Genomic DNA, 72,089 nt, shown 5'->3' on the forward strand with positions numbered 1-72,089 from the left:
TAGAACAACAACAAGAAAGCTTGAAAGAAAAGTCTGTGCTGTTGTGCGAAGTTCTTGAGCTCTCGGGTGAACTGCGATCTCTGTTCTGCTACTGATCCTCGCGTGGTTGTAAGCATTTTTATTCTCCTTTGCGCTTCTGTAAGTCTCGCGCTTTAACTTAGATATTTCTTGAGACGTTGTGGGGAGGTTACTCCACCGAGAAGGAGGATTTGTAGCCGGAAGTTATCCGGGGTGCGGTCTACCGAAGATCAAGGAGTCGTCCACCTTACGGACACGCCGAGGAGTAGGGGCAAGTTATCCCCGAACCTCGTAAATCCTAGTGTTAGTGTGCTTGTGTTTTTCTTTCTTTTAGTTGTCTAATTCCGCTGTGCTAACAATTATCTGTGTAGAAGTTTTGTTTAAGTTTTTGAAGGGGCTATTCACCCCCCCCCCCTCTAGCCATCTAAGATCCCAACAAGTGGTATCAGAGCAAGGGGCTCTTTGATTCGGATTAACACCCAAAAGAGCAAACAAGGATGGCTATGAAGGAAGGCTTTAGCACAAATCGACCACCCTACTTCGAAGGAGCAGATTTTCAATATTGGAAGGGCCGCATGGAGTATTACCTCAAGACCGACATTGCCATGTGGTTCTCAGTCAAGGAAGGTTTCACACCACCAAAGGATGAAGAAGGTAAGGAACTCGATTCGTCAAGGTGGTCTACCGAACAACTCCGCAAAGCACAAGCCGATGCCAAGGCTATGGTCACCTTGCAATGTGGAATCGCCAAGGACCAACTCGTCAAGGTAGGCCCGTTCTCGAGTGCAAGAGACCTATGGAACAAACTCATCGAGCTCCAAGAGGGAACTCGAGATTCTCAGATTGCCAAGAGGGACCTATTCTTGAATCAACTCCAAAATCTAACCATGAAGGACAATGAAACGGTAAGTGAGCTTCATGGGAGATTCAAGGAGATCATCAACGGTCTACACTCTGTGGACGAACGAGTGGACAATCGCGATCTAGTAAGGTACGCTCTTCAATCTTTTCCTAGGAATGCCTTGTGGTCATCTATGGTAGATGCCTACAAGGTATCCAAGGATCTTTCCATTGTTAAACTAGATGAATTTTTCTGTGAGATGGAACTTCATAAGCTTGCTAACAAAGGTCAAAAAGAGAAGGGTATTGCTTTATTTGCAGGACCAAAGAGCAAGGAGGGAAGAAGGAAGAAGGAAAAGAAGAAGGAAAAGGAGATTTCCTCATCCACCTCTTCCTCCGAATCCGATGATGAAAGTGGATCATCATCAAGTGAGATGGCGAACTTCGTAAGAAGAATTATGAGAAGAAGCCGAAGATACAAAGGAAAAGGTAAAACTAATGATCAAAATTTTGATAAATCTAATGTTATATGTTATGAGTGTAGCAAGAAAGGACACATTCGGAGCGAGTGTCCGAAGTTAAAGAGGAAGGAGGAACGAGCCAAAAAGAAGGAGGAAAGAGGCAAGAAGAAGAAGGCTCTCAAGGCCACTTGGGATGAGTCCTCATCAAGCTCATCGGAGGAAGAAGAGAAGATGGAAAAGAGCACCCGACAATTCGCACTCATGGCAAGGGAGGTTTCGGACTCCGAAAGTGAGGGAGATTCGAGCGACGCTTCAACCGCGGCTTCATCATCGTCGGATGATGAAGAGGTAACCTCTTCTCATATAGAAAAGTGTTATAAGACTATCACTCACTTATCTACATTGCTTAAAAATTCAAAAACAGAAAATAAAGTGTTAAAAGAAGAAGTAAAAACCTTAAGGACCCTTAGGGAAGATGAGGTCGATGACCTACATCTAGAAGTCCTTGAGGATGAGAACAAGGCGTTAAAGGGTGAGGTTGAGAAACTCAAGAAAATGCTTGAGAAGTTCTCAACTAGCTCTAAGACTCTAGACATGATTCTAAATGCCCAAAGGGCAGTCTACAACAAGGCCGGGCTAGGGTATCAACCCAAGGAGTCGAGTTTCATTTCTCTAATGTCTAGAACTCAAAATAGTAGATCACATGTTTCTAGGGCTCATGAAACTAGGAAAGGTATGACCAAGGCATGGGTTCCTAGGTCTTTTGTTGTAGAAGCATTAGGTCCCAAGATTTGAGTACCTAAAACCTCTATCTTCCGTGTCTTGTAGGCATTGGTCGAGGGGGAGCATCTATCAACTTGGTTTGTTGATAGTGGATGCTCCAAGCACATGACCGGGGACAGATCACTGTTTACAACCATTCAAAATAAAAGTAGAGGTAATGTATCTTTTGGCAATAATGGTAGCCTTAAGGTTGTAGGAGTTGGAGACATTCATATATCCGAATGTCTCCATATCAAGAATGTCCTTCTAGTCAAGGGGATGACTTTTAATCTCCTAAGTGTCAGTCAATTGTGTGATACGGGTTACATGATTGAATTTCATTCAAGTCAATGTTTGGTTAAACACATTGACACACTTGACACAGTACTAGTAGGCACAAGGGTTGATAATATTTATCAAGTATCGTTTAAAAGTGCTACTAATGCTTTGATTAAGTGTTTCATGTCGAAAGAAGAAGAGTCTTGGCTATGGCATAGAAGGTTGGCACATGTAAACATGAAGAACATCCGGAAGTTGGCCAACCAAGGATTAGTGCGAGACTTACCCAGCATCAAGTACCACAAGACCAAACTATGTAATGCATGTCAAAAGGGTAAGCAAACAAAAGGTGTTCATAAAGGTAAAAGCACTGTAAGTACATCTACTGCTTTAGATTTATTGCACATGGACCTATTTGATTGTAGTAGTATAATATCATTGAATGGAAGTAGATATTGCTTGGTAATCGTTGATGATTTTACTAGATACACATGGACTTTCTTTTTGAAACATAAGGACCAAACTATAGATATTTTTATTTCCTTTTGTAGAAGAACTGAAAATGAAAAATCGACAACAATTAAAACCATTAGAAGTGATCATGGTGGGGAATTTCAAAATCATAGGTTTTTAGAGTTTTGTCAAGAAAAGGGATATAGGCATGAGTTCTCTACTCCAAGGACCCCACAGCAAAATGGGGTTGTGGAGAGAAAGAACCGAGTCCTACAAGAGGCTGCACGAAGCATGCTCAATGAGTACTCACTACCGAGCTACTTATGGGCTGAAGCTGTGAATACAGCTTGCTATGTGCAAAATCGAGTTTTAATACATAGGTTTTTAGGAAAGACTCCCCATGAACTTTGGTTTGGGAAACCACCTACAATTAAACATCTTAGGGTGTTTGGTTGTAAGGTGTTTATCTTGAACACTAAGGATCATCTTGGGAAGTTCACGGCTAAGGCTGGTCAAGGGATACTGGTCGGGTACTCTCTTACCAGCAAAGCCTATCGAGTCTACAACAATAGGACTAAATTGATTGAAGAGTCCTCTGATGTAGCTTTTGAAGAAATCCCTAACTTAAATGATCAACCAAGGGATGTAGGAGAAATTCAATTTGAACTTAGAAATCTAAGTTTGAATGATCAAAATGAAGAACGAGTCGAAGTTGACTCTGATGTTGATGAGCAAAGGCAACAAAGAACTCAATCTGATCCTTTGCCTGATATTGAGTCCTTGCCTGTGCCGAGTGAGACCACTCATGAGGCACCGCCAACACCAAGACAGTCTAGGTTAGCCACTAGTCATCCCCAAGACCAAATTGTGGGAGACATCCAACAAGGGGTTAGGACTAGGTCATTCTTTAGAAATGAGTCTAATGAAGTCGCATTGATTTCAGAGATTGAACCAAAAATAGTTGATGAGGCATTGCACGATCCTGATTGGATCTTAGCTATGCAAGATGAGTTAGGTCAATTTGAAAGGAGCCAAGTGTGGGACTTAGTTCCTAGACCTAAGAAGACCACCATTATTGGAACTAAATGGGTCTTCAAAAATAAGTTAAATCAAAAGGGAGAAGTTGTAAGAAACAAGACAAGACTTGTAGCCAAGGGCTATAGTCAAGTCGAATGTCTCGATTATGATGAGACTTATGCTCCCGTGGCCCGATTAGAGTCCATTCGTTTGATGCTAGCTTTTGCTGCACATAGAGGTTTCAAGCTCTATCAAATGGGCGTTAAATCAGCCTTCTTAAACGGATTCATCAAAGAAGAGGTCTATGTTGAACAACCACCGGGGTTTGTGAATACCGAAGTTCCAAACCACGTGTACAAGCTCAAGAAAGCTCTTTATGGGCTTAAACAAGCACCTCGAGCATGGTACGAAAGGTTGTCAACTTACCTATTAGAAAAGGGCTTTGTAAGAGGTCAAATAGACCCAACACTATTTCTGCGTAGAGATGGTGAAAACATTTTTGTAGCCCAAGTGTATGTCGATGACATAATTTGTGGCTCAAATAACAAGGGCTATTTGAATGAATTCATTTTTGACATGGAAAGTGAGTTTGAGATGAGTCTAGTAGGAGAGTTGACATTCTTCCTCGGACTTGAAATCAAACAAACTCGAGATGGAATTTATGTCCATCAGACAAAATACACTCAAGAGATGCTTAGAAAATTCAATATGAGTGACTCTAAGGAAGTGTCCACTCCAATGGCGACAAACACTCGCCTTGACAATGATGAGAGTGGAAAACCAATTGATCTAACGCAATATAGAAGCATGATTGGTAGTCTTCTATATCTCACAGCTCGACCAGACATACTTTTTGCTGTGGGCATGTGCGCTAGATATCAAGTCTGTGCCAAGGAATCTCATTTAATTGCAGTTAAGAGAATATTGAGATACCTTAAGGGCACAATTCGAGTAGGTCTATGGTACCCTCGTACAGAGTTTTTTGACTTGATAGGCTATACCGATTCCGATTATGCTGGGTGCAAATTGGATCGGAAAAGCACTAGTGGGGGTTGCCAATTCTTAGGTTCATCATTAGTTAGTTGGTCAAGTCGGAAGCAACATTGTGTTGCTCTCTCCACGACCGAGGCTGAATACATTTCCATGGGAGAGAGTGTATCACAATTGTTGTGGATGATTCACACTCTAGAAGATTATGGACTTTCGTATAAGGGAGTGCAAGTGTTGTGTGACAACATTAGCACGATCAACCTAACTAAAAATCCAGTCCATCATTCGAGGACCAAACACATTGAAGTGCGTCATCACTTCATAAGAGATCACGTAGCTAGGGGAGACATTGCACTCACATATGTTGAGTCAATGTCAAACCTAGCTGATATTTTCACCAAACCCCTTCCGGAGAATGAATTTAGTCATTTAAGGAGGGAGTTGGGAATGTGTTTGGCTCCTTAGGTCATTAGAACTTCACCATGATCAATAAGGACTATTAAAATGACAAGAGTAATTGGGACAATAATTTGGGCAACTTGGGAACATCTCACACAAACTATAAGGTTTAACAAAATATTTTTGTTTGCTAGAAATGGGGTGAGATGCTAGGAACAACCAAATTATTCAAAATGTATCATGCATCTCTTGAATAATTAGGTTGAAGAGACATTAATTGAGTATGGGGAACACCATTACATAATTCATGTGTAATTGGTTCCTAGATCTTACTCATATATTCCAACTAAGGAAACTTGGTTGGGCCTTTGCCTAGATTTGATCTGATTTTGATTAATGGGTTGTTTGATATGGCTGTAAATGATTTTGAATGAAAAATAAGACAGGCTATTGAAGTAATTCTAGCATTTTGAATATATTTTGACAAACTTGAAACTGTACATAACAAAGGTGAAAATTTTCAATTTTCAGGCCTTAAGTTGTTTGTTTTCTAATGTCTGCAACCTTAAGGCTATAAACAAGTTCAGACCATAACTTTTAGGTAAGAGTTATGCTTGTAGATCCTCCAGGTTCTAGGCTCTGAACTTGGAAGTTTTCCTAGAGAAACTTCCACGAATTATCGAACACGAGTTACTGAAATTACTATTTTCAGTTACTGAAATTACGGGAGATACTAGTATCAGACACTGATCGGTCTACGGACCGATCAGGTCAGCCTGGAATGCTCGAGCCCGCTACTGATCCCTTTTTGATCGGTCTACAGACCGATCAGAGAGTTCCCTGATCGGTCCGGAGACCGATCAGATCAATTCGGCACAAAAGCCACTGATCAATCTCTGATCGGTCTACCGACCGATCAGAAATCTCGCTGATCGATCAAGGGACCGATCAGTGAGTACTGATCGTCTCCTGATCGGTCCGTGGACCGATCAGGATGTTCCTGGATCGGTCCAGGGACCGATCAGGAGGCTTCTGATACCTTCTGATCGGACAACCGTCCGATCATTTCTTCACTGTACACCCATCTAAACCCTTAAAACCTCCCAATCCCTTCTTTTCCTCGTTCACGCGAAACCCTAGCCGACTCTTCCCACCAGCTCACCCTTCCTCTTCTCTTTGCACGCCAAACCCTAGCCGAAGCTCTAGCCCTCGGAAGCCCTAGCCTAAAGTTCAAATGGCACCAAGGTAACTTCTTACCTCTCTAGAACTTGGCATTGCGTTTTCATTTCTCACTGAATCTTCTGTTGTTCTGTTGTCTCGATTCTTGATTGTTGGTGGCTCCGGTGCTCACTCATTGCCCCATTTTACCACATTGCTAACTCCTTAGGAAGAAACCAGTAGGTGAGGGTACTTCCAAGTCCAAAGATAAATCCAAGTCCAAAGAAACCTCCCGACCTCAACCGTCCAGTTCGGGGAGATTCCTCAACCAACAGTTTGAAAAATCCTTTAAGGAAAGGACCTTCAAGTTGCTCCCATGTAGATCAGTCGATAAAAACTACATTAATGAGTTTTGTCCAGCGATTACGGAGACCATAGCCTACTATAAACTTGATTCCTTGGTATATTTAGAGAGGGATATCAACTTTGATCTAGTTTCTGAATTCTATAACAACCTTCATCAGACTATTGATGGTAGTTATAGATCAAGAGTGGCTAAGCAAAACGTTGATTTCAGCTTAATTGCCTTCTTTGGTTATTTAGGCTGTCGTATGTGTTCGGGGACGGTGTTCTCATTCTATCCTGCTTTGCCTGAACCCGTGCCTCATCATCTTGATGTCTCATCTGACTCGATTTATGAGTACTTCTTTGGACATCCGAGACCGGATGGATTAGATGAGTTAGATGTCGATTTTCCTACATTTGCAGCCCTTGGCCTTTCTGCTCCTGATTACATTCTTTCAAAATTGTCACAAACTGTCTTCTACCTATTACCTCTAAACCATTGGCAGAGATTCGACCGTATCATTGTCTGATGCTTTATGGGTTGCGTAGGCGTCTTGACTTTGATATCATGTCGAGTGTCTATACTTCTATCATATCCCATAGCGAGCCAAGCGGTTACACCATCTATATGCATTATGGGCATGTAATTACTGACTGGCTTGAGACCCTGGGTATTGACGTCTCTAAGGGGAGGATAGTAAAGATGGTTAGGCAGGATTGTCGACTTGGGAAACGTGCATTTTCCAAGTCTGGAATCTTAGGACAGGCTGGGGCGGTTAGGTGGAAGGATGGGAGGGCACTAGGTGAGTTACCTCGACGACAGGTTGCTGCTGCTGCTGCATATGGCGAGGCGGATCCAGATCTGCGCTGGCAGATCGCTGAGTTGGAGAGCCGATTTGATCGCCACGAGGAGATGATGGCTGCTGAGTTCGATGGGCTACGCGTCCGGATTGACCAGCGCTACGATGATTTGCGCAGTCAGCAGCTGGCGACCCGTCAGACGATTATGGACTGGATGGCCAGATATCCACCTCCGCAGGATTTCCCGGGCTATCCATCTTCGAGCAGCGGCTTGCCACCTCAGGGATCCTTTCCTCCCGCTGATATTGCTGATGCTCCTCATGATGAGGAGGCTGACTGAGACACACTGTTCTATGATATCATATTGATTGTATGTTTTGGATGATGGTTGCTAGATACTTATGTCTGACCTGGTTGTATGCTACTTACTGTTACGCTACTCATTCTTCTTTATATATTTGTTGTTCTTTTCTTGGTTGTTACTATACTCTTCATATGTCTTTTATTTCTTTATTCATTTACTATCCTAAAATACACTTAGAAGGAACTCTAGGGGGATTAAGCAGAGGACAGTATGGATTAAGGGGGAGCTCTTTAAGTTATCTTACCTTGTTCGCTCCTTTTCGGTGTTTGACAAAGGGGGAGAGGATGACTTTGATTTAAGGGGAGAGGATGACTTTGAGTCTTTTTGAATCCTCTTACCTAATTTGCACCTATTCGACTAAGTTAAGTGATGAATTGACTTCATCAAGTCAATATGAAAAAGGGGAGAAGATAACTAAGGTATATCCGTCTTAGGGGGAGGATCCTGATTTCCCTAAAATTATGGGTATATGAGCATTTCTGATCTAAACTTAAATCGTGTTGTCAAACAACAAAAAGGGGGAGATTGTTGATACAGTCTGACCTGGATGTTGTTTTGCTGTTGACACTGATTTAAGTTTGTATCAGATATTTAACTCAGATTAATTACTAATCTAGGTTGACTAGGTTGACCTGATTGAGAAAGTCCTAACTGGGATGTTAGGCAGTTGGAAAGTCCTGGTGAGTGAAGCCAGGTGAAAACCCTAGTGAGTGAAGCTAGGTGCAAGTCTTGGTGAGTGAAGCCAGGCAAGGGAAAATCCAGATGGATCAAGGGTGATCGGACATCTGGTGTTGAAAAGTCCAAGAAGGAAACTTGGCATGCGGAGTCAGAGAGAGTTCGGTAGCTCGTTCTTTAGGACCAGATGAAGTCGGAGAGGGCTAGGGAGCTCGTTTCTCCGGACTAGGTCAGAGAGGGCTCGACCAGGACTGAGTCGAGAAGCTGGATCGGTCGGCAGACCGATCTAGTGAAACCTTGGACACCTGATCGGTCTGCCGACCGATCAGGAATCGATCAGTGGCTACTGAACGATTACTGATCGGTCTGCAGACCGATCAGAAATCGATCAGTAGCCTACTGTGATTTTACTGATCGGTCTGGAGACCGATCAGGAGGTTGTAAGCGCTTGGGAAGAGCGACATCTGATCGGTCTCGGGACCGATCAGATTAGTGCCTGATCGGTCCGCAGACCGATCAGAAGCTGCGCGTATTTGGAAACAGCGACATCTGATCGGTCTGGGGACCGATCAGCGATGATCCAGAAAGTGTGGATCGGTCTGCAGACCGATCCACGGTATTGTTTGTTTTGCATGCACTTTTTCTGATTGCCGTATTTGTTTTCACCCATCTGTTTTTAACCATCTGCTGTGAGTCTTTTTAGCTTGCAGGTTGCAGGTCACACTCTCATGGTTGAATTCAAATTGAGCTTCATTAAGAGAAGAAGACAAGTGCTCTTTACACTGTGATTTGCTGCAACAGATGCATTTGAGGCATCAACGTTCACTGGGTTTCTGATTGCGATTGGGCTGCGATCTGCTTGACTCCTGGGGATTGGTTCGAGCTCAGAAGACGCCAGTGATGACTGTGATATCATTGGTGTGAGTTCAGAGAACCAGGTAAGGAGGAAGAGGGATTGGCTGCAGCGCTGATTTGCGCAGTTTTGGACCAGATCGGTGACAGCAGAGATCAGGTTTGAGAAGCAGTAAAAACAGCGAGAGGAGAGAATAGAACAACAACAAGAAAGCTTGAAAGAAAAGTCTGTGCTATTGTGCGAAGTTCTTGAGCTCTCGGGTGAACTGCGATCTCTGTTCTGCTACTGATCCTCGCGTGGTTGTAAGCATTTTTATTCTCCTTTGCCACCGAGCTTCTGTAAGTCTCGCGCTTTAACTTAGATATTTCTTGAGACGTTGTGGGGAGGTTACTCCACCGAGAAGGAGGATTTGTAGCCGGAAGTTATCCGGGGTGCGATCTACCGAAGATCAAGGAGTAATCCACCTTACGGACACGCCGAGGAGTAGGGGCAAGTTATCCCCGAACCTCGTAAATCCTAGTGTTAGTGTACTTGTGTTTTTCTTTCTTTTAGTTGTCTAATTCCGCTGTGCTAACAATTATCTGTGTAGAAGTTTTGTTTAAGTTTTTGAAGGGGCTATTCACCCCCCTCTAGCCATCTAAGATCCCAACAAATACCTCACAAGGAAGAAGTCAAGAGATTATGGGTTTGAGTACACATTCTTCTTCTTTAAGTGACTTGAGATTGTAGTACTAGTGAGAGCTTGAGTACTTGAAGTTAAACTTTAGCTTGAGCTTGAGCTTGAGCTTGAGCATTGGAAAGCAATGGAGAACACTTGATCGAAATAGAATAGTTCCCTTCAAATAGGCTCTTCATATCTTCTTAAACCGTCAAGAAAGAGCCATTTTTCTTGTCGTTTTGTGAGTCTTAATCGATTATGAAGTGATCTTAGTCGATTACCAGGCGTTAATCGATTAAAGTAGTCGATTTGGTGAGTGTTTCATTTACACGACTCTTCCAAATCGCCTACCCTATGTTGGTGCAACCTTAGGTCAAGGATGACCTGGTTGACCAGACTCGAGTTGACTTGACTCGAGTTGTGTTTTGATGTTTGACGAGTTATGTTTGACAATGTTTGACGTGAACAGAAAAGTTATATCTTGATGTTTTACAAGGATACAAGCTTGGGAGATTGTGGGTGCAACCCGTGGTCAAAGTTGACCTGGTTGACCCGAGGTGAGTTGACCTGACTCGGAAAAGTCCAAGCAGGGAGCTTGGCACGGGAAAAGTCCAAGCAGGGAGCTTGGCATGGGAAAAGTCCAAGCAGGGAGTTTGGCATGGTGAAAAGTCCAAGCAGGGAGCTTGGCATGGTGAAAAGTCCAAGCAGGGAGCTTGGCACGGGAAAAGTCCAAGTATGGAGACTTGGCACGGAGAAGTCCAAGTATGGAAGCTTGGCACATGGGAAGTCAGAGAGGGCTCGGTAGCTCGTTCTCCGGACTGTGGTCAGAGAGGGCTCGGGAGCTCGTTCTCTGGACCGGATGGAAGTCGGAGAGGGCTCGGTAGCTCGTTCTCCGAACTGTGGTCAGAGAGGGCTCGGTAGTTCGTTCTCTGGACTGGATGTGGAAAGTCCTGGTGAGTGAAGCCAGGCAGTGGGAAAGTCCTGGTGAGTGAAGTCATGCAGTTGTGAAAACCCTAGTGAGTAAAGCTAGGTGAAAGTCCTGGTGAGTGAAGCCAGGCAGTGGGAAAGTCCTGGTGAGTGAAGCCAGACAGATTGGAAATCCTGGTGAGTGAAGCCAGGTGAAAACCCTAGTGAGTAAAGCTAGGTGAAAGTCCTGGTGAGTGAAGCCGAGCAAGGGAAAATCCAGATGGATCAAGGGTGATCGGACATCTGGTGTTGAGAAGGTCAAGTAGGTCAAGGAAGTGACCGGATGCTAAGCATGATGTACCAAGAGGTCAAGGTTGACCGGATATTGGTTTGGACTTGGTTTGGGCAAAAACCAAGACCTGGATCGGTCTGGAGACCGATCAGAAAGCGATCAGTGTGCCTCTGTGAGCATACTGATCGGTCTGGGGGCCGATCAGCAGGAAGCCTGATCGGTCCCCGGGACCGATCAGGGTACGCACAGAGAGTTGGGCAACTCTCTGTGAAAGCTTTCTGATCGGTCTGGGGACCGATCAGCATAGAGCCTGATCGGTCCCCACGACCGATCAGACTGGGGCCTGATCGGTCCCAGGACCGATCAGAGGTGCCCTGGACCGATCAGGCTTCAGCCTGATCGGTCCAGAACTATCCGTTGGCTCACAACGGTCTTCTGTCTTCTGCTGTCTTCTGGCTTCTTCTTCGCAGGTGGATGCAGGTATAAAAGAGGCTGAGGGCTTCTACAGATGGGTTACTTCTTCCTTCTTCTTCCTCCTCTGAACTGAGCTGCTGTTCTTCTGAAAGTTGTGCTCTTGAGCTTTGCTGAGCTCCGAAGCTTCGTGTGAGCTTCTTTGACTGAGTTGCTTGTTGGCATTCGTCCGTGAAGTTGGTGCTTCATCCGAGACTTCAGTCGACGAAGAAGGCAAGCGAGTATTCGTACATTCATTGTGTATTTTGTTCTTGCTCTTCTTTGTATTTCCATATTGCTGTTGCAAGCTATTGTGGCGAGGTTTCTCCACCCACAAGGAGTATTTATTAGCCGGTTCTCCGGGGACTCATCCACCGACGGATTGATAGGGCTCGTCCACCTTACGGACACGCCGAGGAGTAGGAGTATCACCTCCGAACCTCGTTACATCCATCGAGTTTGAGGTTTGTCTTTTTCCTTTTCGTTTCTACGGTTTCATTTCCGCTGCGCTAACCCTAATCGTAGGAAGACACGCGAAGATTTTGGGGCGGCTATTCACACCCCCCTCTCTAGCCGCGACCATCGATCCTAACACCCTAATCGATTAAGATTAGAGTAATCACTAGCTTAAGCGATTAGGAATTATTCTATTTTCGAACAGAATATCTCTTAATCGACTAAGCCAATCACTTAAGTTTCGAATAGAAACATTCTGTTCAAAGCAAAATGACACCATAAGTGATTGATTCAATCGCTTACGGTTTCCTAATCGATTACCATAATCGATTAGGAAACCTTCTATTTCAAACATAAGGTTTGTTAAGTGATTGGCTCAATCACATAACACCCTCTTAATCGATTAAGTATTTTTCTTAATCGATTAACACACTTTACTTTAGTTGATTATCAATTACCTCGTCAAGCATCTTGTTCTCGACCTCCCTGGACTTATTTTGCCTTACATCCAATCTTCCAACCTGCAAGGGCTTCTCCTGTGCCAAAGATCTGGTCCCCTGACCTCCTTGGACTTCTCTTGCCTTGCATCTGGTCTTTCGACCTGCAAGGGATTCTCTTGCCAGGAATCCAGTCTTCAGCATTCTTGGTCCTGCAAACTCAAACTCATATTATATCTAATGTATTAGCCTAAACTTAAATAATTATCAATCATTGAAATTTCTACCTTAGGGCATGATTGCACTAACATAATCCATATCCACAAAATTATTCATCTAATCCACATACAACCGGTATATATTTTACATCTCCAGTGGAAAATAAACTGTTTACTTTGACTTTTGTTCCAGAGACTAAATGTATGACCGTGAATATTAATATTATTATTTATTTTAATTTTAAATAAATATATTTTAATTTTACATAAAAATATTTTTAAAAATAATATTTTTTAAAAAAAATAATAAAAAGTTTGTAAATAAAATTGAAATTATATTTATTTAATGTATAATAAAAATTAAGATGAATAAATGGATAACATAACTCATAAATAATGAATATGGGAGAATGAATATATTAATATAATATATATATATATATATAATTTGGGAGTCCCGTTTTTATGAGTATATAACATCCCACGTGGATGCCCTCTGATAATAAAAGACATGTATATTTAATTATTTTTATTTTCATTTCTACACAGATTTCAAAGGAAGCAATTAAAATTTATAAATATGAGCAGGAATCAGTGGTCTCACTGATTATTTGAATCTAAAAGTTAAAAAAAAAACACTCTATTATATTTTTTTTATATAAAAAATATTCTGATTTCAATATTAGTTAAAAAAAATATATAAAATACATTATTATATAAAAAATTTCTTTATAACTTTTTTAAAATTATTTAAATTTTATTAAATATTGTTTTAAAATGATCAAAATTAGTGTAATAGTCATTTAAAAAAAAATTAATTTTTTATGATTATTTTAACTTTTCCAAAGTGAATTTTTCAAGATTAAATATTAACAAATTTGATAAAAAAAATTATAAAAATACTCTCTATATTATTTTTAAATTTAAATTAAAAAATAATTTAATTTTATTAGAACACTTTCAAAATAGGAGTATTATGTTAACTTAAAAAAAATGAAGAGTGCTCTTAGGGATGATTTTGACAATTAGACTGTCTTTTTTTCAGTTATTTTTTATTAATCCCCCGTTACATATTTTATTAATCTTGCAAGTGAAGCTCTCTGAACTAACTATTATACCGTAACTTAGGGTCATATATTCCTTATTTATTGGAGCAAAAGATATCAATCAACTTAAACGACTCGGTAACAGACACATAAATTATGAAAAGTATTTTATGTTAGTCAGTATTTTGATTTATAATAATAATAATTATTATTATTATTATTATTTTTTTGTCTTATCGAAATTAAATAATTCAACTAGTCAAAATCTTTCCACGTCGACGGCATTAAAAATAAATCGTACAAATCCTTTTGCTCTCCTCCTCCCACTTCCACGAAGCTTCCTCGAACCTCTTCGCCATTTCTTCCTCGCTTTAATTCTCCTTCTCCCTCTTTCTCTTTCTCGCCGCCTTCCTTGCTTCTTCGTCGGCCTCCTCGATAATATTCTCCACTATGAAGCTGAGCGTGGATTCTCTGTTTGTCTCCTTACAGTGCAACTCCAAGAACAAGGAACAGAGGAGGAGGAAGAAGAAGAAGAACAACAACAACAACAGTAATCGCTCCACTTCTTTTGCTTCAGTTTCCTCCTCTTCTTCTTCCCAAGACTTCGCCGACCGGGCACCGGCAGCCACTCCCACGTCTGTTCTACTCAGGCCATCTCGGCCGCCGCCCTTCCTCTCCCTGCGCGACCTCTTCGGCGTCTTCGACCTCGACGGCGACGGGAAGATCACCCAGCCCGAGCTCGAGGCCTGCCTCCACCGCCTCGTTCTCGATCCGCCCTCGGCCGACGAGGTCGCCCGCATGGTCGCCGACGTCGACCGCGACGGCGACGGCTGCATCAGCCTCGACGAGTTCGCCGCGCTCGAGGCCGCCTGCGGCCTCCGCCTCGCCGGCGGCGGATCTGAGCTCCGCGACGCCTTCGCCGTCTTCGACGCCGACGGCGACGGGAAGATCTCGGCGGAGGAGCTGCTCGGCGTGCTCGGGTCGCTCGGGGGCGGCGAGTGCACGCTCGAGGACTGCCGGAGCATGATCGGCGGCGTTGACGCCGACGGCGATGGCTTCGTGGGCTTCGAGGACTTCGTGCGCATGATGGACGGCCAGTGACGAGGGAGGGTCGAAATGGACGGACCAGTTTTAATCGAATTTTCTTTTATTGGTTTTCTTTGTCCTTATTCGTCGTCGTGTAATTTCCGTAAGCCGCCTCCACGTAGGACGACATATACAATCGGTCAGTATTTTGAAACGCAATCATTGTGGTTTAATTTAATGTGATGGCTAAGCATAGTGTAATGCTTATAAATTATGAGTTCGATCATTTTTAAAAACTCTATTAGTGTAATGATTAAATTAAGAAAAAGTGTTTAACGATCACATTGCATGGCTTTGTCTGCATGGTGAATCGAGGAAAAGGGAAGAGAAGCGCTCGATCATCAAAAATTACAGCAACCTTGATGAACTTTCATCCATTAATGGATCCATACTGCAACTCAACAACAACGATGATGATATATTCCTGCCTGAGATTAGCTATGAAGAAGTGATACGTGATTACCAGGGGAATTTGATTGGCTGTAGAGTTGGGGCGAGTGGATTTCCAGGTTGCGTAATTGGAGCTGGAGATATCTCGGCGTACACCAAAAGAAAAATCATTGTTTTGTTCTAGTTTAATTCAGTGTGGATTGTGTTCAAACACAGAAATGTAGTTTTGAATCATTGAGGGAGGAGGAGAGGTAGATCTGGCCATGGACGACCAGGAAAAACAGCATGCTATGCAGAGAAGAGTGTTTAGCTTTGGTTGTCATGGGTTGTTAGTACTGACGACAAAGGGAAACGATAAGGTGAAGTTCCATTTTAACTGGCTTGCAATGGCACACTACTCTGCAAAGATCAACCAGCAACTGATTCCATCATATCCATCTGCAGTGCAGTGCAGTGCAACAGCAAACAGAGGATGTGGATTTTGCATAACATGTGAAGGGATTCAGACGTAGCGGGCAGAAGACAGATATATGGATACTGAACACTCTCAGCTACTCTCTCTCTCACTCTGCCCATGTCTCCTGAAATACTCTTGTGAACCTTGGAATCTTCTGCTCTTGGCAGGATAAATATGCCATTTGGTTTTGGAATTTGGGTCGCCATCGTGATTGAGTGTTGGAGCTTAGTGTGATGATCTATAATAAACGCCAAGCCAAGTTTTGGCAAATGACAATATGAGCTTACATTGTTTACTACTTCATTCTACACTTTGTTATCCAAATTCTGAACCCATATAGAACACCAAATTAAAATCGTTAATAGTACGATCTCAAACACAGATGAAAAAATTTGAAAATTTATATCAAATTTTGACAAGCGAAGACATATTGCTAGTACTATAAAGAACGCATAGAAGAATGTAGTCCAAAGAGAGTGAACTTTCCAAATGTAGAAGAATGAGCAGCTGTTCCAAGACAGTCTTCGAATCTAGTGCAGTTCTACAAACGTTCAGTGAGGACGAAATTACAAAATTATTCCATCTTTCAAACAATAAAGGAAACAAAAGCACCTTGCTAGTTGCAACGCGTGTTTAACAGGACGAAAAACAATTCATAACTCAACCTTCTGAATACATCGAGGCTTGCATCTATCTTATCTGATGATACTAACAAACACAAGAAATTTCGTCTTTGGGGTATCTCATTTTGCTTTGGGGTGTGAGGCAATGAGGTCCACAGCAACATTAATCGAATCAATCTTATCTGCTTCATTATCAGGAATCTCACACCCGAATTCTTCTTCCAGAGCCATCAAAACCTCAACAGTGTCCAAACTGTCAAGCCCAAGATCCTTTTGGAAATGAGCATTTGGTGTGACCTATAAAGACCAGGAAAGAACCCACATAAGCATAGGAACTTCCAACATTTGTAGTGAAGGTCACAGGCATACATTCATCATTTGACAAATTGGAATAAGAAAATAAATCATGAATTTCAGCTAGCCAATATACTACCAGACAGAGAGGTATATTATATCAGCTATGAAATGACTTTTGTGGAACAAAAATGATTGCTGGAAAAATTTAAAAAGATAATGCGCTAGATTCAACATCAAGCCCTTGTCTATCCCAAGCATTTGGGGTCAAGTACACAAATTTGATCTCTCCATTGAGTTGTTGTATGCATAAATTGTTTAAATTATTTTTTTACAACTAATAATTTCTTTGGCCAGCCTCTATCCAATGCATTGACAGTATGCTAGATTATGGAAAAAATCAATTCTTATTTTTTCCACTAAATCAAGGATCTACATTCAAATGATATACTGTCTTAGCATTCTCTGAAACCAGAAACATCATTTCATTTTGAATATTGAGTCAGTTTTAAAATTTTCTTTGCATGTACCTGAACTTATTAGTAAGCTTTGTGATAATTCCCACAGAAAAAAAAAGATGAAGAAAATTGAAGATACTGAAGAAATGACATTATTCACAGGTGAGTATGCACAATTCAATATGCTGCATATAAGACATCGGCTCAAAGCCCTTTTTTGCAACACACCCAATGAGGGTTATATCTTATGCATCATATTTTACTTTAGAATCCAACAATAAGAGGGTCCCAACTATTTGGGATCTGCAACATGCACCTTATTTCATCAATGAACTTTATAGGTATATCACAAATAACATCTAAGATTATTTCAATCAATTTTAATAGCATCTAAGAATTCTCTTTGGACTCCTTTGGCCTCTCACACCTTCAATTTTAGTAATATACTAGTCTAATTGTAAAATATTAGTCATCTTTCAGCAAGTTTAAACCATCATACTTTTTTTTTCACTCACTATCATCAAGGTACACATAATCTATGAACGAGACTCAACTATGCACTATGATGATTGTAATAACTCAACCTGACTCTTTTTGACTATATATCATGATCTAAACTTCAATAGCAATGTCATCTAGACCAACAGTTTTACATACCTTCATTTTCAAAGCTTCTTTAAGACTTTAACCCTGTCAGTCTAATATTGTAAACAAATATAGGATTCCTAAACTTGTAATAATTTTGAATCTCTAAATATATTTTATTGTAGAGTTCTCACTAAATAGTTCAGAAATATATTTTTCTATCTTAATTTTTTGACATCAAATCTAAAGCTCTGTAGATCTAATGTTACCTAGATATCTTCATTTCCTGGCAGAGCTCCTGTAATTTGGTATACATTCTTCTCCTCATTCTTCTTTCTTAAATGGACATTACTATCACCTGTGTTAAATTTATAGTTTTTTTAGCTCAGTTTAGCTACCACATACTCAAACACTCAAATATGTAAATATTTTTATATTTAGAATGTTTTTTGAGAGAAAAAAAAAATCTGTACTTTCTCACACCGCCCCAATCTTTAAATATTACACGTCGGGCACTTCAAGAATTAACCTCATCACATTGCTAATCTCTTCTTTATCATCAAAATAGATATGAGATAAATTTATTGTAATCTAAGAAGCATCAACTCACCATGAAATCATATGTAAAAATGTAGTTTAAAGGGTACAAATATTCACAGGAGAAAGAGACTCACTGACATATCCTACAGTTAGTTGTAACCACCTGTAACTTACATCCATTTCCATCATTGACTGACTTCCCCAATATAGATTTTGACAATTTTATTAGAATCACAAAAGCCATGAAGCTTTTAGGTTTCCACATCCCAAATATTTATCAATTAACCCCGGGTCAAACTAATCTTTTAAGTACAAGTATGTTATCTGTGGCAAAAGGCGATTCGCTCGCCCCTAGCACCCCAATCAACCCGTCCCTAGATAGGAGGTAAATCACGGGTGGCTACTAGCCATTAGTGCAGGTGGCCAAGGCATGGTGGTACAAGTATGCTATCTGTGAACCTTACACAAGAAGTTTACCATAACACATGATTATATCTAACCTATTCAAACTTGGTATGAATGAACACTTAGAAATATGAAGCAATTCATGCAAGGAAAAAGAACACGTAAAAATTCATGTGGTGTATTAGGCCTGTTGTTACAAGTAAGGCTCTGATGCAAAGCCTCCAAAGATGAGGAATTACTTTAGATGATAGGGTGAAACCAACCATGCAAAAGCTCATAGGCTTGTTCTACTTGATTGAAATATAGAAGATGGATGCAGAAAGGGAGAGGAAGGATCACATGCACGAAATACACATGAGCCATGGAATATTACACATAACAAGTGGCTGTGCCCATCAAAGTTAATGTGTTTCCACTCTATAACATAAGGTATGCATGTGAAAAGTACAGCCACTCAAGTTTAACCACTAAATAAATCAAAACAATTGCTTTGGCAAAATAAATTAGCTCCAAATGTATTCTCAAGCATGATTGAATAGTCCATTCTCTTATAAATCATTATCTCTCAAAAACCATATAGAAAACTTTTGACAGTTTAACTGAGTTACATATCAAGCTGGAAATGGAAATGACCAGAACCACAGAAGAGTATGGAATGGAGTATTTAGAAGGAATTTCTTTAGTTGATGTGTTTAAAGAGTTCCAAGGCATCAAGACCTGAGGGGTGCAAACTTTTACTAGTAAGTCAATATTTGTGTGCAAATTCCATCACCTCATGTTGATTAGTAGAGTGAGGCCTCACTTCATCTAAACAGGAACCATTGCACTCATAACCTCATGATCCAATAGGGCCTCAAAATGAGACACCTATGGTTCTCATGTTAATGATGTGACTGACCACTCAATCTCATCTAGGTATCAAGGCAAAATAATGCAAGGCAAGCCAAGGCTTGGGCATCTCAAGTGCATCCAAGAACCTTCAACCAGGTGTATCTGGGGTTGGGCACAAGCCATTTGGATTGGCACCACACTGAGACAACTTATAAAGGGAAAAAGAAGAAAAGAAAAAATAAAGAAGAAAATTTGCACTCAGTCTAACATATTATGTTTACAATTCACTTCAGTTGAAACTGCATTAATGAAGAAGCAAAAGGAAACTTGAAATAAAGGGACAAACTTTTATGGTCAATAGTCTACTAACTACACGAATGGAGCTCCAGCATCTCTGAACTTCAGAGTGTATGTACTTACTATTTAGTTAAAAAGTTTTTTGTATAATTTCATAACCTTGATACTCAATTTGTATGTCATTTTGTAGTCTTTCTTGTTTAATTGACAAATAGTCCTTAATCCTCAGAACAAACTCAATTATTATTTGTTTCTAGCTTTAGGACTATCATAATTGGAAGTTTGAAATTTGAGAATTCATGTTGCTCCGACGCCATTAGTGTTAATATGCCATTGACTAATAACAATGGTTAGAGTTTCAAAAAATGATAATGATTGAAGGAATTGCAGAAAATTAATCCAGGCTCAGAATAAACATTCACATCCCAGTTCCATTAATAGCACCCCAATGCATTGCCAGTACAATTAGGGACCAAAGCAAGAAAATTGGCATGCCACACTGCTGTCAATTATCATCAAATTCGCCCATCCTCAACAGACGCCGGATAAGATCACATCGTCATATAAAAAATCACAAAAACGTACAACCCGAATCTAATTCTCGAAAGGGCTAAAGCCTCGATGACCATCTAACGACAAGAGTTAGAGATTCAATCAAACATAACCAGAATGAGGATTGGGCACGTACCTTGGAGGGATCGACCTTTTGGAAGTTCTTAACGACGGTTATGGTTCGTTCAGCAACCTCTGACTTATCAAGGAAGGTGGCGGCGGCGCCTTCAGAGAAGCGGCGGCGCAGGATGCGCGCGGAGTTGATGGCTTCCGCAGGCGCCAGAAACGGAGAACCCACTCTCACCCGAAGGTGCCTCAGGAGAGCATCCCGCATAGCCGCCATTTCGAAGAAGAGAGACAGCTCCGATGACCTAAACCATATCGACTTTAGGATTAATAGTGCTTTGCTTTCCAAGTTATAGTTTTACCCCTGAAGTTCAAAATATTCTCAATTCAAGGGATACTTTTCATTTTACCCTTCAAAGCTTGCACATCTTCTTAAACATCCACATAGTTTTAAAATTATCAAATGTTCAGCTACTCAAGTCAGCTTAAAATGAAGATCCTCCGCTGCAGTTGCTCCTCCGCTCACCTTCCTCGCATCTCACAGAGCGAAATAGAAGAAGAGGAAGAGTAGTTGAAAGAAACCATGCTCGGAATGGCTTTGAGGTACGCCGCTCTGCCTGCTTAGTCTTTTGTTTCTTCACTTCTCCCATCTTCTCTTCCTTACAGGTTTTGTTTAATTGCAGAGTTAAGAGGGGATTGGCGATCAGGACTGGAATTAGAACGCAGCAGCAGCAATTCTCCACCCACTCGACTCCTGCGAGGTCAGTACTTTAGGATTCATTTACAGAATTATGTTTCTGTTTTCTGCCCTACGTTTTTTCCTCGCCGAGATCAAGTTTGTGGGATCATTTTCGTTGTTTATTTTTATGTGGTCAGAAGAAAGAGACGAAACTTGGTATTTGTTTATCAATCGTGAGCTCAACGTGGGCAATTGTTTTTTTTAAGTTTAAGGTGTAGCGTACAGATTGACTTCGCGTGTGCTCCATTGCAAACCAGGAATCAAGATTCGATCGGTGGGGCAAAAAAATGAAATTTACCGTTATATATAAATGATCTTAGAAATGTTCGATTGATTGCAGGCTAGCCGGCAAAGTCGCGATCATCACCGGCGCCGCTAGCGGCGTCGGAAAGGCAACAGCCGCGGAGTTCATCCACCACGGCGCACAGGTCGTCCTCGCTGACATCCAGCACGAGCTCGGCAAGTATGTTGCCGCCGAGCTCGGCCCCGGCGCCACCTTCGTCCCCTGCGACGTCACCCAGGAGCCCCAAGTCGCTGCCGTCGTCGACCTCGCGGTCGCCAAGCACGGCCGCCTGGACATCATGTACAACAACGCCGGCATTTGCGGACCCATGACCTTCGCCGTCACCGACGTCGACCTCACCGAGTTCGACCGCGTCATGGCCGTCAACGTCCGGTCAGTGGTGGCGGGGATCAAGCACGCGGCGCGGGTGATGGTCCCGCGCCGCGCCGGGAGCATCCTCTGCACGGCGAGCATCACCGGGTTGGTCGGCGGGCTGGCGCCGCTCACCTATTCGCTGTCGAAGGCGGCGGTGGCAGCTGCAGTGCGGTTATCCGCTGCGGAGCTGAGCAACCACGGGATAAGGGTGAATTGCATCTCGCCGGTCGGGCTGCCGACGCCGTTCGGGATCAAAGCGATCAGAGAAATCTTCCCGGATATGGAAGAGCAGCGGGCGGTGGAGATGATCGAGCTGTCCTCGGCTGAGTTGGCAGGGACGAAGTGCGAGGTGGAAGACGTGGCGAAGGCGGCGACGTTCTTGGCTTCGGATGAAGCTAAGTACATCAGCGGCCATAATCTCGTGGTGGATGGAGGATTCACTACATCTAAACGCTTAAAACTTTCACCGTAGTGATAAATCCTCAGGCTGTGAACTGGTTTCATTAATAAAAAGAGATCATTTCATTTTGTTCACAGTTTATTATCTTGTTTTTTTTTTTAAAGAAAAACATATCTCTAAATTAGTTTAATGAAAGATTCAATTGATTTTTTTTAGTTCATCAAACTTTCAATTGTAGTTTGATTCTTTGATTTCCCACGAAACAGCTTTCCAGAGAACATATCCTTGGTCAGCCTTTTAAGCTCAAAGAAGCCACTCTTTCTCTCTAGGTCCTTGAGGCATTTCCTCAAGGTAACGTTCTCCTCCTTCAGCATATCCAAAGACAAAGTAAGCTGTCTGATGACCTCCCTCTTCTCTTCATTTTTCCCTGCTATTTCAACCTTAAGTTTAGCATTCTCCTCTTTGAATCTTTCCAGTTCTTGTTTCAGTTTCACCAAATGACCGTTACTCCCTTCATCTGCCGTCGTTCTTAACTTCGTCTCTGCTACAATTTCTCCTTCGGGATCATCAATTTCTGAGTCCTCTGAATCAAATGAGTGTGTTGAACATTTGGATATCTCCTCTGTTTCACTGCTGCTCATGCTCTGCGGCCAGCTTCTGTGGAAATGAGATGGGCAAACTGGTGTTGAACGACGCGCCCCAGATCTGGACTTTAGTTGATCATATTGCTCAGCCAATGAGCGATGGGTTCGGTAGAAATCTTCGATCATGTTCACGAGCTGAGGCCTCTTCTTGTAGTACATCTCCGCACGTTTAGCAAACGAATCAGCATCCTCCTCTATAAGGTTTAGCATCTGCCTGGTTTTCTCTTCCAATTCTGCTTAAGAAAGAAGCATAAATTGAGCCAAATTGTAATGACAACTTTGCATGACCAAACACATTTCCATTTTTCTTTCCTACTTTAGTGTTAATTTTGAAAAACAACAGTTTTCTTTTTTTCAGTATTTAGTTTGAAGACTGAATGAAACTAACTTTTCAAGCAATAAATCCTTTCTGAAAACACACACAGCGCGGTATTAGGTAAGGAAGTAAGCTATCAAAATCAAAACTATGGTGGTGTGATTTTTGCAAATCTTATGTTATCAAACATTTATTCTACACACAGAATTATAAACAGTATGAGAGAAAGAAATTTGTTTATATTACAAATGTTCATACTAATGGACAATGATGCCTCCACTACCAATCAATTTGAATATATGCAACAAAATATGCATGTGCTGAGTATATTGATCTCATAGCTTATCCACATGTTAGTAAAATAAAGAGTTTGAAATTCTAGCTACCATTTGCTAGGTCAAATATTTGATCTACACATATAAGATGTGGAGTAGCGAAATCTTTACACCTCAAGCAGAATGTAAAGTTTATTGGAAAAAGCTATTTGTAAACAATTATTAGCACGTTTATACATCACAAAGACAAAGGAGATTCGAGAGGATTGGATAGGGATTCGTCTAGTTGATGCCATAGTTGGTCTCTCTCTTTGAGATGAAATCGCCCTACAACAATTCTCACAGTAGAATGACAATCATGTTCATAGCACTCTAAATCCAATGGGCTGAGCCTTATACGCCTGAAACTCGCTTACAAGCTAGGACTCAAAAGAAGAGGAATGATTGAGTTTCTTGGATGATTGAAATGCAACCCTCTAAATTGCATTTCTAGGGATTGTGAAGCAGATCAAGGGACACTAGTAGAAAAATCAAATTTGAACGCAAGTAAACAAAAAATGAATTTTAATAAAGTAAGAGATATCAAATGAGGTCTGCATTCTTTAAGATCATAGTCAACAACACTAGAGAAATCAAAGAGTGATCTTCATGTTATAACGAATGCAATGCACTCTGAGAGATTCTGGTTACAATCTATGCAATGCACTTTAAAGGTTAGTCCAAGTGGCAACTATGAGAGTATTCATGAGCCCTGCCATGCAAGCGGCTCTAGGCCTTATAGATGTGCATTCATGTGATTTCTTACACCTAATGGCCTACAATCACCTGTATAGCGAGGCTCATGGTTGTCCGCAAGCTAGTCATTTGAATTGCCCTTAAAGTGCGTTGAATACACAGTAAACCAAAGCAAAAAAAAAAAAAAAAGAAAAGGATTTCTTTAGTGTTGTTGACTAAAATAGTCAATTTTTTATTTGACCTCAAAGAAGGCAATCCCCATTAACTGTCTCATCTTCTATGAAAACTAAAATTGTTTTTTTTTTCCTACTTTTATTCAAATTTAACTTTTCTACTGGTTGTCCTCCCCATAAAAGAGTTTTCCATATTGCATTTCAATAATCGAAGAAACTCATGTTTTCCTCTCCTAGTTGAATTCTAGCTTTCTTCTCTTATAAGTCCAATGAGTTCCAAGGCGCAAAAGGTTCGAGAATCTGTAAGATTTGGAGTGCTACAATCCAACAGAGGAAGTCCAATTCTAGCATTCTGAAGATGATTGTTATTCCACTATGAGCACCATAGCAAGACAATCACATCTTAAAAAGATCATTCAACCAAGGTTCAAAATCTCGACTAGTACCGAAGTTTAGGTCCCAAACCGAATCGATACGGTTTGATATCATATCGTGCTGTGTCGATACGGTTTGATACTTTTTTATTTCTATATATAATAATTATTAGATAAATATGTTTATTATATATAATTTTAAAATAAAGTGTAGATTGGAGCAAAAGGTGATATCGCTCACCTCAAACAACTCAGTACCGTCGGCCCTATGGCAAGATACAGACAGTTAAATCACAGGGAACATTTTGCATGAGGGAGATCAGGCATCCAACGAAGCATTTTGCACCTATTAGAAATTAACCGCAAGACTTATTTGAGCAGACATTCATATAGGTACCAACTGCGCCAACCCATGGTGGCAAAAAAAAATTATATATTGATTTTATATAAGTTCTCAATTATTGAACAACTTAATATTGTTTGACAAAAACAAGTAAATATATTTTCTTTTAAAGAAAATTGATCCATCAATAACTCGAATTAAAATTGATACATCATAATATGTTGCCTTACTAATATCAAAATTAGTGGCGTGAATCAGATGAAAGCAATATTGATATTCATTTTTCCATATGTCCATCAGTATGTCTTGATTCACCACTATTAGTTGGATTTGAACTGGCACCACGGGAATCAAAATGAGTATAGGCACATGAAAAGGATAAACATACGTCCTCAAACTCTGATATAATGGATTACCATATAATGCATGAGAGCTATAATAAGAAGGTTGAGAGTATGATGAACTTCGATCAGAATCAATCTCAACTAAATTCTTTTACATATCTTAGTAATTATGAGCTTCCTTTTATTTGTCACCCGTTATATCGACGTTGATATTAAATAGTTCTAACTCCATGATCATCATCTTGGGTTGCATATGTGTAATTTTTCTCACATGTCCATGGTTCAAGTGTTGGAGAAGGGGAAATATAAGTTTTACAATCATCGGATGCATCACCTCTATCATCACTTCTATGAGTAATTGCATTGCTATCAATATCACTATCCTCATTTCGAACTTCTTGTCGAACTACAGTGTCATCATGTTCTTGCTCATGAATTGCATCAAGTGGATTTTCACTAATTATCAATTGACCCCTTCTCTTCAAAGTATGAGTTTTCTTTTTATTCTCTTTAGTAAAAATTGCACTAGCTTTACCTTTGTCACCTTTGCCTTTATCTATGGACTTTGGTTGGATTTGGGGTTGGGATGTTTGAGAACGTCTAGGCTGAGATCTAGAAAACCGAAATTCTCGATCAAAAGCTTCATCATCATCTTCTTCCTCACCGATATTTCCTCTAACTTATATTTGTTCAATCTGCTAGGTAAGAAATTGAGTCATCATTGGATCATTCTCAATTTGGATAAATCCAAATATCAAATGGGTCTACATCACCAAGCTCTTGTTTATCCTTCTCTTTTGTTATTGCTCTTAGTTGAAGATGCATATTATAAGCAACATAGATTATGTTCTCCAAGCGACAATAAGAGAGACGATTTCGTACTTTTGTATGAATGAGGGAAAAATTTGACCAATTTCTTTCACAACCACTTAAAGACGTTGTTTGTGAGAGAATTCGTAGTACAATCTTTTTCAAATTTAGAGTTAATCCTCCATATTGTAGTCACCGCTCAGTTGTAAGATAAATAAGAATAAAATTAAACTATTATTTATATTTTTTTAACAATAATTAGTAATAATTTTTACTATATTTACCTGCATCCATTTTATATCTCAATGGTAAAAAGATCGCTAAAAGAATCATATGTCTCTGAAATAATCGATTTTCATTAATAGGCTCAACAACTAATTTTTTATTTGTTTGTAGTCTTGATATTATATTTTTAAGGGTCACTAATAGATCTTCATTTGTGCCAAGATTATAACAATATTGATATACCGAATTGAGATAAAAAAGGGCATCCCGGTGCACGAAGCTTTCGCTATGCGGGGTCCCGAGGAAGGATCTATTGTATGCAGCCTTACCCTACTTTTTGCAAAAGGCTGTTTCTAGGATTTAAACTCGTGACTTTTTGTCACAAAGCAACAACTTTACCGTTGCACCAAGGCCCCCCTTCATATATTGAATTGAGATAATAACCTAAATTAATTAAACATATATAATTATTAATAACAATATTAAAAAATATGTATCATTAAAAAATATACACATGTCAAATGAATATACTTTCCCATTTGGTTGTCCTATCTTGCAATGATTATATTAATATAATCTTGATCTTGGTTGGTGATTATAGACGTCTCTTAATTTCCTCTTTTGCTTCAAAAATTAGGAGGTAAACATTGCCGATTTGTGGCTTCTTATCTATATCGACTTTACGTAGAACAGTGTATAAGAGCTCTATTGTTATAAGAATATCTTCGAGTGAACATGACGTTCAATCTGACTTTTTTATGAAACAACTATTTTAATAGAAGAAAGCGAGTGGTAAACCTAGTTACTCCTGACTGCAGAATCTCCCCATCAATAAATTTCTTCATTAATCCATGAACCCAATGATAATTATAGAGGAATTTTGTTAACGATTAACCTTTTTTCACTACCTCCTTCATTATATCAAGTTTACTGATATCTGCCATCATTAAATCGATATAGTGTGCTGCACATGGAGTCTAAAATAGTGTTGGATACTTTTGATCTAATAACTCTCCATCCCTTTTAAAGTTGGCACCATTATTTGTAACCACCTGCATTATATGTTCTGCACCTATATCTTAAACTACAATATCCATTAAACGATATATGTAAGGTGCATCATGATAGTTTATAGTTGCATCAATAGATTTATAAAATAGCACCTTTCTATTGCAATATAGCAGAAAGTTGATAATGCTCATCTGTGTAGGTCCTGTCCGGCCACTTTACCCCATATAATGCTTGCATTGTAGATACATTGCTTCTTGCATGATAGAATCCAATTCTTGATTTCTTCCACTTGCTCATCTAAATACAGACCAACAATTTCATATGCAATCAAAGGTTGATTACCAAAACTAGATTTTTAGATGTTGGACACCATGCTAATCTAGTATGTGTTATTTGCTGCATTAGAGGGAATACAATTAAAATAAAAAATAGCAATACTTTGACCAATTGATTTATTCTTCTCTCTTGTATAGGCATCATCAATCCTATTTTGTTTACTAGCCTGGTCTGGGATGCAAGTGGATCAATATTAGTAATTTCAATTACACGTCTTAGTCCCATAAAAGAAAAAAAAAACAAGTAATATCACCTAGTGTGGAAGTAATACGAACACTTGCACTTCTTCCCAATGTTGCTGCAGTAGTTGAGTCACTTTACCAGCTAAGCCACTTCTACTACCACCAACCATAGTACCACTATATCTCATACGTTTCTTATATTCATATTGAGTTTGAGAGGTACTGAGAGCTTCTAAAAATTCTTCGTCATTTGGACCTTCACCACAACCTTTAAATTCATCATAGATTAGTATTTAGAGCTTCGATTAACAAAGTTCACATTGTTGCTGTTGTTTATACTTTAATGCTTTGTTGCTATCAAGTTCATCTTTCATTGCATGATGAACTTCTTAAGAAACTTTTGGACATTTAAAAACATCTGGATATCCACCAGCAAATTATAATTATATATTTCTGCAAAAGGTAATACGTTGACCCCGGGCGCCCCACACGAATGACCTCATTGCCATTTGTAGAGAGGTAAATTAGGAAACCGAGTAGACTAATAGCATGGTTTAAAGTGTCGTGCCGAAACCGGCGAAACGGGCGAAACGTCTCGTTCCGCTCGGCGACCGGTGTTGGGGTTGCAAGGTTGCAAACATAGTCCCACATTGAAAACACATGGGAAAGATCATGGGTTTATAAGAGAAAGATATCTCCATTGGCATGAGGCCTTTTGGGTAGAGCCCAAGAGCAAAACCATGAGGGCTTAGGCCCAAAGTGGACAATATCATACCATTGTGGAGATATCTAAGTTCTTTTCAATCCTACAATTGGTATCAGAACCGCCGACTGTGAACAAGAGCTATGGTCTGATTGAGCCATGTGGGTACAATATTGACCTCGAACAAAGAAAGTGGGGGCTCCTATGTTCGGATCAAGAGGACCAGACACCAGGCAGGAAGTCCTAGTAGGTCGGGTGGATCGAGGGGCGGGAAGACCTGGTGGGTCGAGGATCGGAGAAGTCCTAGTAGGTCGGGTGGATCGAGGGGCGGGAAGACCTGGTGGGTCGAGGATCGGACGTGGGAAGTCCGTGATCCTTTGTTTGAGGGGGGGATTGTTGGAGTTGCAAGGTTGCAAACATAATCCCACATTTAAAACACATGGGAAAGATCATGGGTTTATAAGAGAAAGATATCTCCATTGGCATGAAGCCTTTTGGGTAGAGCCCAAGAGCAATACCATGAGGGCTTAGGTCCAAAGTGGACAATATCATACCATTGTGGAGATATCTAAGTTCTTTTCGATCCTACAACCGGCACCAGCACGCCCCCGGCACCAGACCCACGACAGGTGTGACGTGTTGTACGACCCCGTTGTCACAGCGGAGGGGTCGCTCGACCCTGCAATAGCAGCGGAGGGGTCGTATAACCCTTCCGTTGCTACCGCGGAGGCATCATGCGACCCTACGGTCACTGCAGAGGGGTCGCACGGCCAACGTGGTCGCACTGAAGAAGTCACGCAATCCCCGCGACCATGGCTGGTCGCGCAACCCCACGACAACGCCGAAGTCGTGCTGGCTCGCGAGTAGTGTCGGATTTTAGATTTTTTTTAATTAAACTTAGGTTAATTATTTTAATCAACTCCTAGCTATGATATAGATAATCTAAAGAGACTTTATTAAACCCTAATAAAATTATCTAATTAATTTTATATTTCATTTATTTTAATTTAAAAATTATAATAAAATTTTTATTTATTTATTTATCTATTTTCATATCTTTTCCTTTTTTAAAAGATTATTTTTTATCTTGTTTATTTTTTAAATATTTATGTTAAATATTTTAGTTTTTAATTAATATATTTTATATTTAAAAAATACCGAAATTATATCGGCACGACATGATACGGTACTGAAATCGTATCGTTCCGGTCCAGGACTGAAACCTCGGCACGGGTCGAAATTTTAAACCTTGACCAATAGTAACAATGTGAACTTTGATAATCGAAGCTCTAAATACCAATCTATGATGAACTTGAAGGCTGTGGTGAAGGTTCAAATGACGAAGAATTTTTAGCAGCTCTTAGTGCCTCTCAAATTCAATATGAATATGAGTAACGTATGAGATATAGTGGTACTATAGTTGGTGGTAGTGGAAGTGGCTCAGCTAGTGCTAGTGGAAGTGATGGGAAGAAGTGCAGGTATTCATATTACTTCAATACAAGGTGATATTGCTCATTTTTTTTCCTTTTATGGGACTAAGATGTGTAATTGATATTGTTGATATTGATCTCCTAAAATTCCCAAACCAAGCAAGTAAACAAAATAGAATTGATGATATCTATATAAGAGAGAAGAAGAAATCAATTGGTCAAATGCTATATTTTCCATTTTAATCATATTACCCCTAATGCAGCAAACAACACATACTACCGTAGCATGGTGTCCAATGTCCAAAAAAATCTAGTCCTGGTATTCAACTTCCGACTGCATATGAAATTGTTGGTTCGTATTTAGATGACGAGTGGAGGAGATCAAGACTTTAATCCTATCATGCATGAAGCAATGTATCTATAATGCAAGCGCTATATGGGGTAATGTGGCTCGACAGGACCTACACAAATGAGCGTTATTAACTTTCTGCTATTCTGCAATAGAAAGGTGATATTTCATAAATTTATTGATGCAACTGCAAACTATCATGATGCACTTTACATATATCGTTTGATGGATAATGTAGTTCGAGATGGAGCACAACATATAGTGCAGGTGGTTATAGATAATAATGTCAACTTTAAGAGGAATGGAGAGTTATTGGATCAAAAGTATCCAACACTATTTTGGACTCCATGCACAACATACTGTATCAATTTGATGATGGCAGATATCGGTAAACTCAATATAATGAATAAGGTAGTGAAAAAAGGTCAATCATTAATAAAATTCCTCTATAATTATTATTGGGTTCATAGATTAATGAGGAAATTTATTGATGGGGAGATTCTATGGCCAAGAGTAACTAGGTTTGCCACTCATTTTCTCTTATTAAAATCGTTGTTTCATAAATATGTCAAATTGAAGGTCATTCATTAACTTGTTTAAATGAAGCTATATATATATATATATATATATATAGACTAGTGTGATTGTGTACACGCGTTGCGTGTGTAATATAATAATATATAAATTATTTGGGTCTTTGAAAATCCGAATTGTTTGGATTTTCTAGTGTCACCCTTATAAACCAAGAATTAATTATTTGGGTGAGATTCGTCAGACCCATGCAATAGTGATGCTGTAACGAGCTTCCCTATGCAAAAAATTATTTTAATTTAATATTATACTTGTCTTAGTAAAAAAAACTAAGAAAAGTATATTTTTTAACATCGTCGGCCTAAAATATTTATAGAAGCTTTTTTGATCATAGTGTTGTCAATTCTAAGATATGAGACTAAAGAGAACTATATTTTTTTATATAAAATAACCAGAGAAAATTAATGATGAGAAAAATTCATAATAATACGCTGTAGCTGAGTCTCGAACTCTAGATCACTGATTGTTTCGCTTGTGGAATTACTAATAAATCTTGGAATTATTTTTAGTGTAAATAGAAAAAAGGACATTAACGTAAATGCATTTTAGGTTTCACCAAAGTTAGTTAGTAAAGGGGGGAGATTTTTAATAAAATAGTAAGATAAGAAGTCACAAATGTGCAACTTTTACCACCTAATTTATGAAGGAAAAAAGAAAATTAAGAGATGTCTACAATCACCAACCAAGTATCAACATTATATTAATATAATCATTGCAAGATAACGACTGTGAGAGAATTACTGGAATATTCTCTATACAACCAGTACAGTGGACGTTCCCACTATCTCTATCCAAAAATTGGTCGGTGCAATTTGGGCAGGAGAGCAGTATGATAGTATGGTTGGCTCTATTATAACAATATGCATCGTTATGCTGGCATGGGGAAAAAACAACGTTATAAAAGGGGTCCTTTCTTCGCACAGTAGGTCTCTCCAAGAGTTTTCCACTATTCCTCATGATTGTTCTTCAATTACCATTATTCAGCCTCCCAACTAACTTGAGCGTAGGAGTGACCAAGATATGAAATGTCATTCCGTGCCGCCCGACAAGGATGGTTTTTACCGTTCCGTCGGGCGGCCGAAACCGGCACAGGAGGCGCCCTCGTCTCGGCAGCGCCGGAGGAGATGCGGGATGCCTCCGGCGGCGTCTCGGCAGCGCCGGAGGAGACGCGGGACGCCTCTGTCGGCGTCTCGAGGGCACCGGAGGAGACGCGGGACGCCTCCGGTGGCGTCCCGCAACGCCTTCGGCACAGAAGGCGTCGCGCGCGACGCTTTATACGTCGCCGAAAGCGTCCAGTGACCCTATCGGTGTCGTCGGACGCTTCCGGCGACCCTTCCAACGCCACCGGAGGCGTCCGACGACGCTTCCAGCGCCACCAGACGCCCTTGCGGGCAATCATCTCGAGCGATCTCGTGTCCACCGGGTTTTTTTCTTTTCAATAATTATATTTTATTTAATTAATTTAAACAATTCCTAAGAAGGATGTGTGATATTTTGAAGAGGCTTTTATAAACCATAATTAAATTATTCTAATAAAATATATAAAAAATATATTTAAAATTAAAATAAATTTAATAAATTTTATTAATTAATATTCTGAAAAATAGTGTTTTAAATTTCATTTAAAAATTTAAAAAATATAATAATTCTTATTTATGTTCTAATATATTTTTATTATTTTAAATTTCATTTAAATTTTAAAAAAAATTTAAAAAATTCTAAAAATTCTAATAAATTATATTTATATTCTGATATTTTTTATTTTAAATTTTTTTACTTGATATTTTTTTTACTATTTAAAATATATTATTTAATTAATAATTAATTAAATGAATAAATAGTTAATTTATATAATTATTATTAATATAAAGTAATATCTTGTATTAATTTATATTATTATTATTATAATTATAGATACTTCCATTTGAATTTGAATTATTGATATATCAATTATATTTAAATAAAATTATTTTTAATTATTTTTTAATAATATTAAATTATTTAATAATTAAGAATTTATAATAAATCAATATACAACTTATTTTTATATACACTATAAATATATTTATCTTATAATTACTATATATAAATAAAAAATCCGAAATTGTATCGGCACGGCACGATACGATACCGAAACTGTATTATTCCGGACTGAGACTGAAACCTTAGCACGGGTCGAAATTTTAAACCTTAGAAATGACTATGTCGAGAACCCATCCTTGGCCCGTCTACTAATGTTTTCTTCTCCTTTGTCACTTTGTGACATGGCAAACCCATTGGTGGCTTTGGACTCTTCCCATTTGAGGTCTACTTGCGGTCAACGCGCAAGTCATCTCATCAGTTGTTCATCTTCACCGACTTCAGACAACAACATCATCCTTCTAGATTAGTCTTCCATCCCAGAGATGTAGCCCTCTCCTCTAAATTTCACAGTTGAGAAGTAGTGATCAATCCATAAATCGAATCTAGATACACATCCAAGTGAAGATACTCTACTGGTAACAAAAATATCTGTTATGTGAATCATAGGCATGTTGATTCTTTATGGTTTCATGTGAGAAACCACTAAATCGGCTACTGTATTCGAATAATTAGACTAAACATTGTTGCATCATCTATTCACTAAAAACCATAACTATGCTTGCAAATAATGACAAACAATTATAGCACAAGTAGTCATATTCATGGAATCATGAAAGTTTAATATAAATAAAGCAATACGCCCAATACAAACCACTAACCATAACATAGAAAAGGCAGTATATATCTTACTGGAAATCGACATTGACAGCCATGAAGATTGTGCTGAACTACGGAGCCTGTCTTGGCTAGCAAACCACCACGAATGCGATTGGCCCGTTTGCACGCTCATATTGACCAACTTACCTACATCAAACATAATAATCTAAAAATAAATTAAATGTGAGCTATTTTACCAATAGAACTCCATGGAGTTTAAGCCGGACTAACATGATCAATATGATACCGAGATCACAATCGCTTGAAAAGAAAACTTTAACAAAAAGGAACAGAAGAAGAGTAGAGAAAAACGACTTGCAGCACGAGCAGCCGGTGGGTAAAATTGTGGAAAAGGAGAGGTAATGAAAAAAGAGCTTAGCAGCATCAATCTGTATGAGAAACTTAAAATAAAGAAGAAGAAAAACCTCTAAATCTCTCCTCTACCGTTCCCCCTAACTTTCCCCCTTCAATCTTTCTACAACAAGTTGAATAAGGCGATCCTAAATGGCAAAGAAGGAGATAAAATAGAAAGATGAAATAGAAACATGAGAAGAGGGAGAGAACCTTGGAACTCCTTCACTACCTTCTCATTCTTTCTCCTTCGTCTTCGTCTTCGTCTTCGCCGCCCTGAGAGAGAGCTGCGCTTTCCACTCTGTAGTTCAAACCGAATCGCTCCTCCCAAGATCCTCTTTTTTGCGGTTGTTTGAAGATGTCGTCAGGTTTTAAACCTTGCCGTTCGATTATATTTATTTTTATTTTCCAATATTACCCTTTTAAATTTTATTTAGAGAAAAATAGCACCAAGCAAATTTTATTATTAAAAAAAAAGAAAAAAAATAGATTTCATTGTTGTCAGCTCGATTTTAGAAAAAAAATCATTCAAATTTATTCGATTAAATTAATAAATTGAGCTTGAATTTAATTTCAAATTTAAAAGTATTATCAAGTCGAATTCGAACTTAATAGTATTTGATTCGTGAGCTCATGAGTTTATGAGCAAATTCGTTTAAAAACTCATGAACATATTCATTTAGAGACTTACGAACATATTTATTAAAAGACTCGTTTATCTTATTATTTATATATAACTAAATATCATATAAATAATAAATATAATAATATATTATTAATTATTATAGTTATTTAATTTTTAAAGTAATTTTTTTAAATCGAACTCCAACTATTTAATTTTATTACGAGTTAAATTTAAACTTATGAACTAAAATTTAAATCGAACTTAACTTGAGTTTAGGGATAACAACTGAATCCGAACTCGAGACTTTTACTATTCGACTCGGTTATACCTTTAATTTTTAATAAGAGGATGTGCTTTTTATATATATTTTTATCCTTTTAAATTCGAAAATGGTAGAAAAAGTAATAATCAAGAGATTGGAGGGCAATATTGTCCTCGATCTGATTTGCAGTCTGGTCTCATCCGAGACACCCAATACCGGGGTATCTTCGTCTCATGAACCCGTTGATCAACGGTTAGTTTTTGTATATCAAATAAATAAGATAATCAATGTTCCCGGGGCCTGGCGAGTTGGCAAGAGTGGATACCTTCAAAACGATTCGATTTTCCAACAGCAGCACTTTCGGACGGTATCAAACCTAAATCTTAAAATTATATTAAAAGTGCCTCATTTTAATTTTTATCCTAAAATAGCTTTGTTCTAATAATCTTGAAACAATTTTAACTATATTTGATTACATGGCAACGAATCAAATTTATTATATTTTTTTTAGGTGTGGTATTAATATTTAACAATAAGTTGACCGCAAATTTAACGAATAAATATAATTGTTATAATTAAAATAGGACAAGATTGAATGGAAGATTCCAATAATCTAACATTTTACTTCTATCCGAATTTATCCAAATGTATTATTATTATTATTATTTTAGTTTACTATGTTCCCCTTTTAATTTTTATAAAATAATATAATCTGATTTTTAGATGGTCGGATTGAAATCAAATTCAACAGTCTGAAAGAGTTAAATTAAGGGAAAATTCACCTGTATTCTCCCATCACAACTTTATATATAGTCTCTATATTCAAAAATATATATATATATTTCCACTCCCTAATCAAATATAATAGACATCAATTTATCTAATTACTCCTCATATTTTTTAGGTACAAAAAATCTAAAAATAAATATAATTCTTTTTAAAGTTAGCACATTAAATTAGAATCTAATATATTTTCAATCAAATTTGACACGACTCTTTCCACCTCAATTGGATGGAAAATTATCTTTAAATGATAATAAATTTAGGAGGAATTATATTAAGTGAAAAAAAATCATATCAAATTTGATAGAAAATATACTCGATTATAGTTTAAGCAGAATTATATTCGTTTTTAGACTTTTTTGTACCTAAAAATATAAGGGGCAATTAGGTAATAATGTTTGTATAACGGAATTGAAGCAAACAAAACTTTACATGCAGAGAGTAGAAATAAAATTTTTTGGATATAGGGATTGCATGCAAAGTTAAAGTCGTGGTTAGAGATTTTCTCTAATTTACTCTTAAATTAATTAAGTAAATAATTTAAATAGTTAAACGATTAGTTGGAGTAGACAGATCAAATAAGTAATTAGGTGGGTCGAGTCTAACAATTGTAGTAAAAGGGGGTTATATTTACTTTAGACACTCCTCACATTCTATTTTCAAGTTATGTGAAGGGAGATAAATCATATAGTTAACTTATATTAAAAAAGGTAAATTACGAGATCAACTTATATTGAGTCTAACAAATTAGTAGGACTAATAAGTTATTGGATTAAACAGATACATCAACTCAATTAATTTAGATACTAATTGAATCAATCCAATTAATCAGGGTGAAGAGGTCGATCAAACTAGTTAGGGTGAAGAGGTCGATCAAACTAGTTAGGGTGAAGTTATCAGGCCAGTTGATCAAGCTTTTCAAATGGAGTGAGTGAGTTAGACAAGTTGATTAAGCTAGCTGAGAGGGTCAATCGACTTGAGCAGATCAACTGAACAAAGCAGCTCAATAGGGATAATTAGACCAAATGAGGTGGTGGTGGAAATAAATCATATGGGTTTGATCAATCGATTGGCTGGTTGGGCCTAAAGGATCAAATGGATTAGACAACACACTACAATAAATCATTAAAATAGCAATGAAATATTAGCGACGAATTAACAGTTCGTATAGCTAAAAAGTGATGTTAGCGACTAAATAACATATTGTCTCTGATCCAGAGAATGATCAGTAGGACACCATATGGATAAAAGGAGGTTAGTGAATTTACTGAGGTCATTCCAAAAGGATTCCAACGGAAGGTCAGATTTATGTCTGGTTACGTGGGCCTCCCCGGCTCCTTAGCCTCTTGGCCATCTCTTACCTCTTGGGTCTCTCGTCTCCTGAGCGATGTAGGATAAAGGACCATTTCAGGGGAAAAAAAATTGTCCAGATGAAATAACATATTGTCTCTGATCCAGAGAATGATCAGTAGGACACCATATGGATAAAAGGAGGTTAGTGAATTTACTGAGGTCCTTCCAAAAGGATTCCAACGGAAGGTCAGATTTATGTCTGGTTACGTGGGCCTCCATGGCTCCTTAGCCTCTTGGCCATCTCTTACCTCTTGGGTCTCTCGGCTCCTGAGCGATGTAGGATAAAGGACCATTTCAGGGAAAAAAAAATTATCACACAAATCCTAGTTATTTTAAGAAAAAGACAGAGGTATGAATAAATCTTACATTATTTAAGAAATTAAATAATGGCAGCATGAAGATTAGAACGAAAGAGAAAAAAAAGTCTATCAATCTTGGTTATTTTAGGAAAAAGACAGTGGTATGAATAAATCTTACATTATTTAAAAAATTAAATAATGATAACATGAAGATTGGAATGGAAGGAAAATATCTGCTTTCTCTCTTTAAAAGGTAGTTCTTTTCAACCTCCAAGGTATTCATACACATAAGTACCACTACATATATCAAAATCCTAATATTCATCTTCTTCATCCTCTGACTTAGCGTCAGAATGATTGCACCAGGAAACCCCTTGGCCATCATTCTAACCCTCTTCTTATTATTTGTCTTCATCTAGGCTCCTAACCGTGTCATCATCGTCATTGTCATTCGATGATTAGCAATTAAATTGGCAACAAAGCTAACTCACTAGTGATTCATCTGTTGACGATCGTGAGCGAGATCAAATTGGCGTCATCCATGGGAAACTAAGTCAAGACCTATACCAAAGTGTGAAGATGGATGATGTCGGAAGACATAATGTCATAGCCATGATGATAGAGGATTTTGACAAATTGGTCGTCACAACGGTGCAAGCGATTTTAAAGAGGAAACTCTCGCATCCTCCAACGGGCAATCTTTCAACCGAACCATTGCCTAGTTAGTTGAAGTGACATCGGTGCATGAGAAGGTACCTTAGCCTACTAAAATGCTACAAACTACTTCTTGTCTATCAATTGGTAATTTTGTGGTTAAAGAGCTCTCTATAGAATCTTCTGGATAAACCCCTAATCAAGGTTTTTAAAGGGAAACCGACCTTAAATTTAGCGGTTCGAAAGCTCCTTGAGTTCCTCCGTTCTCAAAAGATATCCTCCAGGATGAATTACCAAAACACTTTCGGGTATTATAGATTGAGGAGTATGATAATACTACATATCCATAATATCACATATACAAATTTAAAAATACTTCCTTATTATACCAATATACGAATGATGTCAAGTGTCGAGTTTTCTTAACCACACTCTTGAGTTAGGCTCAAAGGTGGTTTAGTTGACTCCCTGTTTCTTCAATTCGAACCTTTGAAGAATTTAAAGTTATATTCATGCAACACTTTACAACCAATCGGAGATACCAAAAACCCCACATGATATGTTCACTCTAAGGCATAAATTCAACCCTCTAAAGAATATTTGCAATAGTTTAATCTAGTAGCCATGAATGCCCCCTCGGTTACCCCAGAAGTGCAGGTTAGTGTCTTCTCTCAGGACTTGGTTGATGGAGATTTTTTTAGATTCTTGGTAAAAAAGCCTCCAACAAATCAAGTCTGATCACTTAAGTATATTCAAATCCAAGAAGCCCAATCAACAAAAAGAAAGGAGACATCGACTCCAACTCCTATCCCCACTCATCAAGATCGAAGAGCTCCTCCACTACTTCTGTGAAGTCGAGAATTCAATTGGAGAGGAGAAAAAGTAGTGCAAGCCATGGAGGTGGTCCCAACTCCTATTCTCAAATCTGGTCGGCAATCCCTCAAGGTGGTTTAGTATTGTGTTTATCATCAATCAAGTACTTATTCCATTCAAGATTGTCAATAGTATGCAAGAGAGTTGAAACAAATAGCTAACTAGCAGAATGCCAAATAAAATGAGTCGGGTAAGAGGAATCTCCGAAACATTACAAGTGTTGTCGCCACAATGATACCAACTGACTCGCAAGTCGACGATCTCATTCTCCTTCGAAAGAACCTCGAAGCTCTTCCCAATCTCGACAGAATGTTGAAGAAAAAGATACTAGCAAGGAGAAGGTTAGTACTTAAGGAACTGTAAATATAATCTCAAGAGGATCCACAGATGGAGACTCCACTCGAGCCCGAAGGGTTCATAGCAAAAGGCTAGAAAGTTATACTACTAGTATTAGTCGAGAAAGAGGGCATGGTCCTTCCATAAATTTTAGATCGAGGATCTGGTAAGAGTCAAGGCCCCACATGATACTTTAGTAATTGAAGTGTTCATCGCTAACTATCAAGTAAAAAGAGTATTCATTAACACTGGTAATTATGTCAATATCATCTTTAAAATTATTTTTGATAAGATGCATTTGGATGGTGAGGAGCTTCATCCCATACATACTCCCCTGTATGATTTCACAGGACATGAGGTATAACCTATTGGTCAAATTAACCTCTCTCTTTCATTAGGAGGGGAGTCATTCGTGCAGCTTTGACAAACATATTTTATTATCATAAATATCATCTCAGCCTATAATGTTATACTAGGAAGGTCAACACTAAGTACCTTTCAAGCCAAAGTCTACACTTTTTATCAGAAAATTAAATTCCAAATAGGAAGCCAAGTGGGGGAGGTAAAAGGCAATCAGTTAGTGGCTAGAAAATGCTAGATATAATCTGAACTGATTTGTGCAAAATCTGTCGAACTCAAGATAGTATTGTCTCAACAATCCAAAAGATGCCAATGTCCCTCCTAGAGTAGAATCATAAAAATATATGGATACATCCTGACCCACTAGATGGGGTCACCCAAGTGACGACCAACCTCTCTTCAAAATTAAAACAAGAACTAATTGCATGCTTCTTGCATAATTATGATGTCTTCACATGGTCCTCCATTACAGGTGTTGCACCTACTATAATGGTGCATCGGCTTAACACACTTCCAAAAGTTCGACATGTTCAGCAAAAGAAGCATAGATTCTCATCACAGTGGGATCCGGTATTTCAAATAGAGATCACTAAGTTAATGAAAACCGACCACATACGGGAGGTTCAATTCCGTACTTGGCTTGCAAATGTGGTGTTAATATCTAAATCAGGAGGTAAATAGAGAGTTTGCATCGACTTTCATGACCTCAATAATGTCTGTTAAAGATTACTACCCCTACCCCATATCGATCAATTGGTGGACTCTACCTCCAAGTGCAAACTTATATGCGTGTTGGATGTTAATCAAGGATATCATCAAATTCCCTTAGCTTCTAAAGATCAAGAAAATGTTAGTTTTGTGACTACTAATAGAACCTTTTGTTATACTGTTATGTCATTCTGATTAAAGAATGCAGGGGTAACTTATCAGCAACTCATGAATAGGATTTTCAAGCATCAAATCGGGAGAAATATTGAGGTGTATATTGATGATATTCTAATCAAATCTATTATCCAATACCTTGATTTCAAATATTGAGGAGAGGTGTCGCACACTAAGACAATATGGACTTAAACTTAACCCTAATAAGTGCCTATTTGAAGTTAAAAGCTGAAAATTTCTTAGATACATTATGACTAAGCGAGGAATCAAAGCAAATCCTGAGAAGATATGGGCACTCCAGAACATGTCCCCCTCAGTAATCTAAAGGAGGCATAATGATTGGTTGGACGTATTACAACACTCTCTCAATTAATCTCCCATTCAACTGATCGAAGTTTACCCTTTTTTAAGATATTAAGAAAGACTTCTAAGTTCAAGTGAGATGCAAAGTGTGATGAAGCTTTCGCAGAATTAAAAAAATATTTATCTCGACTGCTTTTGCTCTCCAAACCAGTAATAGAGAAAGCGGTTGGGTGTATTTACAGACATCTAAAGGAGCGGTAGCGGTTGTCTTACGATCAACAAAAAGATAGAGTACAACACCCCATCTATTTTTTGGAACATTTATTAAAAGATGCAGAAAGTAGGTACACTAACCTTGAGACGTTAGCTCTTGGACTGGTCCTCACAGCTCGACAATTGAGGTCATACTTCCTTGCTCACTTGATCACAGTCCTCACCAATAATAATTTGGGCCAGGTGTTAACTAATCCTGAAACCTCAGAAAGGTTGATCAAGTGGACTACCAAGTTAAGTAAATATAATATCTAATATCAGCTATGAACTGCTCTTAAAGCTCAAGCTTTAGAAGATTTTTTTAACAAAGTTCTTGACCAAGCAGAAGGAATTTGAAAATTTTATGTAGATGGCTCTTCAACCAAGCAAGTTAGTGGAATTGGGATATTACTAATATCCCTGAGGGAAGATATACTTCAACTTTCTGTTCGACTTGACTTTCAAGCATCTAACAACGAAACTGAGTATGAGGCTTTACTCATAGGACTGCAAGCAAGAAAGCAAGTCAAAGGCTCTCGAGGGATCATCTACTCATACTTCTAACTGGTGGCCTATCAATTAGAAGGAAGTTTTGAGATAAAAAAATTTATCAATTGCAGGATATGAGGATGTTTTTGAGAAGTTAAAAGGTGATTTTCAAGAATTTACTCTATAGAAGATCCCTCAGGAAGATAATCAAAAGGTGGACAAGCTAGCCAAACTAGCAAGTGCATTGGCAAGGTGGATAATGGATTACTGTGCGTCTCAAACTCTATTAGTTTCCCATATCGAGCAAGATTCAAGCCAGGGTGAACCTATTGACTGGAGAATACCCATCATTATCTATCTCAAACAAGGAATTTTGTCTGTCGATCTTGAACAAGCGTAGTTGCTCAAAAGAAGAGTTTCTCGCTTCACTCTAGTCGGAGATATGTTGTATCAGCGATCATTCTCACGCCCCCTCCTTAAGTGTCTTAAACTTGAGGATGTCGATTATGTGATGAGGGAGGTTCATGAAGGCATCTGCAAAAATCATATTAGAGGAAGGACACATACTCGGAGGATAATATTAGTTGGGTACTTTTGGCCGATAATGTAGGTTGATACTACCCAATTTATCATAGCTTGTATTCCTTTTCAAAAGCATCAAAATCTTTCTCACCATCTAACAGAGTTTTTAAAGATTTCTGCTATGGCAATTGATGTGTCATAAATCCACAAGTGCACGAAAATATCGTCAGTAATAACGATATCATACCCACAAGAACTGGTGATTGAGTACTAGCTTACTAACCAAATTTATTTATCTAGACTAATAACTGGTGTAGAGTGTCAAGAACAAGAAAATCAAAAGATTAGAGCAAAGAGAATAAAAGATAGAAAAGGTTTGATCAAGAAGACAGTAGAAAGGAAGAGTGAATCGAAAGATATTGATTAGTGAATGCAATTATAGGACTTCGATTTCACCACTATGTTAGTAAACCTTTGATCTGTGTTTAATTTCATATTCTCAATGTTGGTTTATATTGGTAGACTATCCTGTATCCGATGTAAAGTTTTGGAACTACACCGACGTATCAATTCTAATTTATCGCCTACTTTTGGAGTGGTTGACCTGTCACTAGATCCCACAAACTCCAAATAACCCTTCTCTTACGTTTGTGACTTTGAATTGGGATTGATCCATTAAGATCAATGACAACCCATTGCTCTTCGTAGCATACTGATCTATTTTCATAGTTAACTCTCCACGTCTCAATTTTCTATGGGTTAGAAGATTGAGCTCTCCTTCCGGTTCATCCCCAAATCCTCATGGGATATGAATCTCGTGCTTTTGGCATCAAGGTCATGTTTACATAGTAGATTCGGACCACAGATCAACTCATCATGGAATAAGAAAAATCAAGCATTAATAGATTAATCAAAAAAGTATTCATATCATAAAGGGCTAATCCCTAATCCTAGAATTTATAATCTACTCCATAGATATAGAGTTACAACCAAAAATCATGTTTAGATGATGAGAAATAAGATACAAGTTCAAAAATTTAGAAATAGAGAAGAAAAGCTTACGCTCGTCGCAAGAATTCTCCTCCAGATGCTCCCGATCTCTCTTCAAAACCTAGATGACATTGAATCCCCTTCAGATCATCTTCTCAAGTTGCCTTGGAGCCCTAAGCAGACTCCAAATCGAGATCCCCTCTTAAGGGGATGTGATCATCCTTTTATAGGCAAAGGGTAAGTGCCTGACACGGGCCATGTCAGCCGGCACAAGCACCCTTGTCAAGCACAGCGACTATACAGGGGAGTTGGCCAAACAGAGCATGGTCTATGCCAGAAAGCATGGACACCCATGTCAGGTTCAGTTGAAGCAAAGGAGCATTGGCAACGGGTCATACCGGAGGGCACGGGTGTCCGTGGCCGATTCGACTGATTGGAGCATAGCCCGTGCAGGCTAATATGAGCACTAGACTAATTTGTCAATCAAAGCATAGCCCATGTCGGTTGGCACGACAACCTATGGAAGGCTGTGAACTTCAGTCCATTGATCTTCAATCTCCATTTTTACTCCTTTTCATGGTCTATCAAAAGAAATACACGAAAGTAGTTCTCCGGAATAGGAAAGTCTTAAAATGAAGCATAAAGGGTTGATATCGTGAAATATATGCATACACAATAGATCAAAAGGTTCATCAAAATATAACAAAAATTCTATATAAAATACGCACATCAAAATCCTCCAGCCCAATCTTTTGTTTATTCTCAAGCAAACATCAATATATGAAAAGCATGTGAATAACTCTCTCCCAAGCTTCAATAAATTTATCTAATCTTATCAAATAGTATCACCTTCAAGTGAGCATCTAATAAGTTTCACCAAGCCTACAAGCTAGTTTACGTGCACTGTATGTAGTTTGTTCCTACGGTTTCAAATTCCTCCCTAGTCAAGTCATCATTATATTGTATTCCCAAGGTTTTCCAAGGTTAGGCACTTACCTATCATACGCGAGGTTCGTCCACTCTTCCCAACATAAAGTCTCAAAGGTATTCTCGGTATTAAGAGAAATGGATAAGTGTTTCCCCATTAACCTAACTTAGTCTCAAAGGGGTATCTTATCATTTCCACCATGACAACTATTTTCTATCCCTTATGCATGCTTTTTGCTTGCATAATACAACACTACTCATATTTTACTATATTTCAAAATTTTCTTTCATTCTTGTTGTTATCTTTTTCTTTAGATTTTGATTTTTCTAAATGGGCTGACACAACTCGAGCATGATCTAGTAACTAAAATATTGGGAGAGAGTCACCTATGAAACCATGGTACTAGTCCAACAAAATGAATCATGACTATTCCGTACTTAATCCACCTTTTGGAATCAAATCATAGTGAAGTGTAAAGATCAAACCATTAAGTAGGCTTATGGTGAAATAAAATTAACTCAACAATACTTCCATAAAATTCTACTAAAAGAGAGGAAGATATGAGTCACCAAAAACTGTGAGAATGTATTCACATGGTATCACCAATCACAAAAAGTATGCTTCAAAGAACAAGACAATGCATATTATGCTTCATTTTAAATCTAAAAAATCATCAAGACTAAACTTGAAACAACGTAAGGCTAACAACTACCTTAAACTAAAAACTACAATGAAAATCATCTACAGAAATATTAACAATGAAGAGCCTAAATACTAAACAACACAACTCAATCCAGGTTAGGTGGTTCAATGAAAAATTATGCTTCACCTTCTTCCATTTGTATGTTTGAATAATATTTCTTCCATCTCTATCCATTCATTTTAAATATCCTTGATGTTCTATCCCAAATATCCACGGCTTCAAATGGATACACCTTCTGTGCACTACAAAAAAAAATATAATTTAGTGACAAATATTTGCGACAAAAAATATTCGTCACAAATTTGTGACAACTTTTGTGACAAAAAACTAAATTGTCGCAGTTTAGCAACAAATTTTGTGACAAAAATATTTTCATCGCAAACTAGCAACAAAATATTATTCATCACAAAACTCATTGGAAATTAGCCAGGAACTTCCATATTCATCGCTGAATTTGTGACGAAAAATGGATTTGTTGCAAATTCTGTGATGAATAATAGTGTTGTCACAAATTTTGAGACAAATTTAGGATTCGTCACAAAAATAAAATTTATTTTTTCTAAAAAATAAACATTCCAAAGTCGGTTGACATATCTAGAGGACTCCGAATAACATGAAACAAGTTTATATGGATTCCAATAAACCCCCTGATCATAAAAATGGCCTTAAAAAATAATTTAACCAACTATATTTTTTCTTAAATTGCTAAATCAGTTATGTGCATATGTAGCTTAGTTAAATTTCTATAAGTTGTAACTTAACATGTCACACTTATTTAGAAATATTTGAAGACTGCAGAGGTACCTAGAGAGCTTAGAATGAGATAAAATCAGTTCCTATGGGTTCTTATAAATCCCCTGATCATATAGATGCCCTCAAATATTATTTTACCCAATATATTGAGATCATTGATTTTATGAAGGTGATTAATATTTTTCGACCACATTCACGGTAAAAAAATAACTGATTGGGTAAAATTAGTGGTTGCGGAGATTTATAGGAACCCATATGAATTGGTTTTATCTCATTCTGAGCTCTCTAGGTACCTCAATCCACCTCTCTCTAGGTACCTCAATATATATAATAATAATAATAATAATAATAATAATAATAATAAATCTGTGATGAAATTCAAAATTCGTTGCAGATTGGATTTTTTTTTTTTAAAAAAAAATTTCAATGCAGTTGAGGTACCCAGAGAATTAGGGATGGTAATTTTCCCGTGGGTTTGGGGCCCCGCGGGGAAACCCCGAAATGGGGATGGGGTGGGTTCGGGGCGGGTATGGGAATACTATCCCCATCCCCGAACCCGCCCCGAATATTATTATTATTATTATTATTAAATAATAATATGATTTTTTTTAAAGTATTAATAATAGTGTTGATATTAATATTAAATTTTTTGAAAATATTATTAATAATAATATTATTAATATTGATATTAATATTAATATTATCATTAATAATAATTATTAAATAATAATAATATAAATTAAATTTGTGAATGAGGCAGGGATGGGGATTTGATCCCCGTGGGTTCGGGTTCGGGGAATCCCCGAACCCGAAAAAATGAGAATGGGGCGGGGATGGGAATGACAAACCCGCCCCCGCCCCCGCCCCGCCCCATTGTCATCCCTACAGAGAATTCAGAATGAGATGAAACCAATTCCTATGGATTCCTATAAATCCCTTGATTTTATAAATCTCCTCAACTATTAATTTCACCCAACTGATGATTTTTTTTACCGTGAAGGTGCCCAAAAAATATCAATCGCCTTCATCAAATCAATGATCTCAATATATCGAGTAAAATTAATATTTGAGAGCATCTGTATGATCAAGGGATTTATATGAACCCATAAAAACTAGTTTCATCTCATTTTAATCTCTCAAGATACTTCAACCGACATTAGAAAGTTTATTTTAAAAAAAAAAAATACAATGTGTAACGAATTTTGAAATTTGTCATAGATTTGATTTTTCTAATATATAAATTTAAAATTTTTGAGACTGATTGAGGTACCTAGAGAGCTCAAAATGAGATGAAACCAGTTCTTATGGGTTCCTATAAATCCCCTGATTTTATAAATATCCTCAATCACTAATTTTACCCAATTGGTGATTTTTTTACCATGAATGTGGCCAAAAATGTTAATCGCCTTTATAAAATTAATGATATCAATATATTGAGTAAAATTAATATTTAAGGGTATCTATATGATCAGCGGATTTATAGAAATACATAGGAACTGATTTAATCTCATTCTAGCTCTCTACATACCTCGACCGTCTTTAGATATTTCAAAATAAGTGTGACCTGTTAAATTACAACTTCTTATAGAAATTTATCTAAGTCTCACATGTACGTAACTGATTTACCAATTTAAGAAATCAGGGGGTTTATAGAAACCCATACGAACTTATTTCAAGTCATTTTGACCCCTCTAGGTATGTCAACCAGCTTCAGAATATTTATTTTTTTTAGAAAATAAAAATAACAATCTGTGATGAATTTTAAAATTTGTCGTAGAATCTACAATAAATTTTAAAATTCATCGCAGATTTGAGATTTTTTATATATACTAGTGATCGTGCACACGCGTCGCATGTGTAATATAATATATTGAAATTGCATTGACCTTTTATAATGAAATTATATTAATTAAAGTATTTTAGCATTAAAATACTAAAGTAGAGTCATTAGTAGAGTTATTAGGGTAAAATACTGACTTTTGAAATTTTGAATTATTTGGGTCTTTGAAAATCCGAATTGTTTGGATTTTCGAGTGTCACCCTTACGGCTTCCCTATGAAAAAAATTAATTTAATTTAATATTATAAATATCTTAGTAAAAAAAAACTAAGAAAAGTATATATATATTTTTTAACATTGTCGGTCTAAAATATTTATAGAAGCTTCTTTGATTATAGTGTTGTCAATTTAAGATGTGGGACTAAAGAGAACTATATTTTTTTATATAAAACAACCAGAGAAAATTAATGATGAGAAAAATTCATAATAATATGCCGCAGCTGAGTCTCGAAATCTAGATCACTGATTGTTTCGCTTGTGGAATTACTAATAAACCTTGGAATTATTTTTAGTATGAATAGAAAAAAAGAATATTAACGTAAATTCATTTTAGGCTTCACTAAAGTTAGTTAGTAAAGGGGGGAGATTTTTAATAAAATAGTAAGATAAATTAAAACTTTTTGAGACAGTTTGAGGTACATAGAGAGGTTGGAATGATATGAAATCAGTTCCTATGGGGTTCGATAAATCCCCTAATTTTATAAATCTCCTCAACCACTAATTTTACCCAACCAATGATTTTTTTACAACGAAGGTATCCGAAAAATGTTAATCGCCTTCATAAAATTAATGATCTCAATATATTGGGTAAAATTGATATTTGAGAGCATCTATACAATCAGGGGATTTATAGGAATCCATAGGAACTGGTTTTATCTCATTCTGTGTAAAGCCCGACCTACTTATTGCCCTAACCTAAGGCATGGGTGTTACACTTTTCATACCTTCTAAAGACTTCGTTATGTGCACACTACTCTGCCCAGAGATCTCCGAACTTGTTTCGACTGCTAAGTTGTGTTTTGGAGGGAAGCAAAGCTGAGATGAAGTCTAGATCTGCTAGAGGCTTGAGCCGTGTGGCCCTGACCGACCATGTAGACTTACCCATGAGGAACCGAGACATGGTCATGTGAAGATGACCGACTGTGTAGCCTACTAGGCCCAAAATTGGGCACGACCGTGTGTGCCACACGACCGTGTAAGGCCTTCCCTGCTAGTGCTAAAGGACACGCAGTTGTGTCACCTTTGAAGCAAGACCCATCACATGGTCATGTGTGTCACACGACCGTGTGACATTTCCAGATGCTAAGCCTTACATGGCCGTGTGTAGCACACGGCCGTGTAACCCCTTCCAGAGGCTAGGTTGGGAACGACCGTGTATACCACACGATTGTGTAGGTCCTCCAGAAAGAGAGAGCATGGCACGACCGTGTACATTCACACGGCCGTGTCAACTTGGCCGAGAGAAGAAAGTTCAGGGCCATGTGACTCTATACGGCCGTGTCACAGTCGTGTGGGGATCACACACCCCACTCTGGCACGGCCGTGTGAATTCACACGGCCGTGTCACTTGGATCGAGAGGGAGAGGTTTGGGGTCGTGTGACTCCACACGGTCGTGTCACGGGCCGTGTGGGGGTCACGCCCAGCCCTACAAAGGAAGTTGTTCTCCCCTTTGTACTCCTCCTTGGACTACCATTCTATCCCTTTTCTTGAGGAAGAGTCTGTAACACACTAATTACTACCAAACTATAAATCATCCTAAGCAATTCTTAATAGTGTGTGTTTCATGCATAGCCAAAAGATAGGAATATACACTACACCAAGGTTTAACATGTTCCTCACACTAGGAAGTTCCAGGATCTTTTTCCACGGTTCCGACACACACACCCACCAAGCACTGCTCCTGCTGCCCCCTCTTACTCGAGCTTTCCTTTACCTTTATCTGCAGTATAAGGAAATACAAATATATAAGAGGATGCTTAGTAAGTATCATCTACTCACAAAACGATACATTAAAAGAAGACATGCTTTTTAAAACTGTTGGAGGAAAACACAAGCATGCACTTGACAGTAACTCACACTAAAACCATACTTCGGAAATATATACATGACATGCATTTTTAAAACCAGTTTATCATGCAAACCATCAACTTAAAAACCATGCTAGGAATGTAAGGAACACAGGATTCTTGGCATATTATAGAGTTCATCAAGGCTACACAATATGACTCAAATTCTCAACTTGGGAAGCTTACACTAAAACAACCATGAAGTTTGAAAACATTTTAGTACATAATTAGTGAAAATAATAATCATCTTGCTTTGGGCCCGACATTGTACCACTTTGCGCGCATCCTTAATAAGATCCGAGGTAGCTAATCCCGAACCTATCAAGGTACTACTAGGCGATCTAGGGGCCTAGGGGAGATCTAGGAGCTCACCCATGGACCTTGTGTCCGGTGCATGCCTTAAATAATGTCTGCATACCTTAAATAATGACATTATAAAGATTTGAATGGAAGGAAAATGTCTGCTTTCTCTCTATAAAAGGTGGTCTTTTTCAACCTCTAAGGTATGCATACATTTAAGCACCACTATGTTTTAAAATCATCACTAAAATACGTAGAAAATCTTACCCCACAAAAACATTTCTTTTTGCACGATTTTCTTCTCCTCGGTGGCTTCTGCTCTGATGATTCTCCTCCAATGATTCCTCTTTTGCTCCGGTGATTCGTCTTCTGCTCCGGCGATTCTCCTGCTTTTTTCCTCCGACGATTCCTCTTCTCTCGTGTGATTCCTAGCAATTCCTCTTCTCCTCCGGTGATTCCTGGCGATTTCTCTTCTCCTCCTGTGATTCCTGGTGACTCCAGTGAATTTTCCTGGTCTCTGGTGAATATATCTTCTCCTACTCCAATGATTGCTCTTTCTCCTACTTCGACCCAACGCTAGTGGGCATTCCTATTCCGATTGCTTGTCCGAATCTTTTCTCCTTGACAGCAGTGGAAGCTCTTTATCTAGTATTTTTAATCATAATTTTAGGATTATTTTGATATTTAGATGATAATTTTAGGAATATTTTAATATTTAGATGATGAATTTAGGGTTATTTTGATGCTTAAATGATAATTTTTTAGTTATTTTGATTCTTAGATGATAATTGTAAAGTTATTCTTTATCTAGTATTTTTAATATTCTTAATCATAATTTTAGAATTATTTTGATACTTAAATGATAATTTTAAGGATATTTTGATATTTAGATGATAATTTTAATGTTATTTTGAGATAATTTTTTTGGATTATTTTGATGTGATTAATTAATTTAAGTTCCTTAATTAATTTCATTGAAAATTATAATCAAAATTATTTATAAGAGTTATTTATTAAATAATAATATTTTTAAAAAATATTTAACCCGATTTTATAAATATAGATAAAAGTCAGATAATAATTAAAAATTAGATTAATAATATATAAATGAGTTAAATCAATTTTTAAAAGTGATGAATTATATGAATATTGTGAGTGGTAAATTTTGTGAATGTCATGAGTTTGTTGATGAGTTATAAATTTTATACAAATATGAATATAAATAAATAAAATTATTTAAAATAAATATATATATGGTTAGTGATGAATTTGAAGAAATTCGTCGCTAACACAAGTGGTTAACGATGGATTTCTTCAAATTCACCGTTAATCCTTATATTATAATTGTTATCAGAATCTACTGTAATTGTCAGTAGACTTTTTTTACAAAAGTGATTAGCAGCACATTCTTATATATTCATCGCTAACAATAGATTTTAACAACAAATTATTTTAGTTTTCATCGCTAAAACCAGTAAATGATAGCAGCAAAGTATCTGTACATCATCGCTAACATTTACTAGTTAGTGACCAATGAAGCTAAATTCGTAGCTAACCGTGGTGTAGTTTAGCGGTGATTATAGTAACTTTGGTGGCGTCTATGTTATGTCATTAAACTTAGCGATGAAAATATTAACTTTCATCGCTAAATATGATTTGCGACACATTGATAGTGATAATATTTGAGACGAATATTTATCATCACGGATTACTATTAGCGATAAAACATATGAGTTAGTGATGAAATGATTCATTGCGCTAAATGATATTTTTCCGGTAGTGACATAACCGAGCTAAGTGCGGTAAGTGGTCTAGTTAGTTGAACTGAACCTACAAATTATTTATTTATTTTATAGTTATTTATTTATTTTTTATTCTGATTACACAGGTAAATAATAAAATAAACAACATTTATCTACCTATTTATTTTAATTCATTCTTTTATTTCCGCTCTAAATCTACTTAAAATATTAAATTTCTGCAGATCGTTGAGTTTTTTCAAAATATGAGCATCCGCATTATTATTAACGCGTTCATGCGTAAATGACAACATGTTTTTTTTTTTTAATTTTTGTTTTAATATGTACTCATTAATACTACAATAACAAAAAAACATGCCACGTTGGTATTAATAGTTCAGATATAAATGGTATTATGGTTGCTCTAAGTGAGTTTTTTTAGAACAAACTATTTAGTAGCAACGGGTTAAAATAAAATTAAAAAAAGCAAATCATTCTCTATACAATGTACTAAAGGAGACCCAAAAAAAAAAAAAAATCATCATTCGAGAAAGTGATAATTAACTTCAGTGGGATCTAGACTATAGCTGTCGGAATAAGTATTCATAAATATTTTTTAATGTATCTAGATGATCGATAAAAATTTTTTATAAGATTATATTAATCATCAATAGTAAAATTAACTCGGATGATTTACTTAAACGGTGTGCCACGAGTACAGACATCGATATCGTCATCTGAACTAGCCTCCTTTTTTTCTTAATTTTTTTCTTTTTCTCCTCTAATAAATCTCCTTTCCATTATCGTTGGACTCCTTGGCTACATCCCACGTAGCTGTTAATGTGGCTTCGCAGTTGCCCGTCACTTCAAGCTTGGTCGACTAAAAAAAATTGAATATATGGTGCCAATAAACTCTAAAATTGTATTCATTCAAATTATTTTAGCCTTATTAGGAGAAATGTATTATATTATTTAATAATATTTTTATAATTAATTAATTAATTCTTTATTAGTTAAATTATATTTTATTTTTTTAGTTTAATTTATTAGCCATCTTTAATATATTTATACCGTCTAATTTATTTTTTATATTAACTTTTAAAATTATACTTAATTAATATTAGAAATTTTATTTTATCATTTCTGGCAACTCTACAAATGGATCTTCCAAGTTCATCGAGTGTCTTCTCTTCTCTTAAGCTAGCTTAAGAGGCTGCTAATGGTAAACCGTGGAATCCAAGTGCAGAATTTTAAGAATTAGCCTTATATATCACTACAAAAAAAATACAATTTGGGGGCGAAAGTTTGGGACAAATAAAATTCGTTACAAATTTGTGACTAATTTTGCAATGAAAACCTAATTCATCGCAAATTAGCAATGAAAATAGAAACGAAAGAAATTCGTCGCAAATTCGCAATAAATATATTTTCGTCGCAAAATTCGTTGCCAATCGTCGAAAAATAAATTTCGTTGAAAAATTTATAAAAATTGCGACGAAAAAAATTATTCATTGCAGAAGCAGAGATAAATAGATAAATTTTTGCAACAAATATCTGGTTTCATTGCAAATTGGCGATGAATATATATTCGTCATCATTTTCGTCGCATATTAGGGACGAATTCCCGAGTTCGTCGCAAAATTTATTTTTATTAAGTGATACTTTAAAAATTTGGAAGATGACCCTAGAGAGCTCGAAATGACACGAAATAAGTTTCTATGGGTTCGTACCATTGTCCTAGTATTATTAGTGGGCTCAAACAAAATTTTTAACGAATATACAGATGTTTAAAAAATGTTTACATCGAACGAGTAATAAATATTAAAATCTTGTTCCAAAAATTTATAAACATTGGTGTATTAGTTAAAAATTTTGTTTGAGGCGAGTAATAAGATGAGGAGAACGATACAAACCCAAAGAAATTTGTTTCGTGTCATTCTGAGCTCGCTAGGGTCATCTTCCAATTTTTAAAAGTTTAAGACGAATTTCAAGTTTGTCGCAAAAATTATTTTTTTCTAAAATCAAAATAAATGCGTATAAAATACGGAAGATGGGCCTAGAGAGCTTGGAATCACATGAAACAAGTTCCTATGCGTTTGTATCGATCTCATGATCACAATGATGACCTCAAATAACTAATAAAATTTTTTAATCATAATAATAATTAGATGGACTCTATAAACCTTAAGACTTGGTGAAAAAGAGTTAGAGTTTGAAAATGATTAGGTGGTTTTGATATCCAAAAATCACTCACCTAAATATATTGTGTGAAAAAAATATTTGAGTTCATCATTGTGATCAGGAGATCGATAAGAACCCATAAAAACTTGTTTCATGTGATTCCGAGCTCTCTAGGTCAATCTTCCATATTTTATACGTATTTATTTTGATTTATAAAAAAATTAATTTCTGTGACAAACTTGAAATTCGTCCCAAATCAGGGACGAACTCAGAAGTTCGTCCCTAATTTGGGACGAATTTCAAGTTTGTCACAAAAATCTATTTTTTTAGGTTAAACTTATAAAAATTGGAAGATGGCCCTAGAGAACTCGGAATGACACAAAATAAGTTTCTATGAGTTCGTATCAATCTCGTAACCTTACTAATGGGCCCAAACATAATTTTTAACCAATACACTGATGTTAATAAATTTTTGCAACAAGAATCAAATATCTATTACTCGTTCAGGGTAAAAAATTTATAATCATCAGTATATTTGTTAAAAATTATGTTTGACCCCATTAATGAGATCAGGAGAACGATACGAACCCAAAGAAATTTGTTTCGTGTCATTCCGAGCTCACTAGGGCCATCTTCCAATTTTTAAAAGTTTAACCTAAAAATAGATTTTAGGGACGAACTTGGAAATTCGTCCCAAATTAGGGATGAACTTCTGAGTTCGTCCCTGATTTGGGACGAATTTCAAGTTTGTCACAAAAATTATTTTTTTCTAAAATCAAAATAAATGCGTATAAAATACGGAAGATGGGCCTAGATAGCTCGGAATCACATGAAACAAGTTCCTATGGGTTCGTACCGATCTCATGATCACAATGATGGCCTCAAATAACTAATAAAATTTTTTAATCGTAATAATAATTAGATGGACTCTATAAACCTTAAGACTTGGTGAAAAAGAGTTAAGTTTGAAAATGATTAGGTGGTTTTGAAATCCAAAAATCACTCACCTAAATATATTGTGTGAAAAAATATTTGAGGTCATCATTATGATCAGGAGATCGATACGAACCCATAGAAACTTGTTTCATGTGATTCCGAGCTCTCTAGGTCTATCTTCCATATTTTATACGCATTTATTTTGATTTATGAAAAAATTAATTTTTGCGACAAACTTGAAATTTGTCCCAAATCAGGGACGAACTCAGAAGTTCGTCCCTAATTTGGGATGAATTTCAAGTTTGTCGCAAAAATCTATTTTTTTAGGTTAAACTTATAAAAATTGGAAGATGGTCTTAGAGAACTCGGAATGATACGAAACAAGTTTCTATGAGTTTGTATCAATCTCGTGACCTTACTAATGGACCCAAACATAATTTTTAATCAATACACTGATGTTAATAAATTTTTGCAACAAGAATCAAATATTTATTACTCGTTCGGGGTAAAAATTTATAATCGTCAGTATATTTGTTAAAAATTATGTTTGACCCCATTAATGAGATCAGGAGAACGGTACGAACCCAAAGAAATTTGTTTCGTGTCATTCTGAGCTCACTAGGGCCATCTTCCAATTTTTAAAAGTTTAACCTAAAAATCAGATTTTAGGGACGAACTTGGAAATTCGTCCCAAATCAGGGACGAACTTCTGAGTTCGTCCTTGATTTGGGACGAATTTCAAGTTTGTCGCAAAAATTATTTTTTTCTAAAATCAAAATAAATGCGTATAAAATACGGAAGATGAGCCTAGAGAGCTCGGAATCACATGAAACAAGTTCCTATGAGTTCGTATCGATCTCATGATCACAATGATAGCCTCAAATAACTAATAAAAATTTTTAATCGTAATAATAATTAGATGGACTCTATAAACCTTAAGACTGGGTGAAAAAGAGTTAAGTTTGAAAATGATTAGGTGGTTTTGATATCCAAAAATCACTCACCTAAATTTTTCATGTCATTCCGAGCTCTCTAGGGTCATTTTCCAAATTTTTAGAATATCACTTAAAAAAATAGAAAGTTTACGACGAATTTTGACTTCGTCCCTAATTTGGGATGAAATTGGCAACGAATTGTTTTTCGTCGCAAAAATCGCAATAATCCCGATCCCTACCGTGCCCTAATTCTTTTTCTTCTCTTCTCCATCAGCTCGTGCGGCGGCAGTGAACCTTCTGCCCTATTCCGGCCACGATCTCCAGCAGGTAAAGTTCATTTCTCTCCCTCTTTTTTCCCAACCATACTAGAGTGTAAGGCGACGACCGCTGCTTGGTCGCGCCGGCTGTTCTTGCACGGCACACACGAATCTCCGACCCCCTATATGCTGCTGTCGGTCCTCAGCGGCCGCTGGTGGCCTTGGCGGCCGCTGCCGGCCCAAGGTCGTTGCCGACCGCCTGGCGACACTGGCTTGCTGGTCGCTGCCCCCCTGTGATGCCTCGGGGGCTGGTGGCCTTGGTGGCCACTGTCGGCCGCTTGGCGACATTGCCTTGCTTGTTGTCGGCCACCTGTGATGCCTAGGGGGGCTGTTGCCAGTCTCGTGCTACTGACCCCAGCGGTCATTGCCGGCTCTTGTCGACTGTTGCTTTCCGTCGGTGTTGGAGGATATAATTATTTTTTGAATCTTATATACAATTGTAAACATTTTATTGTTTCTTGTGTAGGTTTGTACATCGACGCAGTTTGGAGAGACGCTCATTGTTGTTCTCCTTTGTCAGGTATATGTATTTATACTTGTTTATTAATAATGATAATAATAATGATACTGTATTTGTCTATTGTACTATCTCTTGTTTTTATTTTGGTTGTTATATAGTATTTTCATATTGTATGTTCACTTGCTTCATATTTACCATTGGTTTGTTGTCTAGAAGTTTTTTATTATTGTAATTTATTGTAAACAAACAAAATGTAGAATGAAAGAAGTTGGATGTATAACAAGAATCTGCCTAACCGTCGGGGATTAACTGATGAGTTTATCACTGGCTTGAGGCAATTTTTGAATTTTGCATGTAGTCAAGCTGAGTATATGGATGGCAATAAGATAAGGTGTCCGTGTAGAAAGTGTCACAATGGTAAATTTTTACCCTCTGATAAAGTTGAAGAACATCTTTGTAGATTTGGATTTACCCCAAATTACTATAATTGGGCATCTCATGGTGAGCCGTTCATATCTGATGAGGATTATGAACGAAATATACAAGTCTCAGTTAGTGGTGATCAGAGTTATTATAATCAACTAAATCCGTATCAGAGGATGATAATTGATGCAGCAGGTCAGAATTTCAATCCCGACATGCATGGTATAAGTTCTAGTTATCCTCCACCAGTTGAACAAATGTTTAATACTTATACATCACCATTGGAGGAGGTAGAAGTGCTAGGTGTTGATGAAACATATATTAAATTTCAAGAAGTGTTGAGTGCTGCTGATGAACCATTATGGGCTGGTTGTGACACTCACACGAAATTATCTCTCACCGCAAGACTGTTGAATGTCAAGTCAGAGTGCAATTTGTCAGAAGATTATTTTAATAAGTTTGTTCAAACTTTTAAAGAGGCATTGCTGCGTGATAATATATTGTCCAATGATTTTTACAGTATGAAAAAACTTATTAAAGAATTAGGTCTTTCGGTGGAAAGAATTGATACATGCAGAGATGATTGCATGCTATATTGGGGAGATAATGCAGATGCAAATGTTTGTAAATTCTGTAATCAAGATCGGTACAAAAGCACCAGAAGGAATCAACAACGACGTAAATCATACAGTCAGATGTTTTATTTGCCTTTAACTCCTAGGTTACAAAGGTTTTATGCATCAAAGGCAACTGCTGAATACATGACTTGACATGCAAATCATCAAACAGAAGAGGGGTTAATGTGTCATCCATCAGATGCAGAGGCATGGAAAAATTTTGATAGAACATATCCAGAATTTGCAAAGGAGATTCGAAACATTAGATTAGGTCTGTGTGCTGATGGTTTTGCTCCATTTGGTAAATCATGCAGAAATTATTCATGTTGGATAGTTATCGTAACTCCGTATAATCTTCCACCTGGAATGTGCATGAAAACACCCTATATGTTTTTAACTTTGGTTGTCCCTGGACCGCAAAATCCAAAAAAGTTAATAGATATTTATATGCAACCACTGATTGCAGAACTGAAACAATTATGGGATGAAGGTTTCCCTACATACGATGTTCAAACTAATCAGATGTTTATAATGAATGTTGCTCTTCTTTGGACCATAAATGACTTTCCGACTTATGATATGCTATCGGGTTGGAGTACCGCTGGGAGATTAGGATGCCCAATATGTATGGAGAGATCGAAGTCAATCCGATTGAAACATGGAAAAAAACCGAGTTATTTTTATTGTCATAGACAATTTTTACCACCAAATCATATTTTCAGAAGAAATAAAGATGAATTCACTATGAATAAAATTGAAAGAACCCCTCCACCACTGAGATTAACTGGTGAACAGATTTGATGACGAGTAGTTAACTTTTCATCTGTTATTGAAGAGCCACATGGTACAACATATGAATATGGAAGTACACATAAATGGACTAAACAGAATATATTTTGGGATTTGCCATATTGGTTTAGTCATTTGATTCATCATAATCTCGATGTAATGCATATTGAGAAGAATGTTTTTGATAATCTCACAAATACAGTGATGGATATTAATGGAAAAACCAAAGACAACCTGAATGCAAGAAAAGATATGTGACTCATTTGTAAAAGCCCCACTCTTGATGTCGATGAAAATAGTAGGAGACCAAAGTCAAAGGCTGTTTATACATTGAATAAGGATCAGAGATGTGTTGTGTGTGAATGGTTTAAATCATTAAAATTTCTAGATGGGTATGTCTCTAATCTTGGAAGATGTGTCGATATGAAAGAATGCAAATTGATTGGTTTGAAAAGTCATGACTGTCATATAATCATGCAAAGACTCATTTCTATTGCCTTTAGGGAACTCTTACCAAATTTTGTATGGGGTGCTATTACAGAGTTAAGCATTTTTCTACATGATATATGCTCCACAGTTTTGAGACAATCACACATGGAGAAATTAGAAAGAGACATTCCAATCATTTTGTGTAACTTGGAAAGGATATTTCCACCCTCATTTTTTGATTCCATGGAACACCTTTTAATTCACTTGCCATACGAAGCCAAAGTTGGAGAACCTATTCATTTTCGATGGATGTATCCTTTTGAAAGGTAAATTTTTTTCTACTATACTTCCATACTCTGAATGCATAAAAATTTACTAATTTAATTATAGATTAATATATAATACAATTTATTTTTATCATCATCAGATTCTTATATTATTTGAAGAAAAAAAATAAAAAATAAGGCACATGTTGAAGCATCTATTGTTAATGCATACATTGTTGAGGAAGTGACAACTTTTGCATTATATTATTTTGAGTCTCACGTTCAGAGCAAAAGGCAAAGGCCAGGAAGAAACGATGAGGGCCCTATTGATCCGAATTTAAACTCATTCTCAATTTTTAACTACCTTGGTCGATCAAGTGGACCCTGTAAGCAGAGATATTTAACTGGTCAAGAATGGCGGGCAGCCCATACATATATTTTACTAAATTATCCAGAAGTATTATCATTTTATGAGTTAGTATATATATATATTATATTTTTTATGTCATAACATTTAGAGTTATATTTTTTTTTATTGTAGGATTTTTGAAAACTTATATTCTGATTTGTCGACACAAGAGTTTGATCGCTTATGTTAAGAAGAATTTGCACCATGGTTCAAATCATATGTAAGTAGTCTATTTAAATTTGGTTTTCGCTTATGAATTTTGTAATAATTGTTGTATTTGAATTTAAGTTCTTGATAATCAAACTAACATTCAGCAAGAATTTCTAATCCATCTGGCATGGGGTCCAAAAGCAATGGTACGCACTTGGCCAGCTTATTTCATAAATGGATATAATTTTCATACTGAAAATTATGGAATGGGAAAAACTACAATGAATAGTGGAGTTTGTGTTAAGTCATCCAATGATGGAGATGCAAGCAATGATTTTTATGGTTTGCTGGATGAAATTTTAGAGATAGAATATCCTGGCCCAGAAATGCGAGTAATTCTATTCATGTGTCGTTGGTTTGACCCTATCAGAGGAATGAAGGTGCATCCATGATATAATTTGGTTGAAATAAATCATAAGAGATTGTACAAGAAATATGAACCATTTGTATTGGCACAGCAAGCAATTCAAGTTTTCTATGCTTCATATCCTAGTTTGAAACGTGACAAAGTTGATTGGTGGGCCGTTTGTAAAACAAAAGCACGGAAAAAAAATTGAGGAACGTTGGGAGGACATTGCTTATCAACAAGAGAAAGTTACAAATATATTTCATACTGAGGAATATATTATTCCAACGTTACGAGATCCCAACGGAGTAGTCATAAACGTGGATGCAACTGAAATTCATATTGATGATGATGATGAGGAGGAGGAGGATGACGACGACGACGACGATGATGACGATGATGATGACGACGATGATAATGACAATGATGACTTTGATTTTTTGTAATGGGTAAGTTTTGTTATCTTAATAAAATAAACTTTATGATATTTTATTTTCATATATGATACTGATTTTTTAGGAGCAAATTTAGTTTTAATCTGCAAATTACAAAACTCATAGCTCAATTAGTTTATAATTATTTTATTTTTCATTTATATATTTTATATGTTAATACTCTGTAGTTTTTTCTATAGGTGGTTAGAAGTTATATCTCATCGTCGTCTCAGGAGTTTGTGCACTCTCTTATTTTTAGGAATTATGGTGAGTTTTTTTTTTTCAAATTAGTCATTAAGCATAATATTTGTATCTACTTTATCATATTTTTGAATTTTCAGAATATGTTTCGACGGGGTGGTTGTAGACGGAGCTCTCAAGTTACAGCACCTGCAGACACTGTTGCTACACCCCCAGTAGGATGTAGCATCGTCGCATACACCTATGCCAGTACCATCGCATACACCTATGCCAGTCCCATCGCATATAGCTACGCCAGTACCTTCCACTACAGGATCGCCTTCTCCTTCGACAGTGCCTTCTCCTTCCACAGTACCTTCACCGATTGAGTCGCCAGTACCCTCTTTCGTTCCTTCTCGACACTCGGTTGCTGAGAGGCCAGACACTCGAGAGCCTATATCCCCTTGTGGAGATTCGTAAGTAGAATCAAACTATTTCATTTTTTAACTATTTAAATTATTTAACAATTTTTTTTGTAATTTATAATAGATTTGATAATTCTATCCGTGTTATTCACGAGATTAATAGAATCGTGAATAACCATTGGAGAGGAGACTCGATGAGTTATACAAGCACTCCAGCACTGACAAGAGAGCTATGGTGGAGTGAATTTAAGGTATATCTCAATCATTTTATATCTTAAATAAAAGTGAATATATAATATTTATTTTTCTTCTATTGCAGCGATCATTCACTTGGGACATGTTTGATGAGATGGAAATAAAGAGGATTTTCATGAAAAAATGTGACGATCACATTCGTCATGTACTCAATCATGCAAAGTCGAGGGGGAAAAATCACCATTCATCATCGAGGAAAATTAGATAAGGATTTCAAATTTTTGGGAAAGTGAGGAGTTTAAAAAAAGAAGTCAACAGAATAAAATAAATCAATCTTTTAATTCTGGAGAAATGTCTGCGACATATGCAGGAGGCTCTATCAATGTGGATGAGCATAGACGTAGATTGATAATTTTTTAACTCTCCTAATATTTTCTTAATCTATTTTTTTACTATTTAATTATTTCTAATTATCTTTTTAAGACCAAAGAATTGGGAAAGGAGCCTAATTTTACAGATACTTTCACCCGCACATTTCAGAAAAAAGAAAAGACTTGGAGCAGGGACAGAGCTAAAGCAATTAAGGTTTGAATAAACTTTGGATCTTAATTTATAACTTAAAATCTATTATTAATGTATCTGCTCTGACTTTATACTCTTGCATTCCTAAAATTTTATTATTATAAATTTGTTTTATTTTTTTTTACAATACAGGGAAAATATGTTGAGTTAGAGGTAGCACAGAGATGTTCAGCTTCTGCTAGTTCTGATATTGAGGAGTCTGAGCCGTCTGTTGGTAGTGATTTCAATTTATGGCTGCAGGCGAGTGGGGGGGCCAAAAGGGGGAGGAAAGATATTCAGAATGAGTTCATTGAGCATAACCCATAGAGTTGGTCGTATATCTTCTTCCTCCTCCGCACATACCCAGCAGATGCATAACTTGACTGAAGAGATTTCCCAGTTGAAGGGCATTATAAATGATAGGGATGAAGAAATGAGAGAAATGCGTCGACAACAAGATTTTATTATGCCGCATCTTCAGTTAAGTTCCGTTTCAAGTCAAATTCCTCCCGGTGACGGTGATAATGGTGATGATGGTGATGATGATGATGGCGGTGGTGGTGATTCTTGATAAATTTATGGTAAATTTTATGTTTGAATTTTTTTTTCATGTCATGTTATAGTTGATTCTATATTTTCATTTTACCTTGATACATTGCTTCTTATGTCATGTTTGCTATCTATATAAGATAACACTGCCAAACAAATTCTACTACCTTATTATTAATTTAGCTTTGTATCTTCATGTCCTTGCTATTTTGATTGTTTTTTAGAACACCTTATACTGTGATGTGTTATACTAATTCCATGCTGCCTTTGCATAATTTTGATGTTTGAGTTACAATTATGTCGTCTTTTTGATGCAGTGACTAGTTTAATTTGGTGATCATTCTTTGAACCTTTCATAGAGTAACTATCTCTAATATTGATTTGAGTTCTTTTGTCAATTATTTTACCCGGATTTGTTATTATTTTTGTTGGCACTGGAAATCTTGTTCTAGAATAATCACATTAATATATATGTAATATATATATACCAATTAGATAAAGTAGAATAAGGAGCAAATATGGAACAGAATTATGAAGGGGGTTGATCAGTTACATGATTTATCATTTGAGCAATGTAGTTCTCAACCTTCGAAAGTTACATAACGATATGCAAATACATATTGAAATATGAATCAGGAAGACTTATTTTTGGCATATTCACTGAGTTGCAAATTAAAGAGAATAAAGGACGACATATAATCATCACTGTCAAGTCATATTAGTGTCAACTATTTGGGATTGGCTGCAGTTCTTATCCCTCCATTGTACAATTAGAACACATTACATATGAATGATTTGAACAAAAGATTTTGGCCAACATGAAAATAAGCAAGGCTAAACATAAGCAAATACGGAATCCACTCCATGATCATTAAAAGGAGTGCATGTGGTCATACTCATCGAGGAACTATCTGAATATTCAAATGCAAGACTCAAAATAGTTCTGAAGAAATCTATTCGGTTAGACGGTTTCAAACTAAAAATGATGTGATACTCTGCTAAAGAAACAGAGAAAGAATATTTAACAAATGAAACTTTGAAAATATTCGCACATAGGAGATGTAAACATCTAACAACATTTTCTAAAAAGTGAAATAATGTAATAAGTTCCACACCCAAGTGATAGAACAAGCAGATCCTCCAGATGCAATACAATCAAATGCATACCAATTGAACAGCAATCAACATCGTAGGGGGGATAACAGTGACTATTAGGAACTAAGAGTGCATTTTATGAGTATATATGTAATATATATACTAATGTGAGTATACTGATGTGCTCTTTTTAAGAGCACTTATACACACATTTAACTATACAAAATTAACCACACAAGTAGTAAAAGGATTATCAATGTACTTATTTCATTATCAATTTGTTGAACTTGTTGTTTGGATTTTGGTTATTTGTATATATGAACATAAGGCTTGAACAAAGGATATGAATTACAAACAATTTTAATTTCACATTGATACTTTGCATTTTATGTCATGATGATACTTTGCATGTTATGACAAGCAATCTTAGTAACAAATTTCATTCATGTATGTAAATGTTAGATACAGATACATTAATATGTTTGATACATTTTTTTTTAGTTATAAATGTTACTTATTGTTTGTTTGTAATTTAACGCAGGAAAAGAAGCATGGAAGGCGACCGAAGCTCCTGAGACATGACGATATGTATTTTATTTTCCTTTGGATGTCTTGTTACATTTGTTGTTTGGATTGTTATAGAACTTTCATGTCTGATATTATGAGTTGTTGAACTTGTTTGGATTTTGGTTAGTTGTATATATGAATATGATGTGTTTAGTTTTGGAATGATTTGTTTGGATATAATATATATGGATTATGGATGTGTTGGATATGATGTGTTTAGTTTTGGGATGATTTGCTTAGATGTTGTATATGGATGTATTTGATATAAATTGTTGAACATGTTGTAAGTGTAATATGTAAACAGAATAATAGAAAAATCAAAAATAAATTCTGGATTTTTTTAATTTTTGGGACAAATTTTGCGACAAATATGTTTTTGTCGCAAATTTATCGTAAATCTTTTGCGATTAATCAAGATTTGTCCCAGAATTCGTCGCAGATTTGGGACAAAATTAAGTTTTTCGTCGCAAATTAGGAACAACTTTTGGGACGAATTCAGATTCGTCCCAAAATTCATCGCAAATAGCTTTTTTACCCAACGTGGTTAAAGCGACGTTTTTGGGATGAATCTAGGTTCGTCGCAAATTTCCGAGGTTTTTTTCCCTCTATTCATTTGTAATTAGGCAACGTTTTTTGCGACGAAAAATTTTTGTTGCAAATTTGGGACAAAAGTATATGTTTGTCGCAGATATAAAATTATGAAATTTGCAACGAATAAATGTTCGTTGCAGATTTGCAACGAATTATGTGACAAAAATTTAAATTTGTCACAAATATTTCCAACGAAAATTATGTATTCGTCACTAACATTTTGCAACACCATTTTTGGGACGAATGTAAATTCGTCCCAAAATTCGTCGCAAAAAATTTTGAATTTTTTTTATCAAATTCGTCCCTAAATAGCAATTTTTTTTTAGTGTATATATTTTAGTTAGTCTCATTGACTATTCTTAGGATGATCAGTCCGTCTCCCTTAGTCAGTAGGATAAATCGAGAAGCGCATGCGGTGACCAGTCCAGAAACGCAACATTCTTTGGTTACACCTCCTATTTAGAGGAAAAATTTCTACAAATATATCGTAATTGAAATTTGAACCGTAAATATCTAGATGATAATTTAGATATGATATCATGATCCCGGGGACCATTAGCTTTATATATAAGAACCTTATTTGAGACGTATTATATATATTTTTCATTTATTTTCTAAATTGTCCCAAGGCATTGCTTAGTTGTAAGGATTAGGATAAAATTGTAGTGGTCGGATGTCGCAATTTAAAAGAGGATTTCATTATTTCTACATACCATTTTGACTTCTACTTTACCTCCTTTTTAATGGTAATGAGTGATCTGAGGACCGAATGGTTGCATATTTTTTATTTGAAATGTATTACTAATAAACACTATCAACTACTAATATTTTAATTTTATTTTTTAATAATTTATCCGAGATTATATATAGAATTTTTTTTATTTATCTATCAAATAATTTTAAAATATAATTTTTATATATTTAAAATATTTTTTAAAATAATCATTCTATTTAAAATTCAAACTTTATCTGACCCTTGTAAATTATTTATTTTTTGATAATCAAGATATTTAGTTTTTACAATTTGATTAATTTTGAAGATGGACCGTCCATCTCAATGAATTGACACATCTATAATGGAAGATATTTAAATAAAATATTTTTCTAAATATCCTCTCAAATATTCTGATTGTGTCCGGTGATTTCTTTTTAGTGATATGCAACCAGACCATCAAAAGGTGGCAACGGTGACTTGTGTGTGTGTGTTTGTTTTATTTGGGTTGTTAGGATTTGGAAGATATTTGGTACAACTCCTAAATATTTAGTTAGGAAAATATTTAATCGTAGGATTTAACATGAGCGTAATTATGAGAATAAGCCGGTTACTCATCACAGCAATATAATTATTCGCTCCATTTAGCATGCTATTATTACTCATCCACTGCTGACTTGACTTAAATTAAGCCGATCCAAATCTGTTTCAACTACCTCACCGAATTCTCGCCCTGAAGCAACAGAAAGCTCCACGACACATATCCAATCCGCACACCACACACGCCGCATCCAGTGCCTCTTGAATTCAGATTTCCCCAACTGGTCACCGGCAGTGTGACATACTTCTCCGCCCGGTACTGGGCAGCTGTGCAACAAGTGTGGGTCCTCAAATCGAGTCAGATTGACAGCGGCCTTACCTCCCACGCGATGCCCGTCCCAACCGACCGCGACGTGCAACCAAACTGTCAGGATGCAGCTTCGCTTCCGGATGTCGCGATCCACTCCGGTGGCCCCAAGGCACGGCGAACTCTGTCGGTGCTTCACGCCGCGCTCTCCATAGCCCACCATCCTTTCAATTTGCGATATAAATTTATCATCAGAATATCAGCTGATCAATTACCTCCGGGGACAACGTACCCCACCATGCATCCACCGTCTTTTTGACCTACTGTGCGACGTGCAACGCCAAGTCAAAATCCATTTATTGTTTAAGATAATGTGACAAAAGGTGAAATTGTTCGTCCCAGCGCTCCTTTCGCACCCGACCCAAGATCATCATGAGAGAGGTAAATCATAACATCCTGAGTAAGCATGTGACTGATAGGGTAAGATAATGTTAATATGGTGTTATAATATCTAAATGGTATTATAAACTCATATAAATGAATATTATAATATCCACGTATTAATAACATTCTATTTAATTCTTTAAATATTATTAATGAGTGAATTTTATATAAAAAAAATTAAAATTAAGAAAATAAATTTTAAATAAAAGAATAAAAATAAATAAATGAACTATGAAATTCATAAATAATTAATGTTAATATTAAAATAAATATGAGTATATATATAATAATAAAAAATAGTGTTAATTTAATAAGTACAGCACCTATTTAAGAGATAGTATATATTAATTTTTAAATAAAAAATTAAAATAATATTTTTTCCTAAATCATTAATGACTTCGGATAGCCGCTATAAAATTATAATTATTACAATATAAATATTAATTGAACAGATTAAATTTATATTATAATAGTTATAATTTTATAGTTAGTATAACGTCAACTCTAGATAAATAGAGTTGAATCCAAATTATTAATAGTTATACTATTCTAAATATTTTTTAAATATGTTAAATATATGATAATAATTGTAAAATCATAATGGTTACACTACATTTGATCAATTTAAAATTTAAATAGAAGATAATAATATGCCGTAGTACTAAATACAATTAAATAATTATACCAGATTGAAACGTGAGATGAAATATCCATTTTAATAAAAAAATTTAAAATAGAAAAAAAAAAAAAAACGTCACTTTTTGCCTTACTTTTAATTGCCAGCGGAGAAAGTTTTGGCCATTTTGATCGGCCAGGTAAAAAAAGTAGCATAAAGCGGTACCGAACGTGAATCGATCAACTGCCAGACTCGAAGCAGCGACCTTTTCGCTTAACCTTTCGGCACGTCATCAACTGCGGGGCTCTAGTCCCAACAGCATCACACGCCAGCCATTCCCAATCCCAAGTCAAGGATTCATTTCCGCAGCCGACGACTCCTGCTCTTAATTATTTACACCTGATCACGTCGCGGTGCTGAACAACCGTTTGCCTAAGTTTGAGTGACGGTTTCTAGGGTTCTACGCCGCCGGATTGGATTCTATGTGCCATTTTTGGTCGTGTGTGCAGGCTATATACTGATCTCCCACGACTGCTGGGCGATCCAGAAGTCCAAGCTGCGATCACAGGTTGTTGTTTTGACTCCTATTTTAATTTTTCTAGCGCGATCTCCGTTTTTTTGCTTCGTCTTAGATTCGTGTGCTTTTCCCCTAGTTTCTGGTTCAGAGGTCAAGGGCGACCGATGGGGGTGGATCAAGTGCTCGTAGGGATCCAACCTCAAGAACTTAAATTCACATGTAAGTCTGCGCATAAAATCTATTTCGTTTAGTCGCTTTTTAGGCAACAACGTTGAAGATTCATTGCCTTTTGCGGCGTGATCGAGCAGTGTATATTTTACCTTGTTTTTTATTTTGACCAAATCATGCTCCACTATTGGTTTTTTCCCTTTTTTTTTTTAAAAAAAAAAACAAATCACGCCATAGCCATAAGTAAAATAAACACATAGGTGCTTGATTTGGTAAAATGGCCTCACAAATTTGATCATCAATCTAATCCTGGAAACCTCATCGTCGCAGTGGTCTGTGTAAGATTATATCACTAATAAGACAGTAGTCATATTGATACTTATCAAAAATGTCTCCTTCCATCTAGCACCATTCCTAGATATAAAGAAGCGGACTTGTTTTATTGTTGCTTGCTATTTTTCCAGAATCCAGACTACTATAATTTAACAGCTGAAGATTATGTATCTAAAGCTTACTTACTTTTTATGTATGTGTTTCCTATGGTTCCAATCTTTTACCACAACTTTTAGCACTGCACTGCTTGATTTAAACATGAAAGGGTGGTTGAGAAGCAGGACAATTAAGGGCGAGGTTGCTATCAACTTGGGAGCGAAGATAAATCTATAATGATATATTCTATCAAACAGTGGAAAGTAGATGCCGTACCTTGCATTGGTTTACCTTTTATTTCAAGTATATATGAACATGTTTTGTTTTTCTTGTTCATTCTGACATTTTGATACATATTTGTTGAATTTTCCATGGGAAATGCAGATGATGCTTAGGTAGGAAGAACTTGTTGCTTTCTTGCATAACCGTTACCACTTAAAGACAAATCAAGTGGAAGTAATTTTCACCATCTAATGTTAGCCAATTTAATGGCTCCTTAAACGATGTTGAGGATATGTTCCCTTTAAAATATTTTTCAATGAGATTAAGGGCATTTTTCTACGGGGGAAGCAAACTAGAAGAAAATAAGGCGACAAAAAGATTTTTTCAGATGTACTTTTATTTCATTTCCTTTAAACAGGAAAAAAAACTAAAGGGAAGGAATAGACTAAAAACTCACTTTCACATGAGTTGAAGCTCAAAAGTCAAATCTGAGCTTAAAAAATTATATAAAAAAAATCTTTTCAAATCTATTTTTGATTTATTATTTTTCATTTTTTTTCTTTGACAAGTTCTGAATTTTTTTTTCTTTCCCTCTTTTCATCAAAGGAGTCAGGCATTTGCTTTTTTGTTCACAATTGTGATTCCCTTCTTAATTGTTTACTCTATTTAAGTAGTAAAAAAATACCAAACTTTAGAATATAGGAGAGCGAGAGCTGAAGTTCTAGAGTATAGAGACCATGTGCCCGTGTGAGCAAGAGGTCACGAGTTCAAGTCTTGGAAACAGACTCTTGCAAAGCAAAGTAAGGTTGTGTACAATAGACACTTCCTCGGGAGCTTCATGCATTGGTGGGAGCTGCTTGCACGGACTAACCTTATATATATATATATAAGGAAAAGAGAAGATAAAGGGTTGAAAAACCATTTGATATATAGTTTGCATGATTATTCATTTGTTGATATAAAAAGGTTACATATATAGTGCCTCATTTAACTTGTTTAAAATATAATTTTGGTCTACAGATCTTTTTATCAGGGCCATAGTAACAAAAATAAATCAATTATATATAAAAAAAAAACTATGCTAATACTCAGTCCCTGCTGGAACAGTTCCATATTAAATTAATTACTATTGTTTAAGATATAAATAAAACTAAATGTAAGTATTTAGTCTTCTTTACCGCTAATTTGGAGCTCCAATGATGTGGCACATAAGCATATAACTGAGAGACGATCAAACTAGTCGAATGATCTATGCATGAGACAAATTGAGGAAGATAAACAAAAGCCAAGGACTTGTATTGCTATGAATCATATTATATTTACTGAAAAACACACAAGTTCAATTTAGCTTTCGATGGTGATAATATTTTTTGCCGTGATGGAGGAAAATAGATGAACATAACAGTTTATGCCAATTATGTAGAAGAATTGACAAGATCAATTAAGCAATAAAATAAACAAGTTTTCAATTGTTATTGCAGGACGACAAACATGTCCCTCAATTTTATGCCTATTCATTGTTTAATAAATTTATGAGTTATGAAATTAATTTTTGAATGCTACAATTTCAGGTCATGTGTCTGATTAAACTGAATACTAAAATTTCTTCCTCCTTTTTCAACATTGTCCTTCCATTCACATTAATTTCTGAAAGTTCTGAAGTCCACCAATTTCAGTGTCTTCACACTTTAAATTCTTAAAATTGGAAGTGATTAAGGTTTTAAAATCTCAAATTTCATACTAATCTTGGTCCTGTCAGAAACAATATTGTAAGAATATTGACATATTGATACATGATACCTGTTGGCACCTGTTTGATCATGTGGACCAATATTTTTGCATGGATTTATGACTTATACATTCCTATAAACATATTATTTTTGACTCTTCAATTACCTACACTCTTAACTCTTTAAAAATATTAACCCTCAATAATTTGCTTCAATAAGATTATAAAATCATCACGGTCTCATCTTTATTTGTTTACTTTACCAAATTTCCCCAATCTTCTAGTCTACCTTACCCAGTTTTCTAAAAGAGGCCAAACCCAAAGATTCCAGAACTGATTCTGCATCTGGCTACAGATTACAAATGAAAGACAATCCTACTCTTATTCAATTTGTAACTTTCCAATAAACTTATGTTTACTTTTTCTACATGTTGTATTGGTTGCAACAACTATTTCAAAGCTTTGTATCATTCAATGTAAGCTCAGTATACTGAACTTCGTATAACTGGTATAACCTCTTATAGGACAACATGAGCAAAATTCCAGCTATTGACCATGTCATCTTTGTATGGGTCTCAACATATTGTTGCAATTGTATGTCTCACCTATACTGTATGTCAGGACGCACTATTTAATCAGTCTTTTATTTAGCTTGAGGACAGGTAGCTTACTACGTATTTAAAATGTTAGAAAGTGGTGTATCCCTATCTGAGATTTGTCATTTTCTAGGTGACATTGAGATAGGTGCTTGTGTGCACAGAGTAGACCCAGATGATTTACATATAGTGAGAAGCACATTCTTCTGTTGTTATGAGCTAGTGATACAATGCACCTCCAAGATTCTCTTTTTCACCTTACATATATTTTTGTTTTATCTTGCTGCATGGCCTACATGTATGTATCTTATTCCTTATGTCGTCTGAGATTTGGTTTCCTTATGGAGGTCATTCACCGTTGCTATTTGTAACAAAATTAGAATTGGACTACAATATATATGTTAGATCTGCAGCTTCTGTCTGCTCCACTGGAGCTACCTTTAACTAAATTTAAACTGACTTTATAAATTGGGCCTGACATAATGCATTTTCTTGTTGATTCTAGTTGAGCTGAAGAAGCAAAGTTCATGTTCTGCTCAACTTACCAACAATTCATCAGAATATATTGCTTTCAAGGTTAATGCTTGTTGCTGTATGTATGGCTCTACTTTAAAGTACGCTCACAGATACAGAATAAGCATAAATTGTCTGTTCTGCATTCTTGCTCAAATGCCTGTTAGAACAATGTGTCATACATATATTATATGATTATTTCTTGTGGAATTTAACATTTATTCATTGTAGAGTAGATTCCTTTCTTTTTTTTTTTGTAAAATTAAATGGGTACTTAATCTTCCACGGTTTGCCTAGCTCATTAGTTTTTCTCTTTGCGTCTCTTATTCTCCTGATTACTGTTTCACCCCACCCCCGAATTGTATTTTCTATTCAGCTATTTTTTCATATTAAAAGCAATAGCTTTACATAGTTCAATGTTATGATGGGATATATACAGTGGGCTCACAAATGATGTGGGTTTACAGTTTGCCAGTTTGTTAGTCATATTGCAAGACATTACATTGCTGACTCAATTTGTGTGTTATTAGGTCAAAACAACATCTCCTAAGCGATACTGTGTACGACCCAATACAGGCATTATTCTACCCAGATCAGCATGCGACTTTACAGGTCCGTATTATAATTTGTCTGGTCATTGTTTGTATACATGTTTTTGCTTACTGAATTTATTCTTGATTCTTGCTTTTAGAAATAGATCACACAAGCTGCAATATCTGCTGAGGCTTCAAAAGTTGACATCTTGAGAGATTTCCCTTTCATTATGCTTATCATGATAGACAAATTAAAATAAAGGAAAGCAGGGTTTGTATAGAGCAGTATTTCATGATGAATGTACAAGCGCCATTATGATTAACATTCCAGATCAAAGTTGGTCCT

At 36.6% G+C, this 72,089-nt stretch overlaps 5 protein-coding genes across 7 annotated transcripts in view; 3 read left to right on the forward strand and 2 right to left on the reverse strand.

Moving 5' to 3' along the window:
* Positions 1–14,202: 14,202 nt before the first annotated feature.
* On the forward strand, positions 14,203–15,190 carry LOC122056357 (probable calcium-binding protein CML18). The gene has a single exon (XM_042618279.1). It carries the CDS (start codon positions 14,329–14,331, stop codon positions 14,977–14,979), a length of 651 nt encoding a protein of 216 aa, XP_042474213.1. The 5' UTR covers positions 14,203–14,328; the 3' UTR covers positions 14,980–15,190.
* Positions 15,191–16,274: 1,084 nt separating this feature from the next.
* Positions 16,275–20,786, reverse strand: LOC122056358 (acyl carrier protein 2, mitochondrial-like). Its single transcript, XM_042618280.1, has 2 exons — positions 20,533–20,786; positions 16,275–16,731 (listed from the first exon to the last, which is right to left on the reverse strand). The coding sequence occupies exons 1-2, from the start codon at positions 20,737–20,739 to the stop codon at positions 16,555–16,557; spliced, it is 384 nt and encodes a 127-aa protein (XP_042474214.1). The 5' UTR covers positions 20,740–20,786; the 3' UTR covers positions 16,275–16,554.
* Positions 20,787–20,919: 133 nt separating this feature from the next.
* On the forward strand, positions 20,920–22,387 carry LOC122056355 (momilactone A synthase-like). Its single transcript, XM_042618277.1, has 3 exons — positions 20,920–21,065; positions 21,146–21,223; positions 21,542–22,387. Exons 1-3 carry the CDS (start codon positions 21,046–21,048, stop codon positions 22,329–22,331), a joined length of 888 nt encoding a protein of 295 aa, XP_042474211.1. The 5' UTR covers positions 20,920–21,045; the 3' UTR covers positions 22,332–22,387.
* Positions 22,388–22,440: 53 nt separating this feature from the next.
* LOC122056356 (protein NETWORKED 3C-like) lies at positions 22,441–34,520 on the reverse strand. Its single transcript, XM_042618278.1, has 3 exons — positions 34,404–34,520; positions 33,873–33,986; positions 22,441–23,136 (listed from the first exon to the last, which is right to left on the reverse strand). The coding sequence occupies exons 2-3, from the start codon at positions 33,970–33,972 to the stop codon at positions 22,472–22,474; spliced, it is 765 nt and encodes a 254-aa protein (XP_042474212.1). The 5' UTR covers positions 33,973–33,986; positions 34,404–34,520; the 3' UTR covers positions 22,441–22,471.
* A 32,842-nt stretch (positions 34,521–67,362) lies between these two features.
* LOC122056360 (vesicle-associated protein 1-3-like) overlaps positions 67,363–72,089 on the forward strand; it is a 9,863-nt gene continuing 5,136 nt past the window's right edge. The window contains exons 1-4 of one of the 3 annotated variants that reach the window (XM_042618282.1): positions 67,363–67,604; positions 67,702–67,772; positions 71,203–71,273; positions 71,741–71,822. In XM_042618282.1, the coding sequence (XP_042474216.1) occupies positions 67,718–67,772; positions 71,203–71,273; positions 71,741–71,822 (208 nt within the window). In that variant the 5' untranslated portion in view covers positions 67,363–67,604; positions 67,702–67,717. Of the gene's footprint in view, positions 67,605–67,689; positions 67,773–71,202; positions 71,290–71,740; positions 71,823–72,089 lie in introns of all 3 variants that reach the window. The other 2 variants (XM_042618283.1, XM_042618281.1) reach the window with 2 other exon arrangements.

Source organism: Zingiber officinale, chromosome 3B (assembly GCF_018446385.1).
Source record: "Zingiber officinale cultivar Zhangliang chromosome 3B, Zo_v1.1, whole genome shotgun sequence".
Taxonomy (NCBI): Eukaryota; Viridiplantae; Streptophyta; class Magnoliopsida; order Zingiberales; family Zingiberaceae; genus Zingiber; species Zingiber officinale.

Coding starts and splice junctions, on each gene's coding strand:
- LOC122056358 (XM_042618280.1), bottom strand. CDS start 20,739: ATGGCGGCTATGCGGGATGCTCTCCTGAGGCACCTTCGGGTGAGAGTG. Junction 16,732..20,532: donor AAAAGGTCGATCCCTCCAAG/GTACGTGCCCAA, acceptor TGGTCTTTATAG/GTCACACCAAATGCTCATTT.
- LOC122056355 (XM_042618277.1), top strand. CDS start 21,046: ATGCTCGGAATGGCTTTGAG. Junction 21,066..21,145: donor ATGCTCGGAATGGCTTTGAG/GTACGCCGCTCT, acceptor GTTTAATTGCAG/AGTTAAGAGGGGATTGGCGA. Junction 21,224..21,541: donor ACCCACTCGACTCCTGCGAG/GTCAGTACTTTA, acceptor GATTGATTGCAG/GCTAGCCGGCAAAGTCGCGA.
- LOC122056357 (XM_042618279.1), top strand. CDS start 14,329: ATGAAGCTGAGCGTGGATTCTCTGTTTGTCTCCTTACAGTGCAACTCC.
- LOC122056356 (XM_042618278.1), bottom strand. CDS start 33,972: ATGAGCGTGCAAACGGGCCAATCGCATTCGTGGTGGTTTGCTAGCCAA. Junction 23,137..33,872: donor GCTGTCAATGTCGATTTCCA/GTAAGATATATA, acceptor TTTCTTAAGCAG/AATTGGAAGAGAAAACCAGG.